General features: G+C 37.6%; 4 protein-coding genes across 4 annotated transcripts in view; all 4 read right to left on the reverse strand.

Moving 5' to 3' along the window:
- LOC140236317 (uncharacterized) overlaps positions 1 to 4411 on the reverse strand; it is a 4469-nt gene extending 58 nt beyond the window's left edge. The window contains exons 1-3 of the mRNA XM_072316270.1: positions 4365 to 4411; positions 1694 to 1844; positions 1 to 818 (exon numbers count right to left, since the gene is read on the reverse strand). The exon at positions 1 to 818 is cut by the window's left edge and continues 58 nt beyond it. Of these exons, the coding sequence (XP_072172371.1) occupies positions 1 to 818; positions 1694 to 1844; positions 4365 to 4411 (1016 nt within the window). The remainder of the gene's footprint in view (positions 819 to 1693; positions 1845 to 4364) is intronic.
- Positions 4412 to 19673: 15262 nt separating this feature from the next.
- On the reverse strand, positions 19674 to 20738 carry LOC140235949 (uncharacterized). Its single transcript, XM_072315943.1, has 2 exons — positions 20719 to 20738; positions 19674 to 20235 (listed from the first exon to the last, which is right to left on the reverse strand). Exons 1-2 carry the CDS (start codon positions 20736 to 20738, stop codon positions 19674 to 19676), a joined length of 582 nt encoding a protein of 193 aa, XP_072172044.1.
- Positions 20739 to 35343: 14605 nt separating this feature from the next.
- On the reverse strand, positions 35344 to 38345 carry LOC140236318 (uncharacterized). Its single transcript, XM_072316271.1, has 2 exons — positions 38326 to 38345; positions 35344 to 35983 (listed from the first exon to the last, which is right to left on the reverse strand). Exons 1-2 carry the CDS (start codon positions 38343 to 38345, stop codon positions 35344 to 35346), a joined length of 660 nt encoding a protein of 219 aa, XP_072172372.1.
- Positions 38346 to 43455: 5110 nt separating this feature from the next.
- Positions 43456 to 46830, reverse strand: LOC140236319 (uncharacterized). Its single transcript, XM_072316272.1, has 2 exons — positions 46811 to 46830; positions 43456 to 44065 (listed from the first exon to the last, which is right to left on the reverse strand). The coding sequence occupies exons 1-2, from the start codon at positions 46828 to 46830 to the stop codon at positions 43456 to 43458; spliced, it is 630 nt and encodes a 209-aa protein (XP_072172373.1).
- Between the last annotated feature and the right edge of the window lie 25259 nt (positions 46831 to 72089).

A 72089-nucleotide genomic window follows, 5' to 3' on the forward strand; every position in this document is an offset into this window, starting at 1 on the left:
TCAGTTATCTCTTTGACAATGATAATGACAACTAACATGTTATTAACACTATACCCCAGGTTTTCGTCCATTGCTTTACAGATCTCAATCAATTCATCGATTGCAATAGTGTTTTTATCTCCGTATAACTCCAATGTTCTCTCATACTCTATGGTCTTTCCGATGTCCTTATGATTGAGCACCTGTACCTTAGCGTAGCATACTGTTTTCTCGCTAGCTAGATACCATGCGCGAGTAATATAGAGGGAAAAGTGAGTTTTCTGTCCTTTCCTGTAACCCTGAAGGTACAACTTGGCCTGGAATGTGACATCGGTTCCGTATGTGCGAAAGGCGGGAGAACGGAGCGCTGTTTTGTTGTCTTTGCGATCTTTACACTGTACAACCCATGAGAGGATCCCGTGGCTTAAGTCGTCAGGTATGTTTTCTTTCTCTGTCGAGGTGAGCTGCGTGCTGCTACGGTGTGCATTTGTTAGCCGCATGGGTTCTGACTCATTCGCTCCAGGACTACACGCGCCAGGCGATAAATCTAGCTCCTGATTTTTCTCTGTCGCTGGAGTGGGAGACTGCTGTATGATGCTCGAGGCTTCACTTTTCTTGTGTTTTTCTAGGACTTCGTCATAGGTCTCAGCCTCTGTTTTGGACTTAATAATCTCACGTTGTTCTCTCTGAGCTTCCCTTAAGTTGGACGCCTGAGCATTACCAATGTTCAGGTTAAGCTTCGTTAAGTCTTTGATCGTTTTCTCATGCTGTAGGCCTTGAGTAACAACGGGTTTGACGAACTCTTCAGTGGGAGTTTCCATCAAGGCATCATCAGAAACCTGTTTTAAAGTAAACATGTTTCAGTGAAGATAAAGACAACTGACGGCAATATACGTACCCCAACATACGTCATGTGAATACATCAACAAACTCACACACAGACACAGTACACAGCTGTATTTTAGAAAATTCTTTTTATTTTAACTTTTGGAGTGTTTGCTTTATACTATCCTATATATTATATACATATACAATGTACCCTAAAAAGTTGGCATATTCAGACGTGCAACGAACTGCTTTACAAGGCACCCGGGCCCAATCCTGCAACTTTACACGGATTTATGCATCTTGAAAATACATGGAACAAAAATGTATACGATACATGAATTACCCAGATAAAGACATAAAAAATAATAGGAAATCAAATGCTTGATATGCACCATTCATATGCACAGTCAAAATATAAATATATTACATTTATCATTATTTGAAGCGGGAAGACACCTGGATATCTATATCCATATCCTTCGAAGTCTTACTCGCAGAATGGGTTGTTGAAATCGTGTTCTCACAGAAAAATTACCGTTTAGTCCCCAAGTTCTTAAAGTGGTGATCGAGTTTACACTGCACTTTTTCTGTTGAGAATGCCAAAAAACAGGGAAAAGAATCGTATTTGTCACTTGTAGATAGATGTTACTTATTCACAAGACTTTCCAAGCCTGTCTTTCTCTAATGCGTTTGTATAATTTTGTGTGTGTTCGTATACAAGTGTAAGTTAGTGTATTCATAAGTAGTAGAGTATCTATTTTTTTTTTTTTAACCAATGTTACTTATTTGCAATAGATACATTTCGACGTAGTAAATACTGATGGCTTGCTGCTCATGTGCAGTCATGAGATTTAAGTATTGTTCTTCCAATCTGCGCACTTCTTACCTTTAAAATGCTCAATGACTTATCCTGGTCAGAGACCTCCACAGTCGTGGCGATACCGTCATGTGAAACCAGTGACTTTGGTCTAGACAGAAAGTCCAATGACTGTGAATGTGTTTGATCTGATGATTCCTGATCTTTGGTCGTGGATGAAGAAGGTGGCTTTCTATGTCTGTGAAAAAAAAAAGCGCGAGACGGCAACTTGAGTTACTAGTATTTCACTGTTTTTTCCATAAAATAATTTTACACTTATTCGTCACATAAACCGAACAGAATTCAACGATGGCACACATGATCCATAAACATCTCTTTTATCCTCCTTTCCGTCCTTATTATTAAAAAGATAATCAAATAAATAAATCAATAAAAGAGGAAAAAGGTAAACGGAAGAAACAGAAGATACTCATACACACACACTCCCTCAAGTAAAAGACCGACCATGACCGTATAGAGCATTTTTTTTTTTTCGGGGGGGGGGGAGGGGGCGAGGAAGCATTATTTTATGATTATGCTCGATATGTCGGGGAACCAGCAAGGGAGGAGCAGCGCAGCGACACCTGGGGAATTGTTGGTGTTATCATGGACCTACAACCCTACAACGTTCGTTGTAGGGTTGTAGGTCCATGGTGTGATTCTCCCTCCAACACGGAGTTTTTGCAATTTTTGCAATTCAAATTCAAGAATGTGTACACAATTTGAAAACAAAAGCACAAACTTCAAAACGAAGAGCTCGAAAATGCTATAGGCTCTACACAGGGGACTATAAACGTTGATGTAGAGAATGTGCATATTTACACATCGGCCTAATTATTCATGTATAGAAAAACTCAAGTTTGAGACAGGTTGCTCTCTACTTTTCCTTTAAATGAAGCTATGGCCTGTCATGGCTTTCATCAGAATTTACACAAGAGAACAAAAATTATAATCATTGTCTGCTATGATGTAATAAGTGCAATATAATATCTTACTATGTGTATATATGACGAGTTTGTTTGCAAAAACCGATAAGTCCATTTTTGAAGATTTTGAAGTACGGTCTCTGTCATAAAGTACAAAATAATACCTTTTAAAAACAATTGTAAAACAAGAAGTGATATTGTTGGTAAATGTACATTGTATTCCAAACGGGTAGTGGTGTTGTTAAGTTTGTTTTGCTTGTGTTGGATGAAAGGCTTATTTTGTCAACACCGTTTTGAATGCAATGGCACGATTTAGAATCGTGCTCTTCGTATGAAAAATCGCGTAACACACTTTTAAACAATATATTGTGTTTATGAAAAATCAATACCAAGGAGAGCGTGCCCACAACTCTGTTGGCGTATCGTTTTATGAAAAAAAAAGGGAAAAATAAATAAATGCTAATCACTGGAGTCTTATAGATTCTGGTGTTTGACTGGCGGTGTCTATGTAATGTTGGAAAACATGCCCTCCAACAACAACAAAATACCGTACACGTGACATTTTTAGACATTTTCCTCATGTTTGTCTACGTGATCGTGAGTAGTATTCGGTGAGGGGAGGGGGAGTTGATCCTCGTACTGTGTTGCCACGAGCCTTATAGATCATGTCGATGTCGCCTTTGTTGTCGGTGCCCAGCGGGCGTAGCGGCGACGGGTTGGTGTTACAACATCTATTTTGGAACTCGATCTCCTGAAACGACGCCTAACCTATGCTGAAGCACACATAGTTTCGTGACTGATTGCGGGATGAAATTAGACTTCCTTTGTATTCAAAAAGAAATCAAAGAAAAGTTGAACAAATTTGTTAAATGATATATTGGTCACTACATATAAAGGTATATTTTTGAAGTTATGGTGAAAAGAAGCAAAAATTTTCTTATTATTCTCTTTATATTTCTTGACCTTTAATCCCAAATATCTCCATTTGGCAAATATGGACTTATCCGTTTTTGCAAACAAACTCTTCATATTTTTTCATGTTAGGGTTCAATGACATTTCTTTCCAGCAAATATGAAAACATCATCCAAGTACAAGTAACATAATGTTCAATTTGATAATGCTGAGGGCATAAAATTTCTAGAAGTATAAAGACCTGTATGCCCTTAAAGAAATGAGCATTACGGCCTACATTCAATAATGTACATCATCCTGGTAAGTTTATAGAAATGCAAAACCGAGGTAAAAACAAAAGACAATAACAGAAAAAAAAAAAAGGCAGGGACATTTTACGGACATCAAAATGACATTGACAGGAACTTCGACTTATGTATAGAAATACATGAGATCCAACAATCGTATAATACAGGGGTATTGTCGAGGGTATACAAAATGTATAGAAAATGGAAAAAGGGGACAGTCATCAGGCAGTGCAACGATACATGCAGCTAGACACCAGGAAAAAAACAATGACATATATTACAACGCCATCCCCATAGTCGTAAAAAATAAAGTATCATAGAATTTAACAACAATACTCTTCAACCTAGCTACTTTTGCAATTGGTAATGGTAAAAATGATCTCGCCACTGATATTCAGCTCTAAAAAAATTAGGCTCTCAAAATAATTGATGCTGAATCACAATAAGAATCATGCACATGAAATATTATGTTCAATATGCTGCATGCTCTCAAGTGGAGTTGTGGTTGCGGTTAGCGGACTCCCTATGTTTTCTTTTACTTTGTGGCCACATGAACCTTTGATTGCTTTCTGTCTTACCCTGTGTCACTCCCGACATCACCTGTCGCACCACCTTCAGCCATGCTCTGACCAAGGCGCCACTTTCATCCAGGAGACGGTGTTCAGAGCGTCGGAGGCTTGACGGGGTCGATCTGGGGAAAGTGTAACGAGCAACACACTCATGTCAATCGCCTTGTTAGATACAGACCGTACCACTTAGTCTAAAATCAATGTTTATTCGGTTATTATAAGCTTGCGAGACTTTCTTGTAGTCACAACTATAATCATTTACAGTTCATCATCATTTACTCTATCAATACACTTGCTAATACTACGACTTATAGGCCGGCTAGGACGCTATTAGGACGCGAAACTGTCTGATAAAATCTGTAGGCGATGAATAGATACAAAATTCTTGCAGCGGTCGTAAATCCTCTAGAGTCTGTAGATTTTGTGTCCTGATCATTATAGTTCGATGGTCTCATCACTAATGCATGCTTTTGATAACGATAGCTTCCGTGTTGGAAAAACACACACACACACGAAAAAAAAAAAAAAAAACACAAACACACAAACACCCTTGAGATAATTACGTTGTCTCACGTACTGAAGCATTAAACGATAATAATTATAATTCTCTAATGAAAGCGGACCCTCTCTCCCTCTCTATCGTCTGTACTTACCAGTTCTGTAGTTTGACTCCCCAAATTTAATGTCCTACATGCTCCTCGTTTCGATGTTAAAACCTCGACACCAAACAATCAAGCTTGCTTTGGTTCTTATACAGCAGTAGGCTCTATGCATTGGTCCTGACGTCTGGTGCGGTATACAGGTTCATGTACTGCTTTGAGTGCACAGAGAGCCATACAATAGTTATTGTATTTATGCGCACGCATCCTCTGGGATTCCCCACCTGTATGAACTTGATGTTACGAGAACGAACGGTTCCATGACATTTTGCTCTTGCGACAAATGCTATCCTATGCCATATTTGCAAGCTAGGCCTAACATCGGAACATAAAGTCTATCCACAAGCATAACCAGTGATAACTGTACACGTAACTCTAATCTTAATCCGTGATCACATCGAACTATACCTAAAACCCTATGACAACCTTAAAGGTCTCGTTTACTTTTGGAAACAGTGATTAAAAAAAAAAATCAAGATATGTAGGTCTGTTGTATCACAAAACATCCTACCGTAAACAATTTTATGCACTTTTAAGCAATAAAGCCTAAAATATCAGGAAGTATCAGTAATTTTTTTCATTACACCATTATGTAACTTTATAGACGTTTAGTTTGAAAACTTTGTTATTATAACTAATGTTCACTTTTTTGTGTATTTAATAATACTTAACATTGATTATACGGATCCCAATTTTACAGTGGTTGTTTCTGTATATCCAAAACTCAAATTTTAGAACTATTTTAAAGCACTAATGGTGGGTTTTTATTTCATTGCTGCAAATGGTATATTCTGCCTTTAACCCTAAGGAAAAAAAAAACCAAACAAACATAATTATGAAGCAATTACTACTGGAGCAGATGTCATGTCACTGATGTGAACTCAGTAGGCCTATCCAATTTCAGTATCATAAAAGTCTGCATGGGTATTTTCGCCAATTTTGTCAATTTCTGGAGCGGATGAAAGCGGATTGAGCAATCCGCTTTCATCCGCTCCAGAAATTGACAAAATTGGCGAAAACTGGCGAAAACAGAACGGAAAAAGAACGGACGTGGGTATTATGTAGCGGGGATGTTAAACGGATGTTCATCGGAAGCCTAGCGGATGAAAGCGGATGGAAGGGGATGACAGCTCCGAAGGGGTTACCGGAGACAATTGCGAAACGGACGCATAGCGGAAAGAGCGGATACAGAGCGGATGAAGCGGATGCATCACGTACGCCTATAACAGAAACAAACGCTTTGTCCGTTCTAAACACTTTATATACGAGATGCATACGCTTACATCCTTTCTATTTCCGTGCTAATAACGATGTATGTTCCATGTGCCATAAATCTTTCCTCCCTCTTTCCGTTTTCAGCTGCAGCGGATGTGAGTTGCGAGGATGCCCAGAGGATGCAGAGAGGATACAGCGGACGTTTTAAGGGATGATAACGGACATTGCTCGTATGTCGCAGATTTACATCGTACACCGCGGAAAGTTCATCCGCTCTAAAAGTTTTAAGCATGCAGCTTAAAACTTTTTGCGCGGATGAAATCACAGTGATGCTCGATGGATAGAGCGTATGAAACACGTACACAGCGGATGCGTAGCGTTTTCCAACGGATGGCAAGATTTTTTTTAACGTTTTACATCCTCTTTGCATCCGTAAGTGCAGTGGGACTGGGGCTTTGACTAGGCACCAAATGTCTTGATGGTTTTAGTTTGAGCTTAGCCAATCCGAATCCTATTCTGTATCTTTGAAGGGTTTTGAGATAACCATTTGAGATGGCCACATAATCATTTGCCGTTAAAACCTGACATTCGCTTAGTTCGTCTTCAGCTAAATATATTGTGCTTAAACTGGATCACGAGACTAAAGATATAGTTCTTACAGATGAATTTATCATTTGTTCCTTTGCATGCCATGAGATTCAGTACTTGATTAATCCATTTGCTCTTGTCTTCGGAGGTCATGTGTAAATCTTATGGACATGAGCCACGAGGGGTCGGAGATGAGGTGTCCGGGATCAATGGTACCCTACCCCACCCCCTCCCGTCCCATGGCAACTGTGTTACACTGCTTGCTGTTAAAGGTATCATATACTTTTGGTTGAGAACTGACTTCAGGTTTTTAATAGTATTATTTTTGGTGAGCTAATGAGAAACGCCTGATGAAATATGAAAAAGCATGTACTTTCAAAAGAAATTCAACGTTTGTTTAATGAAAATTGCTTTTGAAATGCCTAGGATATCAACAGCAAAACAATCCTAATAACAGACGATCACCGTCATTTTACTATACATTTATATCTCATGCCATTCCGAAACCGATTTTCATCTATGTTCTGTACTATTTCATAAGTGGTTTCTTAAGTTTCGCAAAAAGTTAGAAGCTCAATCCTCCTCTCCTATAATACTATAACATCCCTTTAAGACCTTGAAATCTGTTTATGCCGCATGTCCAAACTTTATGATTTCTGGACTGCTCTAACCCAGTTGAATCATCATTGCTGGTTCCAATTATCCTCCAGCACGTAGGCCTACTAATCACATTTGATGATACAGTTTGTAATTGCGTCCTTCTTATAAGCTCTATACCAAAATGATTTTCTAATGTTACAAGACAGCCATGTCTTTAAAGCAGCACAGGTCTCTCCATTTTCTCCCCTTTGTCATTTGTTATGTCAATGTGTCATATTTTTTCTTAGTGTTCTTTACCAGGGTGCATTGATGATACTCCTGCACTGATCTGTATAGCGATTCGGTCCGGTACACATACGTGTACATGCACCTACCTTTGAGTGGTCGGGGAACCAACACACATCTCTGGGAATCCCCGCTAAAGTTCCTTTTCGACTGTACGAACTTGATGTATGGGAGGTCAATATTTTGGTACAGGATTTATAGTCTTGGTACCAGCAGCTCTGTTTCAATGTCGGCCCAATGAGTTTGATGGTTTTACTATAGTTTTAAGTGTTCTCCATTCGAATCTTTTACAAACTTTAGGGGGCTTGAGTAATTCAAAAAGTCCACACATTGCAACAGCTGGAATTTTCAAATATCTTATTTTTCTATACCAATGGTGCAAATTAATTCTCCTCTAAAGTGGTTTTAACAAAGATTGCACAGAATAAAACAAAGCCATACTGTGAACATGCTATGAACCTTCTGCGAGCACATTAATTCGTAGACAGATATCGGAAAGAACAAATCATTCCCTTTTACATAAGATTCGATACTTGATTTTGTTTCTGTCTTCGAAGGTCGTATAGGCCTACAGTAGGCAGATACAATGGGGCAAGGGGGGGGGGTGCGTCGATGTCTCTTATGTCTCTGGAAGTGCTTATCTATCATGCCATTGTAGTATACTGATAAAGCTCATGACTACGTTGATGTGGTGTTTAATATTAGGCCTACATAAGCACAGATAAGGTGGAATTATTAGTTGTCGTTTTACCTGCCATTTTTCGTTAATATCTTTCTGCACACGATAGAGTCCGATTAAAAAAGCGGTTCCTAGTTGCAGGCCAGACAGTGCTAATAATACCCGTCATACTTTTGGGAATCCCCGCTATTAGTGTGGGCTTACCCATCAGCGCTGTGCACCAGTCACAATATTGTGTACAGGGACAGGGCTGTGTGTGGTTCAGTGTACACTGTATAAACGGACTCTAACATAGGGAGTGTATTCCACATACTTGCTGCATACAACGCAGACAATTTATCGAGGCAGTATGCTCTCTTCCTGCCGCAACACAGGCCGGGTGTACATAGAAACGATTCACATTGGGGGAAATCTTCGTCAGAGTGAAGTGGGGAAGTTCCACCCCTCCGACACTGCTAAAAATAGTAATACATCGTAAGCCATGCAGCCAGCTTTGTTGTTGCCATTTACCGCACAATGTCAACGATCTTTATTAACTAACATTGACCTACGAGATCACAACTCATTCGATCAACTCGCATGTAATATCATTCCGTCCCGGTTGCCTGTCGAGAATGACTCGAAATAGCTCAGACAGCGCCTAGAACCCCTTCGCCAAAACTGTGCAAGTAATCAGTTCAATTTCACAATGATCTTACACAGTGTAGTGTATAACCATGAAGAGTTTTATTGCAAAATGGTCTAAGCGTCATTTTTAAACATTTCAAAGTAAGTCCATCATCAGATAGAGCAAAATTAAATTCTTCCGGAAATTTTTACCTCACTTGTAACATAGCAAAGAATATTCTAAAAGTTGTGACTAAAAGCATCCTTTATTTTTTATTTTCTTTATCTTTTAGTAGCCTTAATCACAAATATTTGCAACTTAACAAGAATGCATTTAGTTGATTTTGCGATAAACTTTTCATATATAATTATATTATATATATATATATATATATATATATATATATATATATATATACGTATCAGGACAACTCCCCCGGAGGACTAGTCTCCCGGAGACTACTCCCACCTGACAGCTCCCCCGGAGGACCACTCCCCCGGAGGACGTCTCCCCCGGAGGACTACTCCCCCGGAGGACGTCTCCCCCGGGGGACAACTCCCCCGGGGGACTACTCCCCCGGGGACAACTCCCCCGGGGGGCAACTCCTCCGGGGGACAACTCCCACCTGACAACTGCCCCGGGGACGTCTCCTGGGGGACAATCCCATAACTGAACAGAGATGTTTCTTATTCGTGTCCTAGAAATTAAAATTGAATTCATCTGTGTAAAAACAGTATTCTTTTTATACAGAATTTAAATTAAAGTTAACGTTACCTAAGACACGTCCATCTTTATAACAAAGTTTTTGAAATCTCAGCACAAAGTTTTTACTTTTGTACACGCTACATGTAATGTCGAAAAAAGTAGAAACGCAGGTCCATTTCATCACTGAAAGTTGGTCAAGAGATAAACACATTGACGGAAACACGCTTTTGAGGGGAGAGTTCATTCCTTAGCATGTACCTGTTATTCTTCATTATTTTATAATATTTCAAGAAGTCCATTCTTTGATGATTTTCCTTTTCTTTTTGCAATTCATGATTATGATAAGGAATATGTTAAATGAAAGAAAGATATTATTCAGAGAGGTGAAGGCTCAAATTTTTTAGTTTCTTCAGTTTGTCTCCCTCTACAAAGGAATATGTTGTTAGAAATACCCTTTTAATGGGGTTATGATTTTCATCTTAGATTCTTATGATAGTTACTATCCTATATGTCACTGTCAGTAATACTTTATTGTGCAATTTTCGTTTGTTATGTTGACTGTGAATTTATCTGAACATCATTACAATTCTTAATGTCGGAGAAATAATTGACAGAAAAAAAAATATGAATATTCTGTGCCTGAAAAGACTTGAACGTGTAAAAAGGTAATATCTTCCAACAGCCCTGGGAAAGCACACCCGCACGACCAACACAAATCTCTCAACCACAAAGATGGGATGATTCGAGTTTCAATTAATTGAAAATTGAGTTTTGTTTCACACAGTTTTATTTGATAACGTTTGAACATGGAAAAAAATGTCTAGCGTAAGAGTAATTGAAGTTAGTATGCAAACAACACTTTTGCACGCAATGGTATACCGGAGATTGTGGTATCAGATAATGGTACACAGTTTACAAGTGACCAGTTCAAAGAGTTTGCTTGTCAGTACCAATTCAAGCATGTCACGTCTTCATCACTTTCTACATAGCAATGGGAAAGTTGAAAAGACAGTACAAATCGCAATGTCTAATGAAAAAGGCAATGAGAGATGGAACAGATCCAGGTTTGGCATTTCTTGACTATCGGAACACACCGATCGATGGGCTGTCCTGCACAATTGTTGATGCAGAGGAGGACAAGGACCACCCTGCCAACAGCTAGTCAGCTGCTGAAACCAAAAGTAATAAAGAATGTGCAAACAAAGCTGACCAAGAAACAAAAGTGCAGTAAAATTACTTTGATCGAAGCGAAAAGCGTTGTTGTTTCAAAGACAAAGTTTCCAAGAAGTTGCATAGTGGAATGTGAAGGAAAAATGCTCCTATCAAAACAGAATTGACATCAGAAGAGGTACAGCGGAAAACAATCCTTAATGCAACAAAGCTAGATGACTCAACATAATATCGTATCACAAGATCAGGTCAAAAATATGGACCAGTGTAAAAACTTATCTATTTTATAGGATAGATACCGGAATTTGACGGGAAATGAAATGACAATGATCACGGGATTGTGATAATGTTTAGATGTTGAACTATTCATCTGGAGAGTAGAGCTGGTTACATTTTGAGTGCAATAAAAGTGTTTCATCTAACTTATCAAAAGTAACAGCTTTGTCGATTATTATAAGAGAAACAATGATTAACGTTTCTTCAAGGACAAAAATAACACATTTCTAAAAGTGAACAAAAGTACAGTTTACAAAACAATCACAAGTATTCCTCCAAGTGTGAAGAGCGAGATTGAACTTTCGTCGTTATAAGAGTGCGTTGTAATGTGTCATACAAAGCCGTGATATCTCAATATTGAAGTGAAGTGTTACTCACTTTACAAGTATCAGTAATGTTTGTGTTTATAAGATGTGTTGCTATGATTACACATGTAGTAAAGTTGAATGTAAGATATAAGATATGGCAAGTCAAACACGCCCATACAAGACGTATTTCCATTATTACTCAAATAGGACAAGTATATTGTGTGAACAACGTATCAAATAATTGCCATGATAATCCTAAAAAGACAATGGCTTATTAATTAAGTTTCAGCGGTAGTTGATAAATGAAAAAATCTGTGTGAAAAAGAGAAACTTTACTTTTCTAAAAAAAAGGGAGATGCCAAATGTTTGAAATTAGTACAGTTTGAACGCAGAGACTAGTGCCTAGCTATGCAGCACCAACCAATCCCCACAGAGATGATGCTGTTGCTATGCTCTATAGTTACCCCTCTCGAGAAACCCCGGAGGTAGATGTACTACCTCAGCAAACTTCCTTACTTGCACCCAAGACCTAGAAGAATAAAAACATATCAACCTATCACCTGCGTGTTAACAAAATGTGCACATATACTTTTTGACCAGTGTCCGTTTCTTCCCTTGGGCATCCGATGCAATCGATATCGCTAAAGCATTTGCATTGTTCAAACTCGTCATGATTGCTGTGTAATACAACAAATTACTGCCAAGATCGTGTGCTTATTCTGACTGATTAAAGAAACAACTAAGGAACTCTCTAAATAACAGGCTAAATATTACAGTCGTCATCCCTTGATATCTCTTAGAGATGGGCTAAAGAGGATGACATTTTCAGAACATGCTCATCACACCTTAGTTTGATGACTTTGTGCCTACTGACACCATTTTTGAAAAAAAAAGAACGAAAAATGCGAAATCCAGGGTGCCCCGGCCGAAAAGCTGGTCGCCGTTTCGGCTTTAAAAAGACATTTCTGGTTATAACTCGGCTATTTTTTGGTCAATTGTGATGGTTTTGGTGTCTAACCCCATGTTTTGGGGTCAAGGAAATGGATTATAATGATAATTTTAGTGTAAAACCTAATCTTCCACATGATACTAACCTTTTGCCCTTATTTAGGCATAAAATTTCCTTGCCTTTTACCCCTACCCCAACTGCCATTTTTTTTTGCATTTTTTCTGTATTTTTTCAAGTAGTATTGACTACCATACTCTTAATAACAAGTTCTAGCTATCAATCTGGTGTTTTCTACCAACAATAGTACAGCAAGGGTTATGTTATACGTGTGTCATGCAGATACCGGTATGTGGCTGGTGCATTCAGGATGCATGGTAACTGTGCAACCAGTGCTAATATTGTTTCTGCATTATAGTGCCTAATGCCGGTTGGAAGATATTACCTTTTTACACGTTCAAGTCTTTTCAGGAACAGAATATTCATATTTTTTTTCCTGTCAATTATTTCTCCGACATTAAGAATTGTAATGATGTTCAGATAAATTCACAGTCAACATAACAAACGAATATTGCACAATGAAATTACTGACAGTGACATACAGGATAGTAACTATCATAAGAATCTAAGATAACTAGAAATGTCGCTATGGCGACTGATGCCTCCGCCATAATGCATGATTCTCCCAATAGGCGTATAGTACAATGTCTTCACAATGTGTGATCCATGACAGTTTCACATAACTGGCAAAATATTAAAATGACAGGTTTGTCAGAAATGTCTTGAACTGGGTTTGCTTTAATTTCTTAAGAGTGAAGGTACACATATATGGGGAATTGAGAATTTTTACTTGAATTCTGACAGACCTTTTTATAAGTTTATGCATTGAGTAATTTCCAAGGTATGAAGAAAGAGTGTAATGACGGTACAAAATTGATTTTTTTTTTTTTTGGGGGGGGGGGGGCATTGAAACCTGGCCTTTGACCCTTAACCTTTGACCTTTGACCTTCTGGCTAGAAATTTCCCAGAGAATCTCCATTAGGTAATGCATGCATTAATTTTTTAAACTAATAATGCAAGCATTGCATATACTAGTATATGAGGGAAATAGTAAAATTTTGAGGAGATGACCTTGACCTTTGACCCCTGACTATTGACCCATGACCCCTAAATTCCCTAGACAATCCCTGCCAGTCAGTACATGCGTATGTACCAAGTTCCACGAAGATACATTGAATCATTTGCGAGAAAAGTGATATTGCAACATTTTCACCTAACCTTTGACCTTTTGACCTTTGACCTTATGACATGAAACTCTCTCTGGAGAATCTCTACGCAGTAGTACATGTCCACACCAAGTTTCAAGAAAATACCTTTGGGCATTGCATAGATATGGGGGAAATTGCAGCATTTGTAGCATTTGACCTTGACTGTTTGACCTTTGACCTCTTGCCAATGTCACTAAAATCTACTCAACTAATTGTCCTATCATACATCATCCTTGGACCAAGTTTGGTGAAAGCTGCTTCATCCAGTTTTGAGTTATCACGTAAACAGATAAATTTTAGGATTTGACCTTGATCTTTGACCTTTGACCTCTGTCCGATTTCACTGAAAAACTAATCAAGTAATTGTCCCATTATACATCATTCTCCAACAAAGTTTGGTGAAATTTGCTTTATCCAGTCTTGAGTTATCGCGTAAACGGATACAATTTCATGATTTGACCTTGACCTTTGACCTTTAGCTGATTTCACCCAAAATCTTATCAAATAATTGCCCCATCATACTTCACACTTGGACCAAGTTTGGTAAAATTCCAGTAAATATTACTCAAGTTATCGCGTAAACCAAAGCGGACGGACGGACGGACGTACGGACGGACGGACAACCCGAAAACATAATGCCTCCGGCACCACTTCGTGGCGGAGGCATAAAAATCATAACCCCATTAAAAGGGTATTTCTAACAACATATTCCTTTGTAGAGGGAGACAAACTGAAGAAACTCAAAAACTTGAGCCTTCACCCCTCTGAATGATATCTTTCTTTCATTTAACATATATGTATTCCTTATCATAATCATGAATTGCAAAAAGAAAAAGAAAATCATCAAAGAATGGACTTCTTAAAATATTATAAAATAATGAAGAATAACAGGTACATGCTAAGGAATGAACTCTCCCCTCAAAAGCGTGTATCCGTCAATGTGTTTATCTCTTGACCAATTTTCAGTGATAAAATGGACCTGCGTTTCTACTTTTTTCGACATTACATGTAGCGTGTACAATGGTAAAACTTTGTGCTGAGATTTCAAAAACTTTGTTATAAAGATGGACGTGTCTTAGGTAACGCCAACTTTAATTTAAATTTTATTTAAAAAGAATACTGTTTTTACACAGATGAATTTAATTCTAATTTCTAGGACACACACACACACACACACACACAAATCTCTGTTCAGTATGGGATTGTCCCCCAGGAGACGTCCCCGGGGCAGTTGTCCTCCGGGGGAGTTGTCCTCCGGGGGAATTGTCCCCCGGGGGAGTTGTCCTCCGGGGGAGTTGTCCCCGGGGGAGTTGTCCTCCGGGGGAGTTGTCCCCCGGGGGAGTCGTCCTCCGGGGGAGTCGTCCTCCGGGGAGACATCCTCCGGGGGAGTAGTCCTCCGGGGGAGACGTCCTCCGAGGGAGTTGTCAGGTGGGAGTAGTCCCCGGGGGAGTTGTCCTCCGGGGGACAAGTCCTAGACCCATATATATATATATATATATATATATATAAGCATGTTTATTAATTTTGTGCTTTAGTTTTCTGTATCCCATTGATATGTTTAGTTTAGTTCTTCTAATGAATCCCTTTTTCTCTATTTCTGCGAATAACTGAGTAAAAATATCCAGGAGGGCACAATATTGCCGCACAGCACAGACAAATCTAAGCTTAAAGGAAACCAAAACTAAAAGAGAAATGTGGATTGAGTGAAAGCAGTAACATTAGTAAACACATCAGTAAAAGTTTGAGGAAAATCGGAAATCGATGCAAAAGTTATCAGTTTTTAAAGTTTTGGTGTTGTAACCACTGGATATTAAGGCGACTACTAGAGTTCATGACGTTATGTGTGGACAACAATATAAAGAACATATAAAGAGAATTCCATTAAAAAAATCAGTTTTAACAGAAATCACATATTCCATCAACTTCATACTGACGTATATGTTAAGGGTAATAATCATTCCCCCTGCTTTCTGCGAGCTGTTAGTCAAATGTTTTTTCATAATGCTACAAAAAGTGAAAGCATGTCGCATTTCCTTTACATTTTCTTTATAGTTTTGTCCACACATGATGTCAGAAACTCAAGTAGTCTCCTTATGCAGCGGTTCCAACACCAAAACTTTGAACACTCATTCCTTTTGCATCGATTGTCTGATTTTCCTCAAGCTTTCACTGATGTGTTTCACTAGTGTTGCTGCCTTTACTCAATCCACATTTCTACTTGGGTTTAGGTTTCTGTTCCAATGGCATGCCTATGCTGATATGCATACTCTCATAAGTTAATTTCATTTATATTTGAATGTAACAAAAGAGACAAACACGTGACTTATGAGACAAACCTACGGAAAGAATTCATGACGCACACACACAACTCTTGAAGAATTTATGAAAGATACTTGTAAACTGTACGTAAGAAAATGGTTACATTTGTTACATCTCATAGTCCCAGCAGTGCAAATTAGTTCACGTAAAGAAAAACACTAATATCCTATGGTTTGAGGACAATTTATACGTCATGAGAACTTCTGAAACAATTCAATTTGAATCGATCTAATCCAATTGTGCTTTTCCCATCCAGCAAAAGATAACACACAAAGTATGCATTTGATAGATTGTTAATAATTCATAAGAAATACAAAAATATAAAGTCCAATACAAACTATACGAACGAATGAAAACATGATGAAAGAAACAATTGATAAAAGTAAGTGTAGTCATCAATAAGAGTGTCTACCTATACACACTAAGAAATACGGGTTCAAATTTGAACCCCAAAATTGTCGCTGTACAACCACCCTATAGGGTGCAACTTTGCAACCCAATAGGCAATTTGCGCCCTTAGAGGTGCAATACGCTGAATTTTGAACCTGCAGGGGTGCGAATTTGCACCCTTAGTTTTGTGTTAATCAAGGGTGCAAACATGCACCATAAACATTAATACATTGTGAATCGAAAATTTGGACCACGTGTACCAAGGTTTTACTCGTAAGATCAAACTTACACTCTGATGGATATGTCTGCATCTTTGTAGGTACGAATATAAGTATTAAGAGATTTAATTTTCTACTTGCATAATAAAAGGTGCAATTGTGCACCCCAGGGTGCTGCTATAGGGACAAATAGGGTGCAAATTTGAACCTTTATTTTTTAGTGTGTACAAGTGGAACTTGTTTAATAAAAGCAAATTACCGATATCATAATTACATACATGTACATTACAATGCCAAAACTTAACATATTTACAGTAAGAACATTTGGTATCAAACATATATAGGTATGAAAGATGATGAAGGTGATGCTAAAAAGTATCGTAGATACTACTACTAAATCGCTGATCAATTCGGTGCTTATTTACGTCGATGTAGGTCGATTTCTGAATCAGCTGCAACTATTTGTTTTATATATAGAGGACACACAAACTTAGAATAAGCGCCTTGAGCATTTAATCAAAGTGGAGAACGGCGCTATAGAAATTGTATGTATGTATGTATTATTATTATTATTATTAATGAGGTAAATGTTATGGTCTGGACACTATTCATTAAGCCGTGTGTACAAAGCAAAGATTTTCTCTGCTGATCCCCGTTTACTTTAAAATGAACCTAGAAGATTAAGCTTATGGGGGCACTGCATGTGGCACAGCAGCTAAATCTCCCGAATCCCATATTGGAGGACCGGAGTTCGAATCCAGCCCAGTGCTTACGTCTTTGGACAGAAGTTTTTACCAAAAATATCCCTCTCGAAAATGTAAAAAAACAAAACAACAACAACAACAACAACACGAAAAAAATTGTATGAAAGGGTACCTGGTAACGCTGGGATAATAATAATAATGGCAGTGCCCTCAGGTAGACAGTAGAGCAGTGACAACGCTGAAGAAGCTATCCTGGATAACGAAGACTTTATCACTGTTACTCGAAATGAACATTTTTGTTCAGTATAAAATAACGTTCTTTGGGCATGTACAGTTATCAAGGGAAGATGAAATTACATAATTATCATTAATCGACCCTAAGATTATTACTACGAGAGAGAGAGAGAGAGAGAGAGAATATGAGGGAGGATGAAGGAACGATAAAAAATAGTTTATACAGTTTATCAATACAGTTTATCGAGTGATGGCTTGCTAGATAATGCCAACATTATTGCGAAAAAAAACCGCACACAATGATTTTAAATATGATATACTCGCCAATTAGCCCAACGTAATCAATTTGACCTCCAGTCCTCTTCTATCTATTCCCCCTATAGGAGTTAAGCTTGAACTACAACAGATTAGATCTTTGTTTTTTGTTTTTCAGAATCTCGGCTCTCATATTTTACACTTGTGGGCACTGTTGCATAGTGGATAACACTCGTGACCCCCAGTCAGAAGACCCGAGTTCGAATGCTGTTCAGTGTTTACGTCCTTGGACAAGATGTTTTTACCCACCATGTCCCCCTCAACCCATGTATGTGTATAAGAGGTTGCCTGGCAACGCGAGGGTAACAATAATGACAGGGCCCTCTGGCAAAACAGTGGCAACACTGAAGAGGCTATGCCCTGAATAATGGAGACCACATTACTATTATTATTATCATTGTTTTTTTAATATTGCTATTATTTTTATCATTACCATTATTATTATTATCATTATCATCATCATAATTATTGCACCGATGGATTTTTACTCGTGCTAACTTCTAAAGAGTCCAGTGCACTGGTACAAAATGAAGGGCACATTATTTTGTTAAAGGCAGAATGTAGGCACAGATTACGTTGAAGGATAATAGTGTCTCACAGAAACAGCAAAGAGAACATAAAGAATGATTTCGATAAATTCATAATTTATATTCTATTGGGGCAGAACTTGGTAGAACGGCAGTAAGCTATATCAGTATATAATCTTACACAATGATGTCCCACGTAACTTATTGCGTAACTAAATTCTTCATTCCTGTAAAAATAAAATAAATTTTTTGTGAATTAATCGTAAATCTAAATATTTACATGTATTCCTATTCAAGGCACAGTAAAAATGAAAATCAATCCGAAAATGAAATAAGGTTCGTCAATCAAAAAAATATAACAACGGTGCGAACAAAAAACGAGCATTCGGAATTACGAACCGTATTACTTTTTCGGAATAACTAACCTTCGGAATAACGAGCCTTCGCAATAACAAACTGTGTCCCAGACAAGAGAGGCCGGGTGTGATTATGATGATTAAGGCTTCTTGTATAGCGCCGATATCCTCCTTTGAAGGACGCTCATGGCGCTTGATCTGGAACGTCTCGACTTCAAAAGTTCAGTCAATCAATATTATGATCTTGGAGTATCTAATTTCTATTACCCTGAATCAAGGATTGAGTACTACTGTTTCAAGAGAATGCATAGCTAGGAAAAGGTAAGTTTGTTTGTTTGTTCATTTTCCATCGAAGAAGATGACTGGATAGCCCATAATATCCACTAAGCTGGTCTACACTAAGCTGGTCTTCCATGGGGTCCAGTTAATTACATGTAAGTCATGAAGTATGATAAAGAATCTGCATTCCTGATCTATCGAGGTAGGGCATTCAAAAGCTTGGGTCCAGAGATGTAGACCGGGGATATAGAAGGCTCTGTCTCCCCAAGCTCCCCAAGCTGACTTTGGCTAAAGCTAGAGCTAGAACTGAGTTGCACGTGTCAAGTCGAGTTGTCACGAAAGCATGACTGACTAGTTCGGCAACATGTCTTTTTACATGCTTGTGGATTGTATCAATGTTTCGTATTGGCCTAGAGACAAGCTGCTTTAGACACAGATGTGACGTGTTGCTCTATTGTGGGTGAAGAATCAAAGATCACTCCAAGATTTCTCACTTGCTCAGAAATACTACAGTATATTTTCGGTCGTTGATGGTCGAATCATTCTCGAAGTTTACTACATACGGCAGGTGTTGTGTCGAGAGCACATGCACAGACATCATGTATGTGTGCACGCATTACAATCATGGATGTGTGTCCTTTATAATTCTCTCTGCCATGGACTCCAACTAGTTCTCCTCATTAGCATTCATGCGCTGACGCATTCTGGCTATCTCGGCGCGTAGTGATGCGTTTTCTCTCCTCACTTCTTTCATGTCTTTCATGAGGTCGACTACTTGCACGATCAGCCAAGCGATTTGAATATCGACTTCCTTACTCTTCTTTTCGTTTCGGACGGCGATGGCACTGTGCGCCCTCTTTAAATTTCGCGGCCAGTCTTCTATGTTTATGTTTGATTCATTTCGGTTCTTATCTTGGTTACTGCTCTGGGGTTCCGAGGAATCCCTAGGAAATAGCGACGCTTCGTCCTCAATGATGTTATCCACTCTTTTCGGCGTCCTTGCTGTATTCTTAACCTCGTCCGTCGGGTTTTCAATTGCATTGATGCCCGAATCATCCGGAGTTGAGATCAGCTTGCTCGAGCGACTCTTGTCGCCATCCGTAAAGTTTGATTTGAGGTCATGATACCCTCCTTCGACATCGCTCTCGTCCAGGGAGAGGTTCTTGAGAAGAGCAGGTGTCTCATATTCCCCTGTGTTTTCCTGGTAGTCTTCGATGGCATCTAGCGGGCTGCAGTTTAAACAAACCAAACGAAAAAAGAAACAAAACAATGGTAAACATCGAGTTGGAAAAACGTGGGCGACAAAGAGTATGACAACACGAGTAAAATGATTTGACTTTGGTACTCGATTAAACCGAACATACCGAATGCTTTTACGAAACGGATAATACAAAATAGATGTCTACCAAAGCAAAGTTAACCTACATGAACTTAAATTGATTACCTGTACTGGCAACGTATTGAGAACATAAAGAAATACATTGCATTTCAACAGATTTCTGTCGTTTTGAATGTAAATGACTGGACACTAAAACTACTAAAATATATGGACTAAAATGTATTTCCCTTTCTGATGTCCAATATAGGCCTTGTTACGTTACCAACGCGAACACAAAACAAAACAAAACAAAAACTTGGACTTTCCGGAAGCTTTACCCTGGAAGGTTAACATTATTAACAACTTCCAAGGTAGAACATCCCGTCCTACTTACCTGAAGCTGCTCTCAGCCATGGTGGAACAGATGGTGCAAGTTATAGAGATAAATCCACGTTTGAGAACCCACCTTCTCAAACTATGATCTAGGTCTACAGGCAGATGGATGGGAACACTTCTGGATGAGATATCACACTGGATACGACAAGTCCACTCTATAGCTCATCAAAAACACCAGCCTGATTTTGAACTCGCTTAAAAATTAAGACATAAACAAAAATAAACAATTATCGGTCTCCTAGTCAACGGGACCATGGCATCCCAGTCACATGCTTTTTCTCCGAGTGCTTACGTGGGACATTGTATGCGAGTCAATATTGCATGGTCATGCGATTCTTCTCGGATTGTGTGACTTATGCAACTCTTAAGAAAATCAAATTTGGAAATATTACGTCCATCACTCTGTCAATGTCTGTGTCCGATTTCACGTGATACTGTCACTGAAATGACACTTCAACATAAAATGACGGACATCATGGTCCGTAGGCAAACGTACACACGACCGCAAACACGAACATTCCTCTGATGAAGTGCCAATTTCCATTCAGGTTCAGACCTCCACTCGCTCAACAACGCCAGAGTGAACTTATACAGCGTCCCGGTAACTACATGTATACACACACAGCCCTGTTGCTGTACTATCGCGGAACGCCAAGCTTCGCGCGGCGCCTGGTTGGGCTACCACACCACCAAGCGATCATGTGATACGGGATGGTCTCGGGGCAGCTTGTTCTTGCTTTCCTCGAATCGTGAGAGCGGGGATTCCCAACCTCCGTACACAACCAACACGAAGCCAAGTGCGTGGATTTTACAGTTATAACCAGGGCAGGGATGCCAAGTTAAAAAAAAAAAAATTATGAGTGAGATTTTCATGACTCGGCATCTCGGCATGCGAATGTGCGCGCGAGCGAGGGTGTGGGAGGGGTTTTTCCCCCCTGTGGCCTCCCACGGTAGGGAGCTTTTTCAATTTTTAGCTCTTAATGGTGCGATCAGGTGCATACTTAAGTGACTATTTTTTACTTATTTTAAAAGACAAAAGGGAAATATACCTTCAATTGAGCTATGCTCATTATTATAGGCCCATGTTGCAGACTTCAATCGATGCGTGAGAAAAATGGGTGTCATGCGTGAGATCGTGAGATGGCCCCTAAATGCTTGAGTCTCACGCAGAATGTGTGAGACTTGGTAGCTCTGCCAGGGAGGTTTCAGAAAAAGAGTGAAATCTGTTCAAATCCATGCGTAAATATAGACCAGGAGCTGGCTGCTGGTCAATTTACCCCATCAAGCCCAAAAGGTTTGACCCCTCAAAGTTACTGGGGCCACCCCCCTCATTACAAAACTGGGCGTCAGCCTGATACCTAAGGGCGGGGACCCGGCCCCTAAAAAGCCCCCGGCCCCTAAAAAGCCCCCCCCCCCCCCATGGAGCCCATGGACCAAACCTGGTCTAAAAGAATGGCCTAGGGGTGTACATAATAAAAATATAAAAACTGACAAAATATCTGGTCGGGAAAGGGGTTGCCAGACCGTCCCTGCCCCCCTGGCGGGTGTAATTTACTCCATGCAGCCCATGCACCAAACTTGGTCCAATGAAAGTACTATGGGTGAACATAATGAAACTATAAAAGCTGACACAATATCTGGTCGGGAAAGGGGTTGCCAGACTGCACCATCGGGCTCCCCTGAGGCCCCCTACACACATAAACACCCCTTATGGGTTGAGATTTCTCAGTGTAGCGTGCAGAGAGGTAGAAGTCTGCATGTACATAACAACATTAGAAAAGCTGATATTACATCTGGGCAGGAAAGGGGTTAAACTGCCCCTGGGACAACCACTTCCCCTATACCCCCCCCCCCCCACAAACACACACATTTACACACAAAGCAATACGCACCCACATGTGTACTGTAATGTACTAAGTCATTCCGAAGGAAGAGGTACGTTGTATGGTGATACATATCTTTTAAGTCCATACAGAAAGGGTTTTGATACAATCTATCCATTCATGTTGTGTGGCCTATCATCCATAAAGCACAACCTGTATATTAGATGTAGTAGTTATATGCCTATTTTGATCAATTTTGTATATACTTTTGGATATTGTGGCGTGTATATATGCTGTAACAGTAGGCAAGTGCGCACGCACACACACACACACACACACACACACAAACACACACATGCATACTGCTTACACATGACCATGGACATACATGTATTCTTATACTGTATGTACATAGTGGTAAACAAAATGTCTCACAACCATGGTCACTTGCACTGGTCGGACTTAGACTATTTCGGATTATAACACTGTAGCTTGTACATCAATCATAAATGCGGAGCGTCCAACATATTATGAAGAAAAAGTGATTAAATGGGGTATTGAATGAATCAGATGCATTGCTCTGTCAGTGCACAAATTATCTGATATTAGGCATATTGAAGCTTCACACTAAGTGGCAGAAGTAAATAATCATGAAAATAAAAGAACACCAAAACCAAATACAGAGTAGGTCTGTAAGATGTTCATACCTTTTGAATGTTATACTGCACAGGGATACTATCAGTGGACCTCCAAGCAGGAACACTGAACAGATTTTGAAAGCTATGTGTGTGAAGTTGCATCATGTTTTACTCTATATACAGCCTACTGAGTACTTATATGATGTATTCACCTTATAGGAAACAAGTAGCTATTTAAAAAAAAAAATGCTTAAAGAAAGCCTTTGTTGAGAGTACACTACGGTTTCACACCAACCACACAAATACTTAAGGCCAGTTGTACACCAAATTAAAGTTTATCTTTTCATCAACATGCCTTTAATAAATGTTAACAAAAGGAGGATATCCCAGAGTACTTCTTTTTCTCTTGCTTGATATCCTCTTTACGGAACATGCAAATAACAACTCTGTCCTTCACTCAGATTCTTTTTAAAACCTTATAATAACCTGTCATGTTTTTAGCTGACAAAAAACACAATTTCCTTATTTTGTATGAGGTAATGCTAGGATCACAACATTCAGGCTCACATTACCTTTATGTGACTCTAGTAAATTCCAGTTGGAATAAGCTGCATTAGATTTACAAGGAGAAACCGGTTTCAGATATGATATGCATCCATTGTTACACTCAGTAGTGCATGTCATCTCATAGTTTTGGACATATTATCTGCATATCTATAAAGTAATGAACAGGTATTTAAAATATTATCTTATACTACCAATGGTTTTGATTTGCAATCTAAGCAATTTGAAGCTTCATTTTGTCACAGCTCTTCAATCTTAAGGCTCTCTGTCCATGTTTCTGGCATGGTAGACATGCTGCATGTATTAGCTTGTTAAGACATCAGTATCACAATTTTTGCAACTTTAATCAGGCTGTTTGTTATTTCTTTTGCTATATTTAAAGAGAGCTTCAGATTATTTGCCTAATCTTCATACCCAATTTTCCAAGTGTTCATTCATTGGAACATCTGCATCTTCAGCACTTAAGATACATATTTATAAGGCTATTTCTAATCCTAAAGTCAAAGATGTCCTAGATAGAGAAATTGAAATGTAGCATAATTCTGCCTTTTTGACTCTATGAATGATAGGAAGTGCAAGTGTTCTATGTAAATTCAAAGCAATGCACACCTTTGACACTTAAACCTATATACATGTAGGCTGAGAACATTGATGTTCTATTTATTGGTTTTTCAGTTATGACTCATAATACACTACGTCTCGCTGATAATCCATCCCCTGTTCCAGTTCATTTGGTTTCGCCAAATAGTACCAGGTACTCTACAAGCTATATAGCGTGTATAGGAAATATATAGGTCTAGATATCTAGCCATATCATAGCATATTTGAGACCTAGATCTAGTCCAAGATCTAGACTCTTGACCTTTCTTTGCTTGCTCTGTTACTGACACTAATTGTCATCCAGTGATGAAATACATGTACTACTGTCATAGGGGCCTACCAGTATTTTAGTACCTACAAAAGGAAAGCCCATGCAGTTCACTTACCAAGGTCAGGAAAGCACCGCCTTTTCATTGTTTGCAGACTAATGATACACGTGTTGTAGATCTTCGAAAAGTAGAGATTAATTGCATGCAACGAATAAAATGTATATACAACATACAAATATATGCATGCAATTACCACACGATGGCCTATGCACGCACTCCATGTACAATTTTGTGTCATTACAGTTTCTTGTACATGAGCTTGCTCCACATGCATGGTAACGCAGTTGAACTGTAGGATTTTGGATACAGTTGTAATTATTTCTGCCACTTGAGGGGTTTATGTTACTTATATAGTAGTATTGTCTGCATTTTTGTTTGTATGCAAAACAACTTGAAAGGTTGAGAACACATTTGGATGAAACCTGTATGAAAAGATGATTAATATAAATTTTGGTAGTGATCCGGGAATTTTTATGAAATTTTGATAGTTTTATCTTATGGCAGATGAGATCAATGAAATTGGGAGTTCAAGATGCATGAATTTGAGGTTTGCATACATGCACTAAAGGTAAAAGCATGTGCTCAAGGTATAAGGCGCTACCACACAGCTGGAAGTTGAGAGCATTTAAAAGCAAAAGGCTTTTATCTGGGAAATTTGGCAGTTTTTAGCATGTGTGGATGGGTGGAAATGAGCTGCTTGGCAACGGTCTGCACTCTCTGAGTATGTTTCTAGTGTAGATATCGATAACTCCATTCTTTTGGGGGGAGGGAGTGGGGTGGGGCATGTGGATATATGAATATATGCACACACACAATGCTTCTGTTGTCATATAACTCCATCTTACTTCAAGAAGTTCCATTTATTACTTTTTATGGCATGCTCACTCATACCTCTCCAAACTGTATAGGCCCTTCACACTCAAAAAAAAAAAAAAAAAAGGGGGGGGGGTAGTAAAGGTAGGGGATATGTTTGATAACTCTTTCTAAAGTGAGATATTTTGTCAGCTTTTATTTTTCTTTTTTTGGCACACCCATATGTGGGGCCAACTTTCCTCGGCCAAATTCGATCCATGGGTGCTGTTGGTTAAATTAAACCCACGAAGGGGCGTTATGGGCGGAGGGGAGGGGGGGGGGTGAGGGGATCTGGCAACCCCTTTCCCGACCAGATATTGTGTCAGTTTTTATGTTTTTATTACGTACACCCATAGCACTTTCATTGGATCAAGTTTGGTGCATGGGCTGCATGGGGTAAATTACACCCGCCAGGGGGGCCGGGGGGGGGGGGGGGGGGGAGACGGTCTGGCGACCCCTTTCCCCGACCAGATACTTTGTCAGTATTTATATCTTTATTATGTACACCCCTAGGCCATTCTTTTAGATCAGGTTTGGTCCATGGGCTCCATGGGGTAAATTACACCCGCCGGGGGCAGTTTTTTTTTTTTGTTTTGTTTTGTTTTGTTTTTTTTTTTTTTGGGGGGGGGGGTCCCTGGGGGACCACCCCACCCTCAGATATCAGGCTGACGCCCAGTTTTGTAATGAGGGGGGTGGCCCCAGTAACTTTGAGAGGTCAAACCTTTTGGGCTTGATGGGGTAAATTGACCAGCAGCCTGCTCCTGGTCTAATAGGTTCTATAGCGTGACGATTGAATATTTAGCATTGCACTGGCTCCAAGCCACTCTTCCTATAAGTTTGGATACGGGGACCAAAAAAGGAATTCTTGATTCTAACAAATTCATTTTTTTTTTCTCTCTTCAAAATAAATTTGAAAGTCTGTAATGAACTCGCGGACAATATTGTACGAAACAACTACTAACTTGTTCTTCAAAATCTCCTTGTTATTAATACCCCCGGATAGTAAAAGGAACATAAGTATCTCATCAATAGTTAACATAACTCTTTTGTGCACTTTTGAGCATAGGCTCTAATGTTGTTTGATAGGTGGATTACATTTTACATGAGGTTAAAACCTTTACAATTAACTTTGGAATAGGCGGATGCGTGTTTTTTGTTTGTTTGTTTTGTTTTGTTTTGTTTTTTTAACCTGTTCAGCAGCATTTGCAGTTAGAGAAGCACAAGTATCAATTTTCTTCGCGTGTCTTGTACTCTTTAGACAAGAAACGATTGCTGGGGGAAAATATTGAAGGAGACAGCAGATTGCTTCTGGCTATATGTATGTTGTATTCTAAGAATGTTGAATACTCAATCGGAAGTGCTGTCTTTTGTCAAAGCAATAATTTACTATCACCTGTGACAGCTTTAGAAGGCATAACCTCTCCGCGGCAAAGAGCATGGAGAGGTATGAGAGATTCTTGTTCCTTCTCCTTCAACACTGAACACCTCCTGGTATAACATAAAACAAGTATAATATTAGGCCTATACTTGCCACGACTCTTTTCCTAAAGGTAGCAAATGCACCACGTACTGGCCTACTACTGATATCATGGCCTCACTACTCGTACGAAGACAGTGTCTTCAATTTAATTTTCTTTTTACCGGTAATCAAAGACAGACACTTTTCTATCTCCAGTGTGAAACTCAAACCGGCGACACGATCGTCCCCTTCCTATACAGTTAGTAAGTTTATTAAAGGTATTGTTTACTATCGGGAGCAGTGATTTAAAAAGATGTTCGAGTTTAACACAACACATTTGATGCATAATCCGGTGTGAGTTAGTAGGCCTACATAAGCGCAGATGAGTTGGAATTACTAGATGTCTATGTACATGCCACTTCATGTTGATTATCTTTCTGCACACGATCGATTCCGATTTTTTAAAAAAAGTTCTCATTGTCACGCCAGACGGTGCAAATACACCTCATACTTTTTTAGGGAATCCCCGCTAAGAGAGTGTGAGGGCATATCCCAAGCTCCGTGCGCCAGACTGCGTGTCGAGGCAGCAGATGCTCTCTTCCTGCAACAAGGGCCCGGTGTACATAGAAACGATTCATTTTGGGGGAAATCCTAGCCAGAGTCAAGTGGGGAAGTTCCACCAACCCGACATAACTGCTGAACATAGAAATAAGCTACATAGCCAACTTTGTTGTCATTCTCCGCGCTATGTCAAGCGAGCTTTATAAGCCAAACATTGACCTGCGAGATTGCATGGGGCAACTATATAATATGTACATGTATGATATTATTCCGTCCCGGTTGCCAGTCGAGAATGACTCGCAATTGCTCAGACAGTGCCTGGATCCCCTTAGCCAAAACTGTGCAAATATCTGTTCAATCCCACACTAGCGTTATATCTTACACAGTGTAGTTATATAATCATGAAGAGTCTTATTGCAAAATGGTCTAAGCGTCATTTTTAAACATAATTTTCTTTTTCAAAGTAAGTCCACCATCAGATAGAACAAAATTAAAGCTTTCCAGTAATATATACCTCACTTGTAACATATCAAGGAATGTTCTAGAAGTTGTGATTAAAAGTATCCTGTATTTTCTTATCTTTTAAATCTTTTTGTAGCTTTAATCACAAAATATTTCAATTTACCAAGAACGCATTTAGTTCATTTTACGATAAAACTTTTCATATGATTCTTTATATATATATATATATATATATATATATATATATATATATATGTTTCCTAATTTTGTGCTTTAGTTTTTGGGAGTGTATACCGTTGATATGTTTAGTTTAGCTCTTCTAATCAATCCCTATTTCTCTTTTTCTGCGAATAACTGAGTTAAAATATCGAGGAGGGCACAATATTGCCGTACTACAAAGACAAAACTAAGCTTAAAGGAAACCAAACCTAAAAGAGCAATGTGGATTGAGTGAAAGCAGCAACATTGGTAAAATACATCAGTGAAAGTTTGAGGAAAATTGGAAATCGATGCAGAAGTTATTAATTTCTAAGGTTTTGGTGTTGTAACCACTGAATATAAGGAGACTACTAGAGTTCATGACGTCATGTGTGGACAACAACATAAAGAATATAGAAACAGAATTCCAAACACACACACACAAATCATTTTTTTAGCGAAAATGACACATTCCATCAACTTCATACTGACGTACATGTTAAGGGTAATTATTATTCCCCCTGCTTTCTGAAAGCTGTAAGTCAAAATAATACTTTTTCATAATGCTAGAAAAAGTGAAAGCATGTTGCATTTCCTTTATATTTTCTTTATAGATTTTGTCCACACATGATGTCATAAACTCAAGTAATCTCCCTTATCCAGTGGTTCTAACACAAAAAATTTTAAAAATTCATTACTTTTGCATCGATTGTCCGATTTTTCTCAAGCTTTCACTAATGTGTTTCACTATAGTGTTTCTACTTTCACTCAATCTACATTCTCCTTGGGTTTTGGTTTCTGTTCTAATGACATGTGTGTGCATGCTCTTATAAGTTAATTTCATTTATGTTTCAATATAACAAAAAAGACAAACACGTGACGTATGAGACAAAGCTACAGGAAGAAATCATGACACACACACAACTTTTGAAGTAATTAATGAAAATAATATACTTGTAAACTGTACGTAAGAAAATGTTTACATTTGTTACATCTCATAGTCCCAGCAGTGCAAATTAGTTCACGCAAAAAACAAAACAAAACAAAACTATACAATCCTATGGTGGCGAACAATTCATACCTTATGAGAACTTCTGAAACCATTCTATTTGAGTCAATCCAATCCAATTGTGTTTTTCCCATCCACCAAAAATTAATTCACAAAGTGAGCATTTTGATAGTGTAAGAAATACAAAAATATAAAGTAATATACAAACTATACGAACGAACAAAAACATGATGCAAGAAACAATTGATAAAAAAGTGCAGTCATCAATAAGTGTCTTCCGACAAGTGGAACTAGTAAAAGCAAATTACCGATGTCATAATTATATACATTACAATGCCAAAATTCAATTTATTTACAGTAAGAACATTTGGTATCAAACAAAATATAGACATGATAGATGATGAATGTGATGCTATAGGCCTCACGCTCCTAATTCAACTCGCGCATTGCCTACCGGGAAGGCAGTACAAAGATGAGGTAATGTTATTTTTTACCAAAAAAATCATTAAAAATCAGTCAAGTGGAAAATTGCCACTTTTGGTAGTGTTTGACATTGCTTGAGGACAGGAGCTTCTGCAGGTTATGAAGAAGTTGAATGAGTCAGGGTTTTTGTATTTTTAATGATTTTTTATTGATGTATGAGGTAATTTGCTATTTTTATCATTTTTGAGAGTGACTGGATGACTAGTCTCGTATGGAGGCTCTTAACTTTTTTTAGAGCTGGAAAACATCCCAAAATATGTTGTTTGCTTGAAAGCAGAGAAAATTTCCCTTCATTTGCTTCAATTTAAAAAAATTCTATGATTCGATTGATTTTTTATGATTCATGGAATATGCTGCATTTAACACAGGTTTCTATGAGAGCCCGGAAAAGGAGCGTGAGGCCTATACTGTGAGACTGGTAGGCAGTGGGCATGAGAGTCGTCTGCTAGAATGCGATGTTCTCGCCAGCAAAGGGCGTGCAGAGTGTACGGGAAGGTTCCCGGGGTTACTGCCATGGTACCTGCTATAGCTTAAATTTGGAAATATTCTTTAAGGGGTAAGTCAGACCACTAGTAAACAAGTGTAGTCCTATTCCTAAGGTAGCCCTTGCCCTTAAGTCTAACCATAGCCTTAAAATTGAATCCATTGCCGGCCCAAAGTTAGATTTCAGCCCCAAATCAGATTCTAACCCCAAATTTAACCCTAACATTGGCTTTTAAAACCATTACCCTAACCCTAACCCAAACCAAAACCATAAACAAACACATAGTTAACTCTATCCATAGCCCTAAAGTTGAATCCATTGCTGACCCAAAGTTAGATTTCAGCCCAAAATCAGATTCTAACCCCAAATTTAACCCTAGCTGTTAAAACCCTAACCCTAAAAACCCTATTCAATTCAATTCAATTCAATTCATTTATTTTCATTCTTCTTCTTTTTTCTTTTTCAACAAAAACATAACACAAGATAAATCAGGTTTTACATCATAAACAAAGAACATTTGTCTTAATTAATAAATGGTATCAATAAACATAGGAGCGCATACTGGCAAAAAAAATATAATACAAAGTCATGCTTCAGTTGAAAAAAAAAAAGAAGAAAGAATAGAGAGGTCCACTAAAAAGCAAAGCTTGTAGATTGTGAACCACTCATAAAACCTATAAATTACTTATTTACAAACACTTGTGACGAATATAATATACGACAGGACGGGACAAAACAGAAGAAACGCAACAACATGACACAACTTGCCAGAATAGATGAAAAGTATGGAAGGAAAGAAAGAAGAAAAGAGAGAATGAGAGAATACCTACACGCTGAATAAGGGAAATGGAGCAGAGGATGGTAGAGAATGTGCTTCATAGAGTTGGTGCTGCATGCAGCTGAGCAAGGATTGTAATGGCTACTTCTTTACGTAATGATAAATTCAGTGTTTGAATGATCGGTGGGTGGATGATGAACTCTGAGGTTAACAAAAGCTATAGCTGTTAATGGAAAAAAAAAGAACATGTCAGGGAGGATTTAATAAAAAAAGTTTCAACTTGCGCTTAAAAGAATACAAAGATGGGGAATTTTTTATTTCACAGCTCAGTGAGTTCCAAAATCTAGGACCAGTGTATATAAATGTATTCTGAGCCAATAAAGTTCTCAGGAGGGGTAAATGAAACTCATTAGATTGTCTAATGGGATAATCATGAAAAGACTGGTTCCGTGGGAACATTGAATTAAAAATACTGGGAAGTGCATTTACATTGTAATTAAACATAAACTGACCAAGTTGAAAAAAATACAAATCTTTAATTTTCAAAATTATATGTTTAATAAATAATGGCTCTGTATGGGAACGTGGCGGGACGCCACAAATAATACGAATAACTTTTTTTTTGTAACAAAAGTAATTTATCTAGTAAGTTTTGATGGGCACTACCCCACACTAGGAGTCCGTAATTAAGATAAGGTAAAATTAGAGAAAATAAGAAAAATAGATTATATTATATTAACCCTATAACCCTGTAAACCCTAACCCTAAACTCTAACCCTAACCATAACTAACCCTAACTAGCCCTAACCCAAATCCTAACCCTAACCTAACCCTAACCCTAACCCAAACTACAGCCCAAAAGTTGAATCCATTGCCGACCCAAAGTTAGATTTCAGCCCGAAATCAGATTCTAACCCCAAATTTATCCCCAGGGTTTTCTATATAGCTGCCTAGTAATATGAGCAAGGCTCAAATTTAACCCAGTCTAAGCTAGTGTAGAACTCTTGTCTAACGTTAGACGGAGTAACTTACGCCCTAACCCTTGCCCTGCCTTCCCTGCGGATGTGGGCCTATATCCTTTAAGTTTACTTGTACACCTCAGAACTAGCACCCAGTGACGGTGTAACTGTATTATTTTCACTTTTACTGTGAAAATGGAGAGCTGTGTGTGTAAAATTTGTGATGGACGTGCTTGGTCCCATGCAGACAGTGGGTTTTGTGTCTTGGAAGTTTCCTTGTAGTACGAATTCATGTTCACGCACCAGCCATGTGCCAATTATTCACCACTCATGGTCAACACATTCACTCCATTGCATTTCATTCTAACAGTACGCCAAACTCAGCCTCATTCTCTCAGAAAAATGTAGCAGGACTATCTGTTTTCAAAGTGTCATAATCATTTACTGACATTTAATGAATACTATATCTGTGTTGCAGGTTGTCATACACAATATTCTGGTCCTGCCTGAGGGAGCCAGCAGGTCTGTTCATGAACGTTTCTATACAACAGTGTTTGTTTGTTTGTTTGTTTGTTTGTTTGTTTGTTGTTGTTGTTTTTGAGAGGGCTGTTTTATGGCGACAGCAAGAAGATTTTGGATATGAATGCGGAAGAGTGGAGCAAACATTATTCCAAACAGTTAGAAATTAAGACGGACAAGAGTGCGGGTGATGATCCGGTGGTATGCTGGCTTTTTACAGGCCGAGTCAATAAGGCTCTTGTGACCATGTAAATGTGTTGGAATAATGATATTGGAGAACAGTGAATAAAAAACACTTGCATCCTGACTCCAGATCCAAGCAGTCAAGCATCTAACTAACCCCACAAAACATAAAATGTATAAACCTGTACTCATGCTCTCTGTTGTTGCCCTTTATAACATGTAGGGCCATTCTGTAGGTATGTAGGGCCATTCTGTAGGCATGTCCTGGAACCACCCCCCCCCCATTTCAAATCCCATCTTATTCTATCCTTCATATTCTATCCTCTGTGAACTCCAATCCCTACCTTACATCGAGTTTTACATTGATATATATTTTAAAAGTACATCATATGGCCTGGTGGTGTGCTCAAATGCTCCATGGAACAATGAAATTGAACTTCCCTTTCTTGCTTATTAAACTTAAATATTTACTTTGATATGTGTTATGAATAATTATTTTGATATTTTGGGAGGTTTTCAGGGTATCCAGCACTTAAACCTTCAAATTGGAGTGAATGAATGTCATTGCATTATTGTCTATTTGGGCCCTACATCCAATTTCACCGAACCCAAGGTACTACCTGTATAATGCAAGTAAGGGTGCATTGATTGGATTTTAGTACATGGTGCATTGTAGCTTGATGGGGTCCACTCTGCTGAAAACAAGCATGAAATGTAGAAAGTTTTATATCGTTGTAGTCGAAATTAATATTTCTACAAGATGAAAGTGTTAAAAAAGTGTTTGGAAGCACTTGACTGCTCTATAGGCCTCACGCTCCTAATTTAACTCGCGCATTGCCTACCGGGAAGGCAGTACAAAGATGAGGTAATGTTATTTTTTACCAAAAAAATCATTAAAAATCAGTCAAGTGGAAAATTGCCACTTTTGGTAGTGTTTGACATTGCTTAGAGGACAGGAGCTTCTGCAGGTTACGAAGAAGTTGAATGAGTCAGGGTTTTTGTATTTTTAATGATTTTTTATTGATGTATGAGGTAATTTGCTATTTTTATCATTTTTGAGAGTGACTGGATGACTAGTCTCGTATGGAGGCTCTTAACTTTTTTTAGAGCTGGAAAACATCCCAAAATATGTTGTTTGCTTGAAAGCAGAGAAAATTTCCCTTCATCTGCTTCAATTTAAAAAAATTCTATGATTCGATTGATTTTTTATGATTCATGGAATATGCTGCATTTAACACAGGTTTCTATGGGAGCCCGGAAAAGGAGCGTGAGGCCTATAATCGTAGATACTAATACTAAGACACTGATCAATTCGATTAATATACACTGTACGTGTGAATTCCGACTCGTGCTAACTTCTGTAGGGCATAGTGCATCGGTACAAAACGAAGGGTAAATTTATTCATCACAATGTAGACACATATTTTGTTGAAAGAGATAGTTCAACACAGAAACACAATGTACCATTTCAATGAATTGATTATTTATATTCAATTGGAGCAGAACTTGGTAGACATTACGGCAGTAAGCTATGTCAGTATGTAATTTTACACAATATGTCACAAAATCTATGACAACAAAAATACATATCACTAAATTTTTATACGTGTAAAAATGAAATAAATTTTGTAAACTGCCCTCGTTATCTAAACATTTACATGTATTTCTATTCAAGGCACAGCAAAAAATAAAAGTTAATTCGAAAATGAAATAATGTTCGTTAATTAAAAAATGTAACGACGGAGCTTTAAAAAATAACAAAAAACAAAACAAAACAAAACGAGCATTCGGAATTACGAACCGTATTACTTCTCCGGAATAACGAACCTTTGGAATAACGAGTCTTCGCAATAACACACTGTACCCCGGATAAAACAGGCCGGGCTGTGATTATAATGATGGCTTCTTGAACAGCGTCGAATGTTCAGTCAATTAATATTATGATCTTGAAGTATCCAATTTCCATTATCCTGAGTCAAGGATTGAGTACTACTGTTGAGAAGGCATAGCCGGGAAAAGGTTAGTCTTTAGGTACACATGTAAGTCATGACGTATGATAAATAATCTGCATTCCCGATCTATCGAGGTAGGGTATTTCAAAGCTTGGGTCCAGAGATGTAGACCTTGGAGTCAATGTAGAAGGCTCTGTCTCCCTAAGCTCTGCGGCAGAGAAATTCCTTCAATTGAACTTGGTTTGCTGATGTCAAGCTACGAGCCGACTGGTGCCTCACTAGGAGAATCTGAGATGTAGGACGGAGATTTGCCAGCAAGCGCTTTAACCATAAAAACTCCAAGTTTGAAGACAATTCTCTCGCTGATAGGAAGCCAGTGAAGATCTCGCAGAATGGGGTTATTGTGAAACCCTCTTCCTTTGCAGAGTCACTAACCGTGCATCTATTTATTGGAGTCACTAACGTCTGTGCAGCTGACTTTGGCTCAAGCTGTAGGCCTAGTTAGAATTGAGTTGACTGACTAGTTCAGCAACATGTCTGTTTACATGCTTGCGGATTCTATCAATGTTTCGTATAGAGATTCAAGCTGCCTTAGACACAGATGTGACGTGTTGCTCTATTGTGGGTGAAGATTAAAATCACTCCGAGATTTCTCACTTACTCATAAATATTCTCAAAGTTTACTACATACAACAGGTGTTGTGTCAAGAGTACATGCACAGACCATGCACAGACATACGTGTCATGATAATTGTGTGCACACATTACAATCATGGATGTGTGTCCTTTCCCTTTGCCATGAATCCTATGTACTGGTTCTCCTCATTAGCACCCATGCGCTGCCGCATTCTGGCTAACTCGGCGCGTAGTGATGCGTTTTCTTCTTTTACCTCTTTCATTTCTTTCTTTACCCCTTTCATGTCTTCCTCGACCGCTTGCAATTTATCATTGAGTTTAAGCACTTCCAGGATCAGCGAAGCGATTTGAGTATCAAATTCCTGACTCCTCCTTTCGTTTCGGACGGCGAAGGCACTATGCGCCTTCTTCAATGTTCGTATCGAATCATTTGTGTTTATCTCTGTCTTCTTCTCAAGCTTAGTGCTCTTGGGGTCGCATGAATCTATATTAGGAAACAGCGAAGCTTCGGGCTCATTAATGAAGTTTTCCACTTTTTTCGGCGTCCTTGCTATATTCTTCACCTCGTCCGCCACGTCCTCTTTTGAATTTATGCCCGAATCGTTGGGATTTGAGATCCGCATAACCGAAAAACTCTTGTCGCCAACTGTGACGTTTGACTTGAGGTCATTATATTCTCCTTTGACATCGCTCTCGTCCAGGGAGAGGTGCTTAAAAGCAGATGTCTCATTTTCCCCTTGGTTTTCCTGGTAGCCTGCAATGGCATCTAGCGGGCTGCAGTTTAAACAAACCAACCAAAAAGAAGAAATAAAACATTATTAATAGTAAACATCGAGTAAAACAATTAATAGTAAACATCGAGTTGGAAGTGAAGCCGTAGAGCGCATGCAGAGGGTAATTAACCGTGGGTGGTAAAGAGTATGACAATAGGAGTCAAATGATTTGACTTGGTACTCTATTAAATCAAACATACTGATTTTTTTTTTTTTGATATGAAACGGATAATACAAAATAGATATCTACCAAAACAAAGTTAACTTACATGAACTTAAATTATATCCCCTGTACTAGCAACGTACTGAACATAAAGAAATACATTGCATTTCAACAGATTTCTGTCGTTTTGAATGTAAATGACTAAACAGTTGTGGGGACATGAAATCTACCAGGAATCTGATCAATCACATGATGGTCTTCAGTTTGTTAGCTGATTAGAATAATTCAAATATGCAAGTAAGAAATTCTCCAAGATTTACATGTCCAATACGTTACTTTTTAGGACAATTCTACTTATAATTATTTGATAAAGGGTTGTTGTAGTTGAGTACCGGTACTGGTGGAGATGATGATTGGGCTTTTAACTTTTTGCGAGATACCAAGGAACTACTTATGAAATAATGCAGAGAATACCATTTTAAGAGGAATTCAAAGTCACTTAGATGAAAATTGGTTTGGGAATGGCTATAAGACATTTAAAAACAAAGTAAAACATAGCGATCTAATAAAAGCCGGCCCACCTTTTATTAACAGGATCGCTCTGCTTTGGATATCTCAGCCATTATCAAAACCAATTTTCATCAAATAAATATTGACTCTCTTTTGGAATTGCATGCTCTTTCATATTTCTTAAGAAGCTTCATTATCTCCCCAAAGAAAAAAAGTAAGAGATCTGAAGTTAGGTTTGAACAAAAACTACCCCTTTAATAAACGTTAACCACTGAAATGTCATGTTTAATGAGATTTATGAGATTATCTTTAATGCGACAAATTTGATCAGATGTATTTATTGATTACATTTGGTGACGTCCAAAAACACTGCATGGTAGAACCTATGGAGCACCATAGTTAAACTTTTGAACTCAATTCGTCATGTTAGAATGTTGCTTTTCTCCTCAAGTGTGTTTTATGAACATCTCTCATGTGCTAATCTTTTGTGAAGTTGTTGGTCTTAAAGGAAACCAAGATTCTACAAGTGCGCTTATAGCCCGTGATCCTACATTGACAGTACAAACACATTTTTATAAAAATATGAATGCCACATAACCCTTATGCATCTACTATTCAAAAAAGAAGAGCTTCTTTGGTTTAGCTATATCTGTTAGTATGAAGGTCACTATAAGTTGTGATTAATCTTAATGCATTCTCATGCATTTAAAGGCGGTAACAATGAACGATGAAAATGGTATAAATACAGACTGATTTTGATGCAATGAGGAAGAAAACATTGTTCACATACTAAAACATTGGACAATTAAGTCAATACAAGAGCTTGAACACAAGGAACTGATAATCATGATTTTTTTCCTCTACTGTTCATCACTGTCACTGACATAAGTGTTGAATTAGATATGAGAAAAGTGAACACATCAGAGTGTAACGACGCATCTAGATATGATTATATATATATACATAATGTCAAATTAACTCCATGAATGCTAAAAAAAATCCAACAAAAAGTGTATAGAGCAAATGGCATTGCTCGTAAGTTCTCAATAATCTTTCAACAAATCCAATATTTTGTAGAAATTGTATAGGTCCTAGGTAATAGAACATAGATCTTGAGAACTAAGACTGAAAATAAAAGTTTGTTTCACAATGTATTCAACACATAATGCACTGGTTTTTGTTTTTGTTTTTGTTTTTTGCTCTCTAACTTTGAGAGAAATGTGATAACAAAATCAAAATAGAAGCAAGTCATAATTTGTGTGGTCCCATACGTAACTTCGTCTGTTGAGAATGATGAGGGCGTTAAGTTGCTACTAAACCCATAAATGTTCAAGACAACTTAGCGCCCTTCTCATTCTGAACAGACGACCCGTGGATAACATTACCACAACTATAAGTTAAAAACAGAGAATTACTACATGTAGCCTAATTGTCATGATTTTTCATGGCGTTGAACTCGTTAAAACTACAAAAATATAATATATATTCATGGACTAAGGTTTTATCATAAGATTTGCCAAAATGTATATGTTGACTTTCTGATGTCTAATATAGGCCTATGTAACAAACCCTTCCTCCCCCCCCCCCCTCAATAAAAAATGGACTTGCCGAAACTATAGATGGTAGTTGCCGTGAAAGGTTAACAATAACAATTCCAATGTACTACTTACCTAAAGTTGCTCTCAGCCATGGTGGAACAGGTGGTGGCAAGTTATAGAGATAAATCTACGTTTGAGAACCAAGCTTTTCAAACTATGATCTAAGGTAGGCAGTTGGATGGGAACACTTCTGAATGAGATATCAAAGCAATGGATACAAGTCCACTCTATAGCTCATCGAAAACACCAACCTGATCTTGACATAAACAAAAACAAACGGAACAATCCTCGGTCTCCTATATTCAACGGGACCACGTATACCAGTCACATGCTGCTTTTCTCCGAGTGTTGTGCGGACATTGTATGCGAGTCAATATTGCATGGTCATGCGATTCTTCTCGGATTGTGTGACTATATATATGCAACTCCGAAATATCTCAAGAAAATCAAATTTGGAAATATTACGTCCATGTGATTACTCTGTCAATGTCTGTGTCCGATTTCATGTGATACCGTCGCTGAAATGACACTTTGGCATAAACGACGGGTATGGCCCGGAGACAAAACGTACACACGACCACAAATACGAACATTCCTCCGATGAAGTGCCAATTTCCATTCAGACCTCCACTCGCTCAACAACGCCAGTGAACTTTATACAGCATCCCGGTAACTATACACAGCCCTGTCGCTGTACTATAGTGGCGGAACGACAAGCATCGCGCGGCGCCTGATTGGGCTACCACATCTCTAAGCGCTGAGAAGCGATCTTGTGCACTGGATAGTCTCGGGGCAGCTTCTTTCCCCGAATCGAAGGCTCAGTGAGCGGGGATTCCCAAACTCCGTACACAGCCATCACGAAGCCAAGTGCGTGGATTTTACAGTAACTATAACCAGGGAGGTTTCAGAAAAAGAGTGGAATCTGTTCAAATCCATGCGTAAATAGGTTCTATAGCGTGACGATTGAATATTTAGCATTGCACTGGCTCCAAGCCACTCTTCCTATAAGTTTGGATACGGGGACCAGAAAAGAAATTCTTGATTCTAACAAATTCAAGATTTTTTTTCTCTTCAAAATATTTAACATTTGAAAGTCTGTAAGGATCTCGCGGACAATATTATACGAAACAACTACTAACTTGTTCTTCAACTCTCCTTGTTATTAATACCGAATAGTAAAAAGAACATAAGTATCTCATCAAGAGTTAACATAACTATATACTTTGTGCACTTTTGAGCATAATGTTGCTTGATGGGTGGATTACATTTTACATGAGGTTAAAACCTTTACAATTAATTATGAAACAGGCGGATGCGTGTTTTGTTTGTTTGTTTGCTTGTTTTGTTTTGTTTTGTTTTGTACCAGTTCAGCAGCATTTGCAGTTAAAGAAGCACAAGTATCAATTTTCTTCGCGTGTCTTGTATTCTTTAGACAAGAAACGATTGCTGGGGGAAAATATTGAAGGAGACAGCAGATTGCTGCCGGCTATATGTATGCTGCATTCTAAGAATGATGAATACTCAACCGGAAGTGCTGTCTTTTGTCAAAGCAATAATTTACTATCACCTGTGACAGCTATAGAAGGCATAGCCTCTCCGCGGCAAAGAGCATGGAGAGGTATGAGAGATTCTTGGTCCTTCTCCTTCAACACTGAACACCTCCTGGTATAACATATAACAAAGTATAATATTAGGCCGATACTTGTCACGACTCTTTTCCTAAAAAGGTAGCAAATGCACAACGTACAGGTCTACTACTGTTATCATGGCCTCACTACTCTTCCGAAGACGGTGTCTTTGTAAATTTAATCTCCTTTTTACCGGTAATCACACACAGACACTTTTCTATCTCCAGTGTGAAACTCATACCGGGGACACGATCGTCCCCTCCCTATACAGTTAGTAAGTTTATTAAAGGTATTGTTTACCATCGGGAGCAGTGATTTAAAAAGATGTTCGAGTTTAACACAACACATCTGATGCATAGTGAGTTAGTAGGCCTACATAAGCGCAGATGAGGTGGAATCACTAGATGTCTTTTTACATGCCCTTCCATGTTGATATCTTTCTGCACACGATCGATTCCGATTAAAAGACAAAAAAAAAAAAAAAAACAGCTCTCATTGTCACGCCAGACGGTGTAAATACACCTCGTACTTTTTTAGGAAATCCCCGCTAAAAGAGTAGTATGTGGGCATTCCAAGCTCTGTGCGCCATATTATATAGGGAGTATACAATGCACTTGTTGCATACGATGCAGACTGCATATCGAGGCAGCATAATGCTCTCTCCCTGCAACACGAGCCCGGTTTACATAAAAACGGTTCACTTTGGGGAAATCCTAGCCAGAGTGACGTGAGGAAGTTCCACCAACCCGACATAACTGCTAAAAATAGAAATAAGCTACGTATAGCCAGCTTTGTTGTCATTTTCCGCGCTATGTCAAGCGAGCTTCATGAGCCAAACACTGACCTGCGAGACTGCATGGGGCAACTATATAACATGTACATGTATCATACTATTCCGTCCCAGTTGCCAGTCGAGAATGACTCGAAATTGCTCAGACAGTGCCTGGAACCCCTTCGCCAAAACTGTGCAAATATCAGTTCAATCCCACACTAGCGTTATATCTTACACAGTGTAGTTATATAATCATGAAGAGTTTTATTGCAAAATGGTCTAAGCGTCTATTTTAAACATCTCAAAGTAAGTCCATCATCAGATAGAACAAAATTAAAGTTTTCCATTAATATATACCTCGTTTGTAACATAGCAAGGAATATTCTAGAAGTCATGCTTTAAAATATCATGTATCTTCTTATTTAATTTGGTTTTAAGTAGCTTTGATAACAAATATCTCAATTTAACAAAAATGCATTTAGTTCATTTTGCCATAAAATTTTTCATAAAAATATACATAACTTTATATATATATATATATATATATATATATATATATATATATATATATGAAGAGTTTGTTCGCAAAAACCGATAAGTCCATTTTTGAAGATTTTGAAGTACGGTCTCTGTCATAAAGTACAAAATAATACCTTTTAAATGATATATTGGTCACTACATATAAAGGTACATTTTTGAAGTTATGGTCAAAAGAAGCAAAAATTTTCTTAATTATTCTCTTTATTTTTCTCGACCTTTAATCGCAAATGTCTCCATTTGGCAAATATGGACTTATCGGTTTTTGCAAACAAACTCTTCATATATATATATATATATATATATATATATATATATATATATATAAATTGCCTGATGATTGGGCCTCATGGAGGTTGCATGAAACTCAGAGTTGCAATAAATACGGATGAACCTGCAGTTAACCGCGTGAACTTGTTCCAATACTTCGTTATATATATATATATATATATATATATATATATATAAATTATAATCTATGTATATAAATGAATGCTATCTACATGTATAAATTATTTTGTGATTCAGATTTTAGGAGTGTATAACGTTGACATGTTTAGTTTAGCTCTTCTAATCAATCCCCATTTCTCTTTTTCTGCAAATACCTAGCTGAGGTAAATATCCAGGAGGGCACGATATTGCCGCACAGCAAAGACAAACCCAAGCTTAAGGAACCAATTATACTAGAAGAGCAATATGGATTGAGTGAGGGCGGGAACATTAGTAAAACACATCAGTGAAAGTTTGAGGAAAATCGAAAATCGTTGCAAAAGTTAATAGTTCATAAAGTTTATGTATTGTAACCACTGAATATTAAAGACTACTAGAGTTCATGACGGCATGTGCTGACAACGATATAAAAAACATAAAGAAGATTCCACAAAATAAAACAAAACATTTTCATGAAAATTACACACTCCATCAACTTCATACTGACATAATAAATATGCCATGCATGTTAAGGGTAATAATTCTTCCCCCTGCTTTCTGAAAGCTGTTAGTCAAATGCTTTTTCATAATGCTATAGAAAAGGTGAAAGCATGTTGCATTTTCTTTATATTTTCTTTATAGTTGTTGTCCACACAAAGTTATGATGTCATAAACTCAAGTAGTCTCCTTATCCAGCCGTTCCAACACCAAAACTTTAAAAATTAATTACTTTTGCATCGATTGTCGATTTTCCTCAAACTTTCACTTATGCGTTTTACTAGTGTTGCTGCCTTCACTCAATCTACATTATAATTTCTACTTGGGTTTAAGTTTCTGTTCCAAAGGCATGTGAATGCATGCTCTTATAAGCTAATTTCATTTATGTTTCAATATAACAAAAGAGACAAACACGTGACTTATGAGACAAATCTACAGGAAGAAATCATGACCCACACACAACGTTTGAAAATTACTGAAAATGATATTATACCTACGTAAGAAAATGGTTACTTGTTACATCTCATAATCCCAGCAGTGCAAATTAGTTCATGTGAAAAAAACAAACAAACAAAGAAACAAAACTATAAAATCCTATGGTGGAGAGCAATTTATACCTCATGAGAACTTTTTAAACCATTTAATTTGGGTCAATCCAATCCAGTTGTGTTTTCCATCCACCAAAAGATAATTCACAAAGTGAGCATTTGACAGTGTAAGAAATACAAAAATATAAAGTAATATACAAACTATACGAACGGATAAAAAAAAAAGATGAAAGAAACAATCGATAAAAATAAGTGCAGTCATCAATAAGTGTCTTCCGACAAGTGGAACTTGTAAAAGCAAATTACTGATGTCATTATTATATACATTACAATGCCAAAATTCAATTTATTTACAGTAAGAACATTTGGTATCAAACAAAATATAGACATGATAGATGATGAATGTGATGCTAAAAAGTATCGTAGATACTACTACTACGACACTGATCAATTCAGTGCTTATTTACGTCGATGCAGGTCGTATGAATTCCGACTCGTGCTAACTTTTGTAGGGTATAGTGCACCGTTACAAAACGAAAGGTAAATTAAACAATTAATCAGAATGTGGTTATAGGCACTATATTTTGTTGAAAGATATAGTTCAACACAGAAACACAACATACCATTTCAATGAATTGATAATTTATATTTAATTGGAGCAGAACTTGGTAGAACGGCAGTAAGCTACAGTGTATGTCAGTATGTACTTTTACACAATATGTCCCAAAATCTCTAACAACAAGAATACAAAATTGTGTACGCATTACATCCTTTTCTTTGCCATGAATTCTTACTGGGTCTCCACATTAGCAGTCATGCGCTGTTGCATTCTGGCTATCGCGATGCGTAGCAAACCGTTTTCGTTTTTCACTTCTTTCATTTCTTTCCTCAATTCTTCCATTTCTTTCTCCATCTGTTTCATTTCTCTCTTGACCTCTCGCATTTCTTCCTTGACATTGTCTACTTTATTGTCCAGCGAACTGATTTTATTTCGGCTTCGGACGGCGCCGGCACTAAGTGCCCTTTTTAATGTTCGCGCCAAATCTTCTGTGTTATTGTTTGACTCATTTCTGTTCTTCTCAAGCTTAGTGTTCCGGGGGTCACATGAATCGCCAGGATTTAGCGATGCCTCGGGTTCATTAATGATGTTTCCCGACTTCTTCGGCTTCCTGGTTATATTCTTTTCCGCGTTCGCCGCGTTTTCACCTTCATCGATGCCCGAATTGTCGGGATCTGAAATCAATATGCCAGAAAGACGCTTTTCGCGATCTGTGATATTTGACTTCAAGTCATTATACTCTCCTTCGGCATCGCTCTCATCAAGGGCGAGGTTTCTGAGAAAAGCAGATATCTCATTTTCCCCTGTGTCTTCCTGGTAGCCTTCAATGGCATCTAGCGGGCTGCAGTTTAAACAAACCAAATGAAAACAAGAAACAAAACAATTGATAGTAAACATCGAGTTGGAAGTGAAGCCGGTCACTAAAGAAAAGAAGAGCGCATGCAGAGGATAATCAGTTAACCATGGGTGGTAAAGAGTATGACAATAGGAGTCAAATGATTTGACTTGGTACTCTCTTAAACCAAACATACTTTTTTTTTTATTTAAATGAAGCAGATAATACAAAAAGTTCAAAACAAAGTTATGAACCTCAATCATATCCCCTGTACTAGCAACGGATACTGAACATAAAGAAATACATTGCATTTCGAGAGATTTCTGTCGTTTTGAATGTAAATGACCAAACAGCTGTGAGGACATAAAATCCATCAGGAAACTGGTCAGTCACATGGTGATCTTCAGTTTGTTAGCTGATTAGAATAATTTAAATATGCAAGTGAGAAATTCTCCAAAATTTGCATGTCCAATACCGTTACCTTTTAGGACAATTCTACTTTTAATTATTTGATAAAGGGATGGTCCCACCTTTTATTAACAGGATTGCTCTGTTTTGGATATCTCAGCCATTATCGAAACCAATTGTCATCAAATACATGTTGAATCCCTTTGTAATTGCATGCTCTTTCATATTTCTTACGAAGCTTCATTATCTCTCCAAAAAAAGTTAGAAATCTGAAGTTAGGTTTGAACAAAAATCACCCCTTTAATAAAAGTTTAATCTTCTTAAAACCACTGACATGTCATGTTTAGATCGGGATTATCTTTAGTGGAACTGAATTGATCAGATGTATTCATTGATTACATTTGGTGACGTCCAAAAATGCTGCATGGTAGAACCTATGGAGCACCCTAGTTTAGACGTATGAACTCAATTCGCCATGTTAGAATGTTGTTTTCCTCCTAGAGTGTGTTTTATGAGCATCTCTTTCTAATCTTGTCTGAAGTTGTTGGTCTAATGGTCTATAGACCGTGATCCTAAATTTACAGTACAAACAGATATTTATAAAAATGTGAATACCACATAAACCTTAAAATGCATCTATACTAGCTATAGTTTAAGTATCTGTTCGTATGAAGGTCACTGTAAGTGGTGGTTAATCTTTATGCATTTTCGTGCATTTGAAAGCGGTAGCAATGAACGATGAAAATGATAGACTGATTTTGATGCAATAAGGAAGAAAACATTGTTCATATAAACTAAAATATTGGACAATTAAGTCAATGCTAGAACTTAAAAACAAGGAAGTGAGAATCATGATTGTTCTTCCGCTATACTGTTCATTACTGACAGTAGTGTTGAATTAGATATGAGAAAAGTGAACACATCAGAATGTAACGATGTATCTAGATATGAGTAGACCCATCCCAAAGAGAAAAGGTGGTGTCATATGATCTTACACATAACTATCATGACTAGGAAATGAAAAGTCAGACGTTAAGGCGAGAGTCTTCTTCAAAAAAAAACTCACAGACTTCACCCTTCTGCATGCTTTATATCTTGCTTTCATTTAAGTCAGGTGCTCTTTGCTTCCGGAATCTGCGCTTGTAGGTTTAGCAATAGTACTCACTAGAAATTGGGGTACAGGTTGCATTGTAAGAAGGGAAAGGAAACATTTGACATCTAAACTCTATGTGTCGTTGGTTTAAGAAATGTTTGAGTGTGTGTTCAGAGAACGAAGAGAGAAAAACAATTGGGGCCCTATACAACAAATAATTTGCCACAGACAATACTGCAGTAATATAAAAAAATGATAAATCTTAAAGGTATCAAACAGGGTCATTAAATATACCATATGATGTCTCCAAGAGGAAGCTCATAAAGAAAGAAAGGTTTGAGTTATCTTCGTTATCTACTTGAGACTAGCTTTTGGAATAACGGGCCTACATCATGTTTTAGTGTTTATTGCAGCTGTGTTTTCAGTGTACTGATCAATGAAACAAGCCATATAATGTCAAAGTAACTCCAGCTAATGCTAAAAAACCAACAAAAAAAAAAATGCATAGAGCAAATAGCATTGCACGTAAGATCTAAATAATCTTTCAACAAACCCAATATTTTTAAATACTTGTATAGGTCATAGATCATAGGTCTTGAGAACTAAGACTGGAAATAAAAGTTTGTTTCACAATGTATTCAATCCATAATGCACTGTAAAACCGTGCCATACGCTAAATACTTGTCTCGCAATACCATAATATGGTATATTATTATACCATGCACAATGATGCATGTTTTGTATACTTTTGACTTTGGAAAATGCAGTGTTCTATTCAATTCTGCATTGCAAATGGGTTGTCGTGTTTATCATGGCGATTCACTGACAAAGACAATAGCCACGTAATTTTTTTTTTTATTTTGCTCTCTAACTTCAAAAGCTTAGACAAAATCAAACTATCACCAAATCAGAATTTGTGTGGTCCCAAATGCCACCAGTGGATAACATTATCATAACTCAAGGTTAAAAACAGAGAATGACTATAAGCATAATTGTCATAATTTTTCATGGCGTTGAACCCGGCCTTTAAAACGACTGAAATAATTATAATACTCATGGACTAAGGTTTGATCATAAGATTTGCCAAAATGTATCTTACCATTCTGATGTCCAATATACACATATAGGCCTACGCACGTAGGGCCCCCCCCCCCCCCACCTCCCCCCAAAAAGGACTCGCCGGAAACTATAGATGGTAGTATCTTGTCGTGCAGGTTAACAACAACAATTCCAAGGTGCTATATACTTACTTAAAGCTGCTCTCAGCCATGGTGGAACAGGTGGTGGCAAGGTATAAAAGAGATAAATCCACGTTTGAGAGCCAAGCTTCTCAAATTATGAAATGTGGGCAGTTGGATGGGAACCCTCCTGGAAGAGACGTCAAAGCACTCGATACAAGTCCACTCCAGATGTCATCAACAACACCAGCCTGATCTTGAACTCACTTAAAGATTAAGACATAAACAAAAATGATAAAACAATTCTCGGTCTCCTATTCAACGGGACCATGTATACCAGTCACATGATGCTTTTTCTCCGAGTGCTGAGGGGACATTGTATGCGAGTCAATATTGCATAGGATTCTTCTCGGATTGTGTGACTATGATATGCAACTCCGAAATATCTCAAGAAAATAGAATTTGGAAATATTACATCCATGTAATCACTCTGTCAATGTCGGCGTCCGATTTCACGTGATACGGTCGCTGAAGTGACACTTCGGCATAATGGACATGGCCCGTAGACGAACATTCATCCGATGAATTGCCAATATACATTCAGACCTCCACTCGCTCAACCAACGCCAAGTGAACTTTATACAGCATCCTGGTAACTATGCACAGCCCTGTCGCTGTACTAGTGGCGGAACGCCAAGCTTCGCGCGACGCCTGGATCGGCTATGCCACACCCGTCCACCAAGCGATCAGAATGACACGGGATACAGTAGTCTGGGGCAGGATGTTCTTTCCTCGAATTGAAGGCTCTGTGAGCGGGAATCCCCATCTCCGTGCACAGTCAACAAGAAGCCAAGGGCGTGGATTTTAGAGTTATAACCAGGGAGGTTTCAGATAACGAGTGGAATCTGTTTAAATCCATGCGTAAATAGGTTCTATAGCGTGACAATATTGGATATTTAGCATTGCCCTGGCTCCAAACCACTATTCCTCTAAGTTTGGATATGGAGAAAAAAATAAGTCTTGATTTTAACAAATTTTAGATGTATTGTTTCAGAGGATTGAAATTCTTTATGGAATTCGCGGGCTATATATTGTACGAAACAAGTACACCCCCCCCCCCCCCGCGAGTCTCCTTGTTACTAATATCCCCGGATTGAAAAAAAAACCACGAAGTATTAGTATCTACAGAAACTTAACATAATAACTACATGTACAACTGTACCTTGTGCATATTAATTTGTGCATGATAATTGTTGTTCGCCAGGTTTATCACTTAACATGTTAAAACCTTTCGAATTAACTTTCGAATTGGCGAATGCGTGAGTTGTTTGTTTGTTTGTTTGTTTTTTGCCTGTTCAGCAGCATTTTACAATTAAAGAAGTAGGCCCTACAATATTCTATCAACTTTCTTCGCGTGTTCTATACCCTTCACACACTATACGATAGCTGCCGGAACTATTGAAGGGGAGAGTAGATTGTTGCTGGCTATGTATGTTGTATTCGATGCATACTCAATCAGAAGTGCTGTCTTTTGTCAGAGCAATGTACTGTTAAAGAGCAGTGATAGAGGGCAGAACTTCTCCGCCGCAAAGAGCATGAGTATACATAGAAGAGGTTCTTGTTCCTTCTCATTAGAACCTCCCTGGTATTTCAATTTCAATTTCAGTTTATTTTCGTATTTCTCACGAAATAGCACAGAAAAAGAAAACAATTATATATACTACCACAATCATAATAATTATACAAAACGTAAATTGTAAGAAACTTCACCTGAATGCACAATTATAGTCTGTCTCAGCGTAAACACAAACAGGTCTGTTTAGAGTTGGGCTATGGTCATAATACGAGGAATATGGGAGCTACGTAAAAGCAAGCTTGTTCAGCAGCAGGTGGCGAATTATATCTGATAGGAGGAATCATGAAGTACAGATGTCTATTTTGACCATAGCTTATTATATCTAAAGGGAACCGATTAAAGCAAAACAAAAAGTCAAATACAAATGTTGCTAAACAAGACATAGAAAGCAACTGTAACAAAGTATAATAATAGGCTTATATTACTTGTCACGACGCTTTTGCTAAAAGTAGCCAATATAATAATACAACGTATAGACCTACTGATATCATGGTCTCACTACTTTTCCGTAGACGGTATCTTTACTTTAATTTCATTTTTGATAGGATATCGCAAAGAAACAATTTTCTATCTCCTGCGTGAAACTCATGCTGGGAATACGACCCCCCCCCCCCCCCCGCTTCCTACCGTCAGTGAGTTTATCAATGCATTCATAGTTATGGGTGATGCCCCTCTTCTGGAATAGATGGAATGTGAACTCGGGGAATCCCCAGAGCAGGCACCACACGCATGACTCATTGAGGCATGATGAACACTATTATTGACCAAAATGATAACCTTCATGACAAGCCTACTCTAAGTGTCTTGCCAGATAATGGTGTTTATTTATCTACAGGCCTTTGCTAATTCAAATTAGGTAGCGACCAACAGTAGTCATATGGTATAACATATGATTATCTTATTTTCAAGAGCAAAATATTCAGGTTTTATGATTTCATGAAAAATGTATGATTTTTTTTTTCGTCTACCTTTTATTCTGGAATTTATCAAACTCCTTGGCAACACCCTACTAATTTTGGATATGTGGGCTGCGGCGTAGCGCAACAAGTTATACCCTGCACACACAGACACACAAGCACAAGCGCAGTGGGCCAAAGTGTTTTGTTTTCTTCGTTACCGGTGAAAATGTTAGTTGGAACACCCAATGTTGGAAATAGGCATGGATAGTGGAAACTGTACCATTTGCGATTGAACGTGGTAAAGCCGTGCCTGTTCCCAGCGCGATAAAACGTAAGAAACAAAATAAGACAGAACCAACCGACTAACCAAACAACCAACCAACCAACCAACCAACCAAACAAACAAACAAAAAACGAATACACCCGAGCACATACCTACTTTTTGTTTTTTTCAGTAATCTTTATTTGATTTCTATAATTTCACATGACAGAAAAAATCATCTTAATATGTTATAAACACAATGTACAATCAGCAATGCTTTCTCAAAAAAAAAAAAAAGGAGAACAAAATTGGTGCGTGACGGGAAACACACAACTTATATTAAACACATATCACTAACACGCACCTGGAAAAATACACACTCTGTCCTCCCCACCATGCATAATATAAGGGTCCCCGCTCACATCTCAATCTTTGCCATTTGTATTTGTTGATCTATCAAGTTCCACTTTATATTCATACAACTGTATGTTACTCAGCAATTCGGCAATTTGGCTGCCATGGCAGTATTGTACATGAATAAACCAGAATGAATTAAAACACATCATGTTATGATAATACATCACCCCAAAGCATTGGCATTAGCCGTAAGAGAAAGTAGCTGAAAAAAAAAGAGATAAAAAGAATAACAGCAAGTCCCAGAGAGAATTAAGTACAGACGTTTGAACCCTTTGAAACTAATCTATCTTCTAACAGACCTCAGTCGCACTCATAAACTCAAATAAAATCTACACCTATATTCAAGAGTGGAAATAAGGAAAATGTTAGCAATTATCGACCCATTTCTGTGTATTATGTCACGTCATGAAAAATTTTGAGAAAGCTGTATATGAGCAAGTGTATGATTATTTCATTTCAAATAAGTTATTAAGTGATTGTCAATCTGGATTTCGCCCAATGCATTCAACAACAACTGTATTACTGGATTTGAACGGATATTATTCTAAGGAATATTAATGAAGGTTATGTAATAGGATGGTTGTTTTTAGATTTCAAACGAGCTTTTGATTCAGTTTCACATATTATTCTACTCAATAAGTTATTAAGATATGGTTTTCATGATGTTGAACTGGACGGGTTTAGAAATCATTTCCTTGATCACCAACAGTGTGTATTTTTTTTTTCAGGGAATATTGTCAGAATCTTGAAATATTAAAGTAGAAATACCACAAGGTTCAATAGTGAGACCTCTGCTCTTTTCTATATTTATAAATGACATGTGCAAATGTCATTTTTACAAAGTACAAAATTGTGTTTATATGCGGATGATACTGCAGTTTTTTTTTGTAAAGACAGAAATATCAATGTTGTTTCTAAATTGTTGCGAAAGGAGTTTAAGAAGATATGCAAATGGGTGGGAATTTAATGATCTAGAATTGAATGTTAAGAAATGTAAGTGTATGTTGATTGGTACAAAACGGAGAGTCAGTGATGCTGATTTAGTTATCAAATATAATAAGGAAACAATAATGATCAAGTTCATGAATTTAAATATTTGGGTGTTGTATTAGATGAGTGTTTCACATGGAATAAACAAATTGAGAAGATATATGTGAAGGTTTCTAAAATCATTGGGTATACCCGGCAGTTGAGAAAGGACATTCCACAAAATATTTTAATTATGTTATATAATGCACTAATCTTGCCGCATATTGATTATGGTCTTGTAATCTGGGGCAGAAACACAAAGTGCAATATCAAGAAATTACAAAAATTGCAAAATAGATCTGCTTGTTTGGTTTTAAATGCTGATTTTTCAATATCCAGTACTACTCTTTTAAGACAATGAAACTGGCAAACGATTATACAAAGGAGGCCTTGCCATACTTATCTTATTATGTATAAATAATTGATCAATGATATGGTGCTAGTGTACTTAAAAGAAATAGTTGCTTTTCGTAATGCCAATTTGCGAACTCGATATGCACTCTCTTGCCCACTGAAAATCAATACACCCCGTACGGAATATTATAAGAGATCTTTGCATTATTAAGATCAAACCTTTGGAACGACTTACCTCCTTTTATGCAAGTTTTGTCATCTTTTCCTATGTTTAAAAAGCAGAGTAGAATTTTATCTCTCAAGTTTTAACCCTATTGTGATTTTTACTAGGAAGAACAGAGTGCAATATACATTTGTTTATTTCTGTGACACCGGGAACTGACATATCATTTGTTTTTGTTGTTGTTGTTATAGTGGTATTTTAGCTCGCGTTTTATATTCTCTCGCTTCCTTACTTTCTTATTCATGCTGTATTTTTTATCATAGTATAATTTTGTAACACATCCTTTTTTCTCTATCGGGTTGATATGTTTACGTTTGTTTAGATTGCAACGTTGTGTATCTGAATACAATCATGTATATTTTTTGTATCTTTTTTATTGTGCAGGGCCCCTTGGTAGAGCAGTTCTTTAGCTGAAAGGGCTACCCTGTTGAAATAAAACGGAAATAAATAAGAATGGGAAAAAAATGTACCCATTGCGTTTAAAATGAAATATTTCAGCAAAATAAGCAAAGGATTAACAAACTTAATTCTCACTGAGCTACCTGAGAGTCCAACAAAAATGTCTACCCAATTCATATCACGTATTTTAGCAAGATTATAATATGCACACACACACACACACACACACACACACACACACACACACACAACAAGACACACTATCATCAAATAGCTGATGATAGTGTGGTAATTTGTAATATAATAGAATGCATAATACATTCAACCTCGATAGGGATAGGCCGAATCCAATGTGTTCGTGGTGTTTGGTGAAAATCTTTCGAATTTTGGATAGCGAAATTGCGACTCACACAATGGAATCAAGACATTGTTTGTAGTGTAGCCATCCAGGGTAGAATTTCCTTTGACTTTTTTGTTCGACTTCTGCGAGGTGGTGGATGCGTGTGAGACTGAGTGATTCAGCACTTTGTGATCCTCAATGACATCATGAACAATGGTGTTAAAATTTGTCTTCATTTGTTAACAATTATTTTTGCTTCTTCATGAAATTCCATCCCAATATCATGCATCATTCCAATACATAATAGACAAAGAAAAGGATGTGCCAGTTAAAAAATTTAAACAACTTCATATAGATCTTTTGGCATAATAATGAGACCTTTTCTTTTCTCTCTTTGATTATACTGTACAGTATATGGTTTTCCAGGTCAAATATCTGCAATATCAGATCAAGTGTCACATTAGGTAATTAAAATGTTAATTATATGGAAATCAAATGTCCACTTAGCAAGACCAATACCCTGTAAGGTAAGTAAGATGTCCATAGCAATATCAAATAGCCACTCAATGGAAATTCTTGCGTCATTACAGGTCAATTGGAGTATTATCATGGCATTCATAGGGGATTCAAATACCACATAGTTAATTTAGATATCAGCTGCCTCCAAAACAGAGCAAAGATATCTCTGTCAACAATATAATATTCTTATCAACATTATAAGGCTAAGACATTTGCATTTTTATTTACAGACAATCTGTCATGACTTTATTAAAACAAGAGTCTCAATTGGGGTTTTTTTCTGAAGAAGACTGTTTTTTATTATCTAGGGAATACGAAAGAGTGAGACGCATTATTTAGAAAACTGAAACTGAAGAAACAAATTTAAATTTGCTGTAAAATAACAATGTAAATATCTATGAACTGCAAGAAAACTGACAAAAAAGATATAGCATCTTTTCACTGGCTCAAGAAGAGTGATTTCCTGTATTTTTTTTTTTTACCAAGGAAGTAAATAGTCCGAGCCTGAAAAGTTCTATTCTTATAAACTGAGATATTCATTGGAAGTCCTACAATAAGATTTACATTTCTTTTTTTTTAATTTTTGTAGGTGTGGGAAGATTTCAATGAATTTCACATTTCTTGCCATCGTAGTTTTGCATTTGATGTATGATACTGTGTACTACACAAGAACATAATGTAAGTTTCCAAGTCAAATGCTATTTACGATAGTTATAATTATACCTAAGCAAGTATGATAATATTTTAGATTTCATTAGGGAATCAAATGTCCAGGTAGATACATAAGAAGTTCATAGCCAAGTCAAATGTCTACACAATAAAATAATTTCTTTTGTCATCTTAGGTCAATGAGAGTGTCATGTCGGTCATAGGTAATTCAAATGTGACATACAAATGTAGGTAATTCAAATATCCGTTGACTCGAAAACACTGTAAAAATGCCATGTTAAGAATATCAGATGCTGTGCATGATAAGCATTATTGTGGAGACTATGACATTATCATGCAAAGACAATCTTACATGACTTTACAGAAATAACTTCGGTTGTCTTGTTGATTTTCACTTTCTTTTCTGAAAAAAAAACCTCAACAACATTCTGTAGGTGAAGACTGAACTTGAGAAATTGACATCAAAATGACGGGTTTCCATTCATTTATGAACTGCAGCATAATCGCAGCAAAAGTAGTACAAGAACGGCCGTTTTGTATATTACAAACTATTTTTTTTTCTATGAGATGATACAATATATCACAAGAAAGTGTGAAGAAATATGATTGCCGTTATGTTTTAGAAAATAAAAGTGAATAGTCTCACGCCTGAAAATTTCATTCCTTTCATAATTATGAAATAATAAATTGCACGTTAGGAAGTCACACCACAAGACTAATGGAAGTTTTTCTATTTGATTTTTTTTAATGCAATGTTACGTATGGTCGTATGTTTGTGTATGTAGCAAGGGCATGCAAGAAATTACTAACGAATGCGTTCATACTAAGGTAACGGTTGTGTGTGGTTCAAGTAAGCACTTTTAAAGACTATGGGCATTTAAAATCACTATGTCACATTAATATCCCTTATGGGACATTGCTCCGGTCATTTGGCAAGTATGGATACTTATTTGACTATTATGGCATTCGACCTGCCTAGTCTGATATTTGACATGTGCTATACATGGACATTCCATACCTACATGGACATTTGAACTGCCAATTGCATACCCCATTGTATTTGGGACATACATTCATCTCCCTCTTATAATGCACAGGGACATTTGAATTGCTTATGATACAAAATATCAACAATGGCATTGAGCCAGTAGACATTTCACTACTAAAGGCAGGGTTTGACTGTATCTTTATACTATGATACCGTGCAATAACCTTAAACCCACTTATGGCGCGCCATTTGCCCAATAATTCCGATAAACTCAGTTTATCGCTGATAAACTTAGTTTTTCGACCGATAAACTTAGTTTATCGCCGAAAAACTTTGTTTATCAGTCGATAAACTCAGTTTTTCGAGAGAAACTCTGCTTATCCACTGAAAAACTATGTTTATTTCGATAAACCTAGTTTTTCACTCGATAAACAGAGTTTATCGATAAAATGAGTTTTTCGCTCGATAAACCTAGTTTCTCGCTTGATAAACTAAGTTTTTCACTCGATAAACAGAGTTTTTCGATAAACTAAGTTTAACGATAAACTAAGTTTAACGATAAACTAAGTTTAACGATAAACTCTGTTTATCAAGAGAAAAACTGTGGTTTAACGATAATCATAGTTATTTCAGCTTTGGCGAAAGGGGGCGCTAGTACGGTTGAAATTAGCTGCAGGATTAGGACGTGGAGTTTGGTACGCAGTGCCACGCACTAGCCGCAGACTTGCGACTACAGTACCCAGTAGTCACGACGGCATCCCACGTGAAACGTTAACGCAAACCAACACAAAGTGCACTTTGTGTGTCAAGCCTCAATGGGATGCGGTAAATCCTCTATGAACTGGTCCTATACACGACCACGAGCAGTGGCAACGCTCAGAGCCGTACGGCTCTACTCTGACAACACTATTCAAAGCTCAAAGCGCCCACTACTGACAAATCTTGAATAACTCTGATTATCGATAAACTAAGTTTTTCGGCGAAAAACTACTGTATGTTTATCGGTCGATAGACTAAGTTTATCGACTGAAAATATAGTTTATCGCGATAAACTGAGTTTATCGCCGAAAAACTTAGTTTATCAGTCGATAAACAAAGTTTTTCGAGAGAAACTCTGTTTATCGAGCGAAAAATTAGGTTTATCACGATAAACTTAGTTTTTGGCTTGATAGCCAGAGTTTATCGAAAAACTTAGTTTATCGCTCGATAAACAGAATTTCTCTCGAAAAACTTAGTTTATCGACTGATAAACTAAGTTTTTGGGCGATAAACTACTAGTAAGTTTATCGTCGATAAACTAAGTTTTTCGGAATTATTTGGCAAATGGCGCGCCATACCCACTGCCTTCGAAAGTTGATAGGTAGGCCTATTATGTACAAGAAATACCTACATGTGATTATGTGTACGTATGATACATCTGGCTCTATATACGCATCGTTCTCTTCCCAAATACATGTAACACTGTACATAGACTGTCCCATCTCCCTCTAATGCATAGTAGAAATTATACATTACGCATGTTAGGTCCTCTCTTGTGGATGCTACTTAAATCTCTGAATTAGTTCGATTTATAATGCAGTAAGATGTATACCGTCACACGAAGGGCTATCTATTGTGTGCATAGAACTTCGTTAGATTTCCTGACTGTCCTATCTACTATGTGTATTGATAAAAGTTCCTTTTGTCACAATCAGATGCAAATTACCAGCCCTGTTCTCAATGAGACTTTCGCCTAATCGATCTGCAGGCTTGTTCAAATCGAACGCTGTCAACAGTGAGAGAGTTTTCCCACTTGCCGACGTAGCTGACGCACGATTAATCTTTTCAGCGATGTGCGTATGGGGTTTATCATAATTTAGTTTCATAATTATTATATACAGTGTATATATATATATATATATATAATATTATATGAAGAGTTTGTTCGCAAAAACCGATAAGTCCATATTTGCCAAATGGAGGTATTTGTGATAAAAGGTCAAGAAAAATAGAGAGAATAATAAGAAAATTTTTGCTTCTTTTGACAATAACTTCAAAAATGTACCTTTATATGTAGTGACCAATATATCATCTAAAAGGTATTATTTGTACCTTATGACAGAGACCGTACTTCAAAATCTTCAAAAATGGACATATATATATATATATATATTGTATAATGTATTTTTATATTCATGCCTCCACCACGAAGTGTCGCCGGGGGCATTACTAGTATTGTTTTCGGGTTGTCCGTCTGTCCGCCTGCCCTTCCGTCTGTAATCGATTTTGTGGACAGCGTAACTGATATAAAAAGAAACTCAAGGTCAAAGGTCAAAAGGTAAGCTCAAAAGCTCAAAATTTCACTATTTCCCCATATCTATGCAGTGCCTGAATGTATTTTCTTGAAAATTAGTGTATACATGTACTACCAGATAAAGATTCTTCAGAGAGAGTTTCTTGTGGTAAGGTCAAAGGTCAAGTGAAAATGTTAAAATGTCACTTTTTTTCCATATTTCACAAATGGTTCAAGGTATTTTCATGGTACCGATGCCCGTACTGACTGGCAATGATTAATAGGGAATTTAGTTGTTATGGGACAAAGTTCAGGGGTCAAAAGTCATGGTCAATTCCTCAAAATTTCACTGTTTTCGTCATATTTATCCAATGACTGCAGGATTTTTCTTGAAACTTAATATCTACATTTATTGTGTTCCTTGCCAAAAGGTCAAAGGTGAAATAAAAGTGCTAAATTCACTTCTTCCTCCATTTCTCGAAAAGTGACTGAAGATATCATCATGAAAATTAGTGCATATTTATGCATGTTGTGCCTGACAGTGATTCTCTTGGCAATTAATTTTAGGGTCATAGGGTCAAAGGCCAGGTTAAAAATGCTAACAATATACTATTCAATACTGAATTATACCATTTCACCATACCTTGAAAATTGCTCAATGCATAACTAATAAAAGGAGCAAAAGTCAAGTAAAAATCCTCAAATCCCCAAATACCTTCCTCTAGGACAAATTGCCAACCTACTTCAAAGAAAAATAAAGAACATTCAAAACATTTGTGACGAACCTATACAGAGTTATATTTTGCCATAATGTGAGACTGTCATCAAACACCGTCAAAACATTGTACTTAAGACCTATTTTAGGAGAACCATGCACTACGGTGGAGGCATATCAGTCGTCGTAGCGAAATTTCTCGTTACTTTTTTTTTAACATAAGAACATTGTTACATAAGAAAACTTCTTTTTGCAACAATACAATGCAGAGCGTGCGGGCTGGTATGTTTGACAAAAAAAAAAAGGAAAAAAAAAAAACCTTTCCCTCCTTGTGAAACGATATATTATTATGCAATCATGGGGCTTAACTAGATTTAACAGATAAGTGAGATAATGCCCTTTCAACACCTGTCATGAAAATAATATCACAATAATGATTTTTAATTCATTTTTTTCCTTTTTATGTTTGAAGATGACCTTTAGCTGTGATCTTCGACAGTAATAATGACGACCAAAACGCCGTTAAGACTGTATCCGAGCTTTTCGTCTTTCGCCACACAGATCTGAATCAGCCTGTTAATTTCTATCGAGTTCTGCATGTGGCTTAATGTAAAAACGCCGGAGAATACCTTGGTCTCTTCGATGTTTTTGTGATTTAGAACTTGCACCTGCACCGAGCACTGCACCCGTTCCTCTTTGTAATTCACTCGAGACAAAATGAGAGATATATGACTACCTCTCCCCTGCCCACAACCTTCAAGGTACATCTTTGCTCGTACTCTCAGTGCGGCGTCCGGAGTCTGGAAAGTAGGGGAACGATGTACGTTAGGTCCGGTGTTGATCTCAACGACCCAGGCTAAGACACCATGGCTGTAGTTGCTGGAGGAGAAAGTATCTCCTTCGCTACCTCTTTCTGTCACCTTAAGATACATCGCCTGCATCATTTGACTAAGGAGAGCCATATCAGGCTGAGCCTCTGGCTGATGGTTCTTTTTTTCCGAATATCCCACAGGATCCTTTTTGATGATCGGGTCTTTGGCACGTTTGGTAGTTTTGTTTACTTCCTGAACTTGGGCTTGGACCTTTTTCTCTGTTGCGAGGTTTATGATTTCCTTTGGTTCACTCATAAAATCATCGGGATAGGACTCGTTGAGATTGCCTGCCGTCCTGGTGGGGTTTATGATCTGTAAATCGAGCGCCGCGTCATCTTTTGGATCTCGTCTTTTATCGATTTTTGTCGAAAAACGCCCAGCAGCATTGCCCAGAGTGCCCTGCATCGTAAAGTGAAAAAATGTTTCAACACGGATGTTGACAGACGGGCAGTATACGCAAGTACAATACAGGGCAGCAGAACGGAGGGGGGGGGGGGGGGGGGGGGAGGGTGGAAGAATGCAGTAAAAAAGAAATATTAACAGAAAATCAAAATTAAGAGGATATTGAAAAAACAAATATCGCTAATGCAGTATGGATATATAAAGTCATATAGTTAATATGTCAAGTAAAATACACGTTGTGATTGCTTAGATTGCATCACATTATCGTGCAAAATTTCGGTAGAACTATCAAGTGCACGTTCGTGCCTAAACTAAAACACTTGCCTTACAGCGCGCCTATAGTATACGCTTTAGGCAGTGGCGTATCTAGGGAAAACGGCGCCCGGGGCAAGCGCGAAAATTGCGCCCCTAATTTCTGAAAAAGTGTTCAACCCCAACCCCATCCCGGCAGGGACTTTAAACAAAGTCCACATGATATGCTTTTTCAAGCACTTTGAAGGGGTCTTTTGAGGGTGATTTAAATGTAATGAATTTTGATTAATTTTGGCGAGCGAGCGCGGCAAGGGAGCCGAAAATTTTGGTATTTCAGCTTACAAAACATGGAATTCTTGTCATTTTTTGCGAATCAAATCTTACAATTCTAATCAAGATACAGTGACGACCTTATAGATAACGATTTATACCAACAAACTGAGGACTTGTAATACTAGTACTCTAAATTAGTACGCGCGAGTGAGCCGAAACTTGCATATTTCCGCGTCATCATTACGTTTTGTTCTTATCTTTTTTGATTTGTTTTTTTTTGCGCCCCCCCCCCATATGTTCGAAACCGCTGTTGTCCTCTCTTGATCCAATCGGCGATCGCTTCAGAACGAATGAAATTGCAGCCGCTGCTCCGTATAACATTTTTCCTGCTTAATATAAATGACATGTGTGAACACAATAGACATTGTCATTTTGTGCGCGTCATCGTCACGTTTTGTTCTTATCTTCTTCTTTTCTTTTTGATAAATTTTGGCGAGCGAGCGCATCGAGCGAGCCGAAAATTTTTGTATTTCAGCTTACAAAACATTGAATTTAATCTTACAATCCTAATCAAGATAATAGTGACGGCCTTATAGATAACGATTTATACCAACAAACTGTGGACTTGAAAAAAATACTCTAAATTGTACGAGCGAGTGAGCCGAAATTTGCATATTTCCTCGTCATCATCACGTTTTGTTCTTATCTTGCTTGATTTTTTTGCGCCCCTCCCCCCCCCCCGTATGTTCGAAACCGTTGGCGCATTCTTTTGATCCAATTGGCGATCGCTTCAGAACGAAAGAAATTGCAGCCGCTGCTCCGTGAAACATTTTGCTTGCTAAATATAAAATGACATAATTATGTGAACACAATAGACATTGTCATTTTGTCCGCGTCATCATCACGTTTTGTTCTTACCTTCTTTAAATTTTGGCGAGCGAACGCAGCGAGCGAGCCGAAAATTTTTGTATTTCAGCTGACAGAACATGGAATTCTTGTGTAAACACAATAAACATTGTCACTTTGTCCGCGTCATCATGTTTTGTTTTTATCTTGTTTGATTTGGTTTTCTTCCCCCCCCCCCCACCATTCTCCCTCCCCCCCCCCTTTCCGGGCGAGTTTTTTTTTTTTCTTCTTCTTCTTCTTCTTCTTCTTCTTTTTTTTCTTTTTTCTTCTTCTTCGTTTTTTTCTTTTTCTTCTTCTTTTTTTTCCGTTTTTTTTTCGTTTTTTTTGCGCCCCCAAGGAGTGGCGCCCGGGGCACGTGCCCCCTTGCCCCCCCCCCCCTAGATACGCCACTGGCTTTAGGCCTAATTGTCTATACGCAGCGATACTCTGCGGGGATGTAGATATGACCAAGCAAAACAAGCAAAACCTTTCAGCGTAGAACACGACGCAGTGGTAAGCAGGTAAGTCTGCTGGGCAACCACCACTATACCTTATGTCCCCCCCCCAAAAAAAAAAATGATAATAATTACAACGAGACCCTCCGCAATGATAATTGTAAAAATAGTGAATTAATCCAAATACAATTTCAGGATACGGAACTATATATAACTCATTGTCCACATCTAACAGAAAAAAAAAAACATTCGATTTGCTTAAGTGGTCAAAGAGAAATGACGAATTTTGTAGAGCATGTCAGGAATCTCTTCCCTCCAAGTTCTGTCTATTGGGCTCACACACAAGAGCATCCGAGTGCTAACAGTTTAATCATATTGGGTGTTATCAATGAGAAAATCTGATTTTATTTAATTTTTTTTTTTTGCACATACTACACATAATACGCGGCTCTACGTTATACTCTACGTGCACGAGTATATCTTATTAGGAATTTGTTTTATAAGGAAATACGGTTGATTTTACTCTCAATTTATTGAGCAAAATCAAGAGTAATACCAGCATACTGATCAAAAGTCGGTCTCATAAAATTAAGCTTGACTTAAAGCGTAGATTTAACAGCAGATCAAGCGTAACCTCTTGTAGAATCGCATCAATCGAAAGATCAATCTTTCGATCAATTTTTAGGAAAAAAATCCTAGATCTACTAGGATCGAGGGGTATATTTTAACAATATTAGTGCATGTCCTATTAGAATGAACCATTACTGAACTATATAGAACTCCAAACACTAAATTAAATCTATGAACTATTTCATGCTGTTCTATTTTACATCGGCCTGCGACCTCGGTGAAACGAAACGGCACTCGGTATGATTTAGTATCACATATTTGCCGTTCTATAATCCAGTATAGTGCATAGAGCATGCACTATGTGTGATTATGATACAGTATACATAAACGCTGCTTACGGACCGGCAACCATCCGGTAGCGCCGCAATGGGGCTCAGCGCCTCAGTGAAAGTTGGATCTGCTTAGACTGATAATACAAATTTACCACGCACTGCAAACCTGTGCAATTTCCTTACCTGTATGGTCATTGATTTATCCTTGTCACAGACCTCCATAGTCGTGGCGATACCGTCATTTGAAACCAGCGAATGTGGACGAGACGGACACTCCGATGACGTTGATTGCGTTTGATTAGGTGAGTCGTGGTCAGTGGAAGAAGGCCGCAAGTCATGTCTGTTGCAAAACAAGACACAGTAACTCAAATTCAGGTTTTATTCTTTCAAATGAATGATCATAAAATATATTGGTGAAAAATGGACGTTTCTCGATTGTTTTAGGGAACTATTTTGCCTTGAGATGTTATCTGAGGGTAAATTGCGAGAACATGACGACGTGCTAAAGCACACGAGTGTTAAAAATGTGACCATAATCATAATTGATATTACTCTATGATTGATTATTGAGTATCGGACTAAAAGAGCTTTTGTTTATACTCAAATGTAATAAGCACATTGACTATTCCATCAGGTTCAAAGCGTTTGTAATTACTTGGTATAATGTTATTACAGATTTTATATGTGTGAGATTTGTGGTAGCAAAAGGCATGAAAGGAGCACCTGTGTCCGTATATTCCGTTTGACGTCGTGTTACAATAACGCCTCTCATCGGATCAATAGTTGTGCCTAAATCAAATCTTTATGCAATGAATTTGTGTGGTATAATGATCCCGTATCATAAAGAAGGCCGTACGAAAATAGCGATCGTAGACCGTTCGTAGACCGTTCGTAAGTTCGTAACCTGGTCGATGGTCTTGTCCTAGATTTTTTTTTAACTTCGTACGAAAGCCTCTCTTCGTAAGGCGACCTTACGAACGTAATACGAACATCATAAGAACTACGCAAGATTTTGTAGAGTCGAGAGACAATTCTATAAGCCCCATATTTTTACGATGATTGTAAGAACGCCTTAAGTCGTTCATAGAGGGCTCTTACGTCTTTCGTAAGAATGCCTTACGAACGGAGATTATACGTACGGCGTTCTTACGAACAACTCTTCGAGTTTGTAAGGCGTTCGTAAGGGACTCGTAAGGTGTAGGTACACAATCCGTGCAACTGTTGAGTTTTAGGGGGTATAAAGCCAAACGCGCAAAGTTCAAATCCTCACTCTGTTCTAGGTGTTATAGAATTTTCGACAGGACACGGCAGCGTCTTTTTAACTACCCGACAAAACAAAAAACAAAAAAATGTAAATTAATCTTCTTACGAATGACTTGAGAGTTCCGTGATTTCCACGTACGACCATCTAACGACGAAAAGAAATCGTAAGATGATTGTAAGTCTGACGAAAGAATAACTCAAGGCATCCTTACGAAAAACGTACGAATTCTAGGTCCATTGTAAACTGAAAATCATTTCGTTTCTCTGAAAGGTCTAAGTTGTTCTTGGGAATTAAACAGCGTTCGTACGAAATTCGTTCGAATCTCTACGAATCTCTACGAACTCCAGAATTCGTACGAACAGTGACATTTGTACGAACGCATCGTTCGTACGAACCTTTGTGACCGTAGCTTTACTGTGCTTACCCAGTGTCACGCTTGACACTACCTGTAGCACGAATACCAGCCATGCTCTAAACGTCCCGGGACGCCCCTGTGATCCTGAGGGCCAGTGTATAGACGGAACAGATCTGTACATAATGTGTAAACGAGGACGGGTTAGACATATTACTTATGTTAGTCGCCCTGTGAAAGATGGTATTTGAGTAAAAAAAAAAAAATACTAATAATAACAAGTCCATGTTATCTTCTCCCCTCCCTTTATACACTCCGGAGTAAAGTCGTTCTTTCAAATGTGCTGTATTTACCTTAGTATTGACAATCCGACCGTTTTCCTACAGTATTTAGAAGGAACTTTTACTACCTGTATTTCGCTTTGCCCTATTATAGTTGTAAAGTGTGTGTCTTTTTATCACTGATTCCAGAGTGTTGGTACACTCTAAAAAAATGAAATGGTAAATAAACATTTTAAATGTTGTCACTCCCCCACCCTTTTTGTAAATGTCAAATTTAACACTCAAAATGTTGTTTTACTGCATTTTCTGAGATGGTAGATGAACATAGGACAATATCAATGAATCGATCAGTATTGATACTTATTTCATAGCTGTTATAAAATGCTGGTGCTAAAGACCGCTTGCTGAACTTGCGTTTCCTTCTATTTCCTCTCCTGTCACCCTTTTCCTCACCTCATAATTATTATGAACCATCTCAAAATCTCAAATCTTGAAACCATCTTGAAAAGTGCAACATATAGCTCAACGTCCATTTAGGCAACATGTTCACTTATGCCGAATTATTGATAGTGAACATATACTTTTTCACAAATGACAAACTGCCAGAATTAAGAACGGGAGGGAGAGAGCCAATATTGAACATAAGAGTGCACTTCATGCGTATTCCTCGAGTTCCAAATAGAATATGAAATTGACAAAAATGTTCATTCCTATGCTGCCCGTCAATCCGACCATTCACCTGCCATTGACTAGGACCATTTTTCTATTAATCTATTCTTTTTCTGGCCGTGAATATTGAAATTCTTTTGATAAAAAAGACCATTTAAGTTTGAATACTTTCACATTAGAAGCGAAGCATTTTTCATAATCATATTTTCATATTCCATAGTGATTTATATTTTTGTTTGTACGCTCTAATTTCAAGTCCATCTCAGTCCTAATCCAAATTGTTTATTGTTTCAATACACAATTTCCCTATACCTCGTTGAGCCCTCGCATATCTTGCCTCGCGTGTGTTGGTACTGACCTTTCAACCCCTCTTCCCTCGCGCCCGTGAGTTTCCCTGTCGTCCCTGTCTTCCTTTGTCTCTTCCTGTTACTCCTTCCACGCTAAAAAAACAAAAACAAAAAAAAGCCCTTTTCTTCCTTTCTTTTGTTCTTTCTCTCAGCTCTCTTACAGAGCTGCCTCGTGTTTGCTCGTGTGTGTGTGTGTAGGTGTTACTAGTATATGATTATATATTTTTTTTCTTCTTTTGCAAGGCCCGTAGAGATAATAGAGAGTTTTCGCAAGCACGACACGACCGGTAGTTGAACGTGCCGTGTGCAAAACTTGCTTCTGCGCATGATCAAATCAGACAAACGCCCCGTCCTGGAGAAAACGAGAACGGTTCTCGGCCAAAATAGCGTCCAATCCCGATGCTAGGTAGGATTGAGCCAGCCAGCCAATCAGCGATCTACGCCTCGGTAGACTCGGGGAAAGCGAAACTGTTTAGATAATTATGGGGACGGGAGTGTTATAACTTCATTCCGTGTTCCCGTCGTGAAGAGAAAGCTCCCTGATGCCATATCCCGACCTGGGGGGCATTTCATGAAGGAACTTGTCGGATAAAATGTCCGACAAGTCAATTATATCCGACAAGTTCAGAGAAATCAGCCAATCAGACTAAAGAATTTCTCAAAACTTGTCGGATATAATTGACTTGTCAGATATTTTATCCGACAAGTTCCTTCATGAAAAGCCCCCCCCCCCCCCCAGACGTACACTATCATAGCGACATGCCTCTAACAGCTATAAAGCAATGAAAAGTGTCTACACTCTACCTCAGAGTTTATGTTTTGTTAACATGAAATCGATTCTTTGGACTTAAAATATGGTACTACAATCTATGGTGCGCCACCACACAATGTCCACACGGGCCAAACTGCGTTTCTGACTGCGAAACCTGTCAAGATATGTAGCTGCATTATCATTCAAAGTGATTCGTCGTAGCGACCGCGGCGGCGTGCGCCCCATCATACTATCGTTTCCGTGTGAGCCTGCGATGTTTGAGTGTACACAAGCACGGCCGACATCGTGACCTTTTAAAGTGCAGGGATTACCATCCGGGCCTCTTCTGCCTTTATTTTTCTATTATGGCAGATTTATCCGTGCAGAGAGAAAGTGACTATACAGTGTGTAGACGAAGGAAAACACCTTCGTTTTTTAGCATGTTGCCAATATTGTGTAAGTCAAAAACGATAATTGATATCAAAATAGAGGAAATTGATTTAAATTAGATACCATGTAGGTCTGAGTTACCATACGTATGTAATTGATTCAAAATTTGTGCGATGGCGCTGAGTTTGTAAGGGTTTCCACGTCGATTTGTACGGCCCTGTCGTGACCTGCTGATCAGTCTCTAACAGTCTAAATTTATTGTACGTTAGGGATATATTCCATGGAGACTACATCTGACTTCACGGAATCAATCTCGTAGGAAAATCGTCAAAGTAAACAAAAAATGATAATAATGAACAACCGTTATAAAACTCCTCCGAACAGACGGATTTTCTGTCTACTTATACCTATACTACTCCACGGGGAAGAACGAAATCGTCTTCTAAAATATGGACATTGGATATTACCCTCGCAGAATGAATCCTTTACATCCCGCGTCTAGACCAGAGTGCGAATTATCACGAATGATTATGATAACATAATATTTTCTGCGTTGGAAGAGAAATAACCCAACAGAACAAAACTAAACACTTACTTGCGACAAAACAATACGTCGTTTTATGTATTGACGCATTTAATGATATTCTAACGGAAGTGGTCTCTCACCAGTTACTGCATGGAGTTTGTGAAGTCCCCAAAAGTGGTGCATTATAATGCCACTCGTTTCGATGCTTTGCTGCGTAGCAAAACTCCAGTCGACCAAACCAAATGAACCTGGTTCTCGCGCAGCCGGCCGTATGTAAAATTGTATTGGTCCAGCGATCCAGTAGGGCAAGTGTTGTGCAATTACCTGCCTCGGAACAGGAGTGTGCCAGTGCACAGGATACCGTGAACATGCGGACGCATCTGTTAGAGTATCATGGACGCGTGTTTTTTTCTTTTTCTTTTAACACCGTGTTCTGCAATTTTCGCTTAAAATGGCAAAACACCGACTGATTTGATAAGACTAGCATACAAACTTTAGGTTCTTGTTCGTGCGAGTGTTTCACCATGATTTCTACACACCACAGCTCCGTCACATGAAAACTAAACCGGTTTCTGTCATTATTGTACACATATATAACGACGAGACGGAGCGTGTGTGTGTGTGTGTGTGTGTGTGTGCGTGGGGAAGAGGGATAAAATTTGAATATCGAATACTAGTATACGATCCTATTTGACTCATTTTCCCCCAGAATGGAGAATTTGAGGGGGTAGAACATCTGTTGTTATACTTGGCAGGTTGCATTAGTTGTGTTTTCATTATTGTTATTATCCATTATTGTTATTATTACTATTTTCATTATTATTATCACTACTTTTAATACTAATGAATGATAATGATAAAGACTGAAAATATCGTATCATTATTGCCTCAATAAAATTTGAAGAGTTTATTCCAAAAACCGATAAGTCCATTTTTGAAGATTTTGAAGTACGGTCTCTGTCATAAAGTACAAAATAATACCTTTTAATATTGGTCACTACATATAAAGGTATACTTTTGAAGTTATGGTCAACAGAAGCAAAAATGTTATTATTATTCTCTTTATTTTTCTTGACCTTTAATTGCAAATATCTCCATTTGGCAAATATGGACTTGTCGGTTTCTGCGAACACATTCTTCATTTATAGCCTTATCGGCATCACCGTCATCATCATATTTTTTTTTTCCCAAAGTATGTCATCAAAATATTTCCTTTCTTTTTTGTTTTGACATATCTTACGAATACCAGATGATTTATAATTTGTGTTCATACTTATCATTCATTTGGTTAATCTATTGACACATTTCAGTATATTCTTATTCAATTCATTTTATAGGGCCTAATTCTATAGTTTCCATTTTTATTAATCATTTAATTTTATTTTCCAATCATTATTATCATTAACATTTGATGATAATGAAAATGATTGTTTGAGTTTGAGTTTGAGTTTATTTATAACAACAAATGTACAGGAAAGTTTGAATACATGTTTATACATCAATATTAATACATAGCACATGTAACTGTCTAACCGATCTAAACAAAACATATTGAATATAATCTATAATATATAATTGATAAATGATTATGTAATCTAAAACTATTAATCTAAAAAGAGCTACAATATGGCAATGTTGTACACAATGAGGTTGCTAAAAGAACCAAGAGGTAGCACAGGTGCTAGTAGGTGTTGGTCCTTTTAAACACGTACACTCTAAAAACACAAATGTTAAATTAGCATTTAAAAGGGCCGAGGAGTGACAACATTTTGAAAGTGTTGGTTTTCCTGCTAGATTCAACATTTAAAATGTTATTTTAAAAGTTGGATGCAACACTTCAAAATATGCTGTCACTCCTCGGCCCTTTTAAATGTTGATTCAACATTTGCGTTTTTAGAGTGTATTACATAATTAACCATTGAAATACATTAAAAAAAAAATTGATTTGTAGTACCATTGTCTATACAGATTTAATATGTTTTGCTAAATTACTTCGGAAATTTTTCCTGGTATTAATACTCCTTAATTTGTTTGGCAAAGCATTCCACAATTACACTCCTATATAAGAAAGTGAGAGTTGGCCATACATAGTTTTGCATTTTGGTAGATAAAGCAAGCCTTCTTTTTTCCCCCTTGTTGAATAAGAATGTTGGATGTTTTGACAATATTCCACTAAATCATGTGGCATATTCCCTTTGATAAATCAAATATAAATGTACAGATGTAAAGTTTATGCAGTTCAAATACATCCACTACTCCCAGTTTTTGAAATAGGGGATCAGAAGGTGTTCTGAGTGGACTGAAAGTGATAGCTCGCATGGCCATTTTCTGACTAAGACGAAGGCAGTTTAGATAAGATTTGCATGTACTCCCCCACACTTCAATTCCATATGTTATATTGGACTGGATAAAGGATTTGTGAAGTAGAATAAGTGTATGTTGGGGGACACAATAATAACAATAATAACAATAGTACTAATAATGATAATCAATATTAGCATAAATTGTTTTTAATAATGAAAATGAAACTAATGTACATATCAAAAAACGGTCCAATGCTAACAACATAAATATGTTCTCCCCGCCAGAAGTTCACGATTCTAGAGGATGGGTCAAATGAGATGGCATTTGTTCCATATTAACCCCCCCCCCCACGCACAAACACACACACACACAGTCACACACAGTCACACACACACACACAAACACACACACACACACACACGCTCACACACACACACACAAACACACACAAACACACACACACACACAAACACACACACACACACACACACACACAAACACACATAGGCTCCATGACGCCGCCTTGTGTCGCATTGTATAAAATGACAGAAACCGGCTCAATTTTCATGTGACGGAACTGTCCTTGGTAGAAATACTTGTGGAAACACTCGCACGTTACAGTTTACAATATTGTATAGTCTTGACCATCAACCCAGTCCTTTCACTGCCTTTGCCGTTATTAGCCGGACGGAACAACAGTGTAATAAAAAAAAAAAAAAAAAAAATCTTGCATCCCGGTCTGTGATACGAAGGCCTACTTGCAACATTAAAGGGATAGTACAGTTTTGGTGAAGATAAGAATTGGGCTTTTCACTTTTTGCAAGATACCAAGAAAATACTTATGAAATATTACAGAGCATATATACCGTTTTAAGAGGAATGTATAGTTTATTTGATGAAAATCGGGTTTGGAATGACTGAAACATCCAAAAAGAAAGTTTAACAAAGCGATCGTAATAAAAGATGGGTCCCACACTTTAGTATATTAAATTGCTCTGTTTTGGATATCTCAGCCATTTCAAAACCAATTTTCATCAAATAAACATTGAATTCCTCATGGAATGACGTGCTCTTTCATATTTTATAAGAGGTTTCTCATTATCTCACCAAAAATATTAGAAACCTGAAATTAGGCCTTAACCAAAACTATACGATCCCTTTAATTCATTAGTCTGGATACAAGACTGCAAGAGGATTTGTTTCACTGTCAGTCGAATAGCTTTTGCTATATCAATAGTTCTAGCTTGCTAAATCCGAATATCTTGCCCTTCAATGATGTAAAGATCTTGAGCTAGTAATTCAAGTTGGCCAAGTAATAGAAGCCAACACTTAAATTTTCATAGAAATAATAATGATGATTATTATTACTATTATTATTATTATTATTATTATTATTATTATTATTATTATTATTATTATTATTATAAATAGCGCAAATTGTTGCTTTAAAGTAGTCAATAGCATTGCATCCAGCAAACCAAGAAAAACTAAATCATGAGACTGTGTACACCATTAAACAACGCTGTCATCCAAGAAGAAGCTCAAGAAAATTGAATGTCTCTCATTAGGCCTACGCATTCTGGAAGCATTTACATTGTAGTCACGTCTGTTTAAATGACATAAACCACTCCTGTGTTTACAGGAAAGAAAAGGAGGCGAAGTGTCTGTTTGTTTGTTTGCTTTTGCATTTTATGTTTGTGAAGACAAAAATTATTCAAATTCCAATTCACATTGATTCCATTTAGTTTTCAACATAGCCTAGAATTAGAAGTACGCTCAAACAAAAAGACAAAATCGTGGAAGACATCACACAATTACATAACTAAATCCAAAATATGACAACACAACACACATACACACACACACACACACACATACTCACATAATGTATAATAATTATGTATTATATATTACTGTACGAGCTGAAATTTTCGCGGTGGTTTTATTTTCGCGGTGGTTTTATTTTCGCGAATTTCGCGAATCGCCTTTGAACCGCGAAAATAACAACACGCGAAAATAACAACGTGCAGATAGTTACGTTCAGTTAGACCGTTGCAACCGCGAAATTAACAACACGCGCAAATGTCCTCCAAGTAGCAATTCGCGAAAATATCTGTACGCGAAAATTTCAGCTCGTACAGTATATATGTGAAAGGAAATGGAATAATGATAAAAAATAAAGAAAAAAAGAAATTACATTTACTACCATTCTACTGGAAAGCACTTATAAACAATCATTTTATGAGTCTTGAAGGCATGTTTGAAGCAGTCAACATTTGAAATGTAACAGATAACTTGAGGCAACTGATTCAACAATGCATCACAAAAAAAGCAAAAAGTCACACCTCCTGACTTTACATGAGGACTCCGAATACATTGAATGTGTAAAGCAAGGCAATTTTTAGTTTTCGATATTTCTGAAAGTATATTATTCTTTTACATTATTTCTAAAGTTGGATCATAAAATGAATGGGAAAGTGGGCACTCAGCAGTTTTTGCACAACTTTTTATTTTTCGAAATCATGAAATTCTTCCGTCGAGATGTTTTCATTGCAACTGATTTACGTCGATGTAGGACAATCTGTCAATCAGTTGCAACCTTTTTTTTTTTTTTTTTTCAGAGAAGTGAAGTGTGATCAGGTATGCCTTACAGGCCCCATTTCATTTCTTGAAATCCTTTACACACTCTTTACTTTCAAGTCTAATAACTTTTGAAAGGATAATGCTACGCTACTGCTTTGAGAGTTAGCAGGAATCATGGACACAATGTGTTAATTTCAGATTAATCTGATAATCCCTTCATTGTTGTTGCTCCCGTGGTTTACATCCTGTGTCTTGTCCCTTTCATCACACAGCTAGCACGGCTTGGTAAAGATTAAGCGCTTGAATAGACAGTGTACTTCAGAGACTCTTTTCTCAGTTCACACATTTCCAGAGTGTGCGCTTTCTTTCCAGTATTTTGATAGGTTATGAAACTTGAGTCCATTTGAATTGAGTAATACATCATTTTAAAGCTTAGAGTTTGCTCTTTCAGAATCTGCCGCTAACTAAATATCTATGTCTGGCGACTATTTGTTGGTTTTGTGGTGCATGGTAACATAATATGATTTTTTAAATTGTGAGATTCAATAGGTAACCAATGCACTGAGGATGAAAAAAGGGTCACGTGAGCATTTCCTCTGCTAAGGGTAACAATACGGGCTGCTGAATTTTGATTTTTTTTTTGCCGTGAAAGTTGAGATTGCAGTAGCTGAAACAGATCGAAGTTCTTACCAAAGTCAAGTCGGTATGAGATAAGGGAATGAACTATAATATGTATGCATTACATATATATATATATATATATATATATTCAAAATATGTTATATTTCTTTTTTCTTTGGCTGGACAAGTTAAACATTTGCGAATAATGCTTAAATTGCGTAACTGATACGGATTTACAAACAGCACAGATATGTACAGACATGGATATTGCATAACCAATTAATGATACTCCAAGATTTCTACATGATTTAGACGAAATAACAACCATATCATGTGTCTAGGACCCCCTCTAATACATCCATGCGCTGACACATTTTGGTAATCTCGGTGCGTAATGAGTCGTTTTCCTTCTTCACCTCTTTCAAATCTTTCATTTCTTTCTTGACCTCGTGCATTTCTTTCTTGAGGTTGACTAATTCCGCAGTGAGAGATTTTAAAAG

Source organism: Diadema setosum, chromosome 12 (genome assembly GCF_964275005.1).
Source record: "Diadema setosum chromosome 12, eeDiaSeto1, whole genome shotgun sequence".
Classification (NCBI taxonomy): Eukaryota; Metazoa; Echinodermata; class Echinoidea; order Diadematoida; family Diadematidae; genus Diadema; species Diadema setosum.

What these genes read in the sequence shown, in the direction of transcription:
- LOC140235949 (XM_072315943.1), bottom strand. Translation starts at nt 20,738, where the DNA reads ATGGCTGAGAGCAGCTTCAG. An exon ending in ATGGCTGAGAGCAGCTTCAG is followed by an intron (nt 20,236 to 20,718) that starts GTAAGTAGGACG and finishes TTTAAACTGCAG; the next exon opens with CCCGCTAGATGCCATCGAAG.
- LOC140236319 (XM_072316272.1), bottom strand. Translation starts at nt 46,830, where the DNA reads ATGGCTGAGAGCAGCTTTAA. An exon ending in ATGGCTGAGAGCAGCTTTAA is followed by an intron (nt 44,066 to 46,810) that starts GTAAGTATATAG and finishes TTTAAACTGCAG; the next exon opens with CCCGCTAGATGCCATTGAAG.
- LOC140236318 (XM_072316271.1), bottom strand. Translation starts at nt 38,345, where the DNA reads ATGGCTGAGAGCAACTTTAG. An exon ending in ATGGCTGAGAGCAACTTTAG is followed by an intron (nt 35,984 to 38,325) that starts GTAAGTAGTACA and finishes TTTAAACTGCAG; the next exon opens with CCCGCTAGATGCCATTGCAG.